Source organism: Ostrinia furnacalis, unplaced genomic scaffold, assembly GCF_004193835.3.
Source record: "Ostrinia furnacalis isolate ACB-3 unplaced genomic scaffold, ASM419383v2 OfSCF0912, whole genome shotgun sequence".
In the NCBI taxonomy this organism is placed as follows: domain Eukaryota; kingdom Metazoa; phylum Arthropoda; class Insecta; order Lepidoptera; family Crambidae; genus Ostrinia; species Ostrinia furnacalis.
Window position 1 is genome coordinate 626,751 of NW_021131151.1, and position 72,089 is coordinate 698,839.

The window sequence follows — 72,089 nt, forward strand, 5'->3', positions numbered from 1 at the left end:
TTCATACAATGTTGCTTCTAAGGAAAGCAACAAAAAATCAACACACAAAAATATATTTGAGGTGACTGGCTTCACCTCCCATTTATGAGGAAAGTAGGTAGTCAGGTACTCAAAAATTAAGACCCACCGTCACATTATAATTAAAGATAACTAAATCTCCATTTCTCTCACACCCTCAATTCCGATGAATGACAAATAAGAATCGATGATTGCGCCCATCCGATCATTAATCGATGAATTGATTCGATCGATTTGTAGCGAACGCCTTCCGATGCTATCGGGTCATTATCGCGCGTTTTGTTTTATTACTCTTTGATCGATCGAATTAACGGTCGATGGGTTTAGAATTTGATGTATCAATAGTAAATGGTGATAAAAATAAATAGAATAAAACTGTAAAGGATTCTGTAAAATCTATATTAAAGGTCCAATGCGCAACTTTCATAAAAGTAAGATCGGTTATGGTTATAATTTCATTTAAAGGTGAACATTGGGAGACATGAAAATAATATTCCCAAAACATTAGAAAAAGCTGATACAGATGGTTTCTTTTTGAGTAGTGCTTATCTATTTAAAAGAAGTCATTTAATAACAACATACTCGAATAGCAAAAGAAGCATATTTAAAAAAAATCTCAATGAAAAATAAACCTTTATGGGCTAAAAAAGCAAGCATTTTGAGCAAATAAATTAACAAACTTCGCACTGTGAAATACCGCTCAATAAACAGTTTATCGCTAATAATAAATTAATCCAGCGCCAAAAGAACTGTTGCTTTAACAGTAACGCGAAGATAAGATTGAACATCCTTCCCGTGAAAAAGTTGCGGTGGTATAAGAGAAGCTGGTATAGTAGGGTCTCTTCACACAATAAGTGGTGACTGAGTTTGTTCCGGCGTTTCTTCTCAGCACTTGCCTTATGTTTGTCTCGAAGCGCTGGTAGGGCCCAAAAGATAAGATGTAAAGTGCCCCATGAGGGCTACCCTTTCTTTTTTTATTATTTACATTTTGACGTTCATAAGTGCCACTTGTGGTCTAAGGGCTGATTTTTCAATCGTCAGATATCTTTTAACTGAAGAATATCCTTGTCATTTTGACATATTTCCCATACTAAAACTGTCAATGTGCCAAAATTATTCTTCAGTTAAAAGTTATCCAACGATTGAAAAATCAGCCCATAACTGAATAAAAAATTTTGATTTTGTTTTTTTTTTATTTTGTGATATAATATTCGTTCGTTCGTTTGGTTGCGTCAAATGACGCCCTACTGCTGGACAAAGGTCTCCTCCAAGGATTTCCATAATGACCGGTTCTGCGTTGCCGGCATCCAGGTGCTTCCTGCGACCTTCACCAGATGGTCAGTCCACCTAGTAGGAAGCCTACACACTATGTCTTTCGGCCCGATATATGTATGACTATGACCACCGCAATATTACGAGAAAATTGAGCCGTGAAAGGTGCGCGACGAACACCTTTATGTTAATTATAAACTAGATTTTGTTCACGGCTTCACCCGCCTAGTTTTCAGTGATCTTTCTCGTAAAACACTATTTATCGTTAACATAACATAAAGTTTGAAGCAGCCGATAAAACATAGTTTGCTATACATATTGTCATCCACTACAAGCGAGAGAAGCCACTGCATCTTTTTCCCTTGTGGCCCCAGTAAGGTGCGATTCGCACTAAAATTAATATCAATAATTACGGTATTACCAACGCCGTTTTAGATTAATTGAGTCGATTAGTAAATATCTCGGAGAAGTATCGAGAGCTGGTGTCGGGTCACACTTCATTTGGGAGGTTATTTATTTTACTTGGCCAATATACCGACCGACAGTATGGAAAAATGTAATTCCATTCATACCTCTTAGGTGAAAATGACTATAGAGAGCTATGAATAGATTACGCAAAACTAGTGATAGTTATCTACTGGAAACCAGCGTCGGGGCACGCGTGCATGCACGCGTGGCTCGATTAATGCTGAGCGGGCGCCTTTTTGGCACAAAAATAATATGCGTGTATAGTTTTAAGTCCCTTTGTTCTGTTTTTTATTTTTTCCTTTTTGTGTCAAATAAAGTTTTTCTTATTCTTATTCTTATTCTTACTGAGGCACTTAGTCGAAGTATTCAAAAATCATATCGTATTTACAAAATTAGCAACTACTACACTCTCCTTTACGCCTGTGATACCTACTCAAGAAAAATGGCAGAATAGTATTATTGACTGAGTGTTGAATCGTGTTAGGCACCACCTAACTTTGACTGTAAGTTTGACGATAACCGACGCTTGTTGTATGAAGTTAGACAGATTTTTGACGTTTGTCAAAGTTAAAGTAAGATGGTGCAACCTAGCCTTAGTGTGACAACAACCTAAGTCACAAATAAAATATTGTAAAAACGAAATCCCACGTCTGTCCTCCCAATGTTCCTCACAACTCAGTAATTCCTGTGGGCACCCCAGGACAACTCCCGCAAAAACCCTCGTACATCACAAGACGCCTAATTAAAGATACATTGTGGAATACAAGCATCGATACACTATTCGATTGCAAAAACATCGAATGAATTACTCATAAGCCGGACCAATCCCTGCTGTGAGCAACGGGACTATTCTGGGAAGACGCCGTTTGATAGGCGATCGGGATACTATGTCGTTACAATGTTGCAATGATGTAGTGATAATGTCATCTCAAAAGCTTATTTTCTGGAATGAAATGTAAGCGGTGGGTTAAAGTTTACGCCAATAGGAACTAGCAAAGTTACAAAATTCTAATAAAGTCGAATAACATTCAAACATTTTTTGAAAAAAGATTTGAGTCAGTTAATTTTTCATAGCTAAGTGAAATTATCAGCTTAATTTCTATTTGTCGGTTTTAATTTTACGAATTCACTTGAGTTAAATACACGTTAGCCAATTACTAGATATTTGTAGAATATCTAAGATCCTTCAACACAATTTCAAATATGATTTGTTGAAGATTAAAGATACATACAGTCGAACATTATAACCTCCTTCTTTTTTGAAGTCGGTTAAAAAATATGAAATACCTATTTGCTCAAGATAATGGTAGAGATAAGTAATCAGAAAATAAGATCAGTTACTTAAAGTCCCATTTTTCCTTTTTTTTCCCCACTTAAATACAATTCACTCCAGGTTCCAGAATAAGGAGCTCATTCTAGGTGGTCCGGTACAGGGTTTTATTCGATACAATTACCATCGGTAACTTGCAAATACATCACTCGGCAGTTTTCAACACTCTCACATTCCTCACGCTAAGCATATTTCAGATTTCAAATAGATCAATTTAAGCAGAATTTTGTTTCAGCAATTTTAGCATATAGACTGACGCCAGTATTCACAAAACATTACTATCAGGTCTCAGTGCGCGTGGATGCACAGGGTCACACACGAACTAATCACAGAGCTCTTATCAACGCTGTGCGTTCGATTTGCTGATGTACTTAAGCAAGCATCGTTATAGAATAAGTACCTACTGGTGTTAGACTTGCAAGAGAACATAGGCTACTTAGGTAGGTATACACACACACACACACACACAGTTCACAGACACTATCAATGAAGATAATGTGCTTTCAAAATAAGAAAGAAAGTAAATCAGAGTTGAAAGTAAAAATCTTTTGAAAATCTGAAACCGAAAGCGCAAAAAGTATGAAAGTGATATGAAATTTACACAAATTGAAACATTCTGCAAGTAATGTCACTTAATTATCATGATTATTGTTTTATAATATTTAAATTAGATTGTTATGACAACGTTAAGAATGTTTTCAAGTAAGACGACTGTTATTATAAATGCAATAAGCGCATTCCGCATGTTGAAAGTCTTTATAGTAGCAGTTTACAAAATATGAACAGCTTTTACTCTTAAATGCTTTTTAAAAGTATAGTATTAATTTGGATTAAAATATCAACCAATCTTCCTCCAAAAATAAGTACCTAAAATATCTTGGTTTCAGCTGTACATTTAATCCAAAAAGGTAGTGAAAAGAGGACTTTTGACGATGATTGATTTTTTTGTTAAAAATATTAGTAATTTGTAGTAAAATAAATTAATGCAAGTTCCGATGACCTCTTTTGGTAAACTGAATACCTAATGCTTGTGTTATGAGTTCACCACAATTTGATAATAAATATTTAATTTTTTCATTGATTTTTTTTTTTCAGAAGTTGCAACGTTGACTCTTTTGAAGAACTGAAAGGTTCTGGTTTCAGTTTCTAGATGTAACACACATAGAGAAATATTTACTGTATCTTACGTATTTGCTTCTCAGTTTAAAAAAAACTTTACAAACTTGACTTTGCTTAATAAAGCAATAAGGCAAATAAGACTGAAGTTTTAGCAATAGCTAAAACTTCAATAATTTGGTGGTGGTTCCAAGTGAAATTGATTCAGAGCTTCGTAAATCTTCAAATTCCCAACTATGTATTTACGTTTTATCCCAGGAGCACTAGAAAATATGTCTAGTGTTTCTAGTTTCTAGTGACTCTTAGTAGTAACTATTCAAAATAGTAACCAATACCCCATTCAACCTTCCATTTGGCAATCCACTCCAATCTGTTTACCAGGTTTATTCCGTCTGACGCCATCACGGCACAATTACATGACTAAGCCGCTATGACACCGTCATCTGACACGGGCAATTGTGTCCCTGTATGGCGCTATGACCGCTTGATACAATTAGTTAGTGTTTGTTTTGATTTTACAAGAGCACATATTGTTGATTTTCTAACAGACGTCGCGACGTGTCGAAAAAAAAGACGATCGGTAAACCTATATTAAATTTCTTTTATTGATTCGAATTTCAAATTGCATGCTAATTTGTACCACCCAATCAATAAACTCAAATTTTAAATGAGCTCACTGCAATTTCAAAATCTTAAAGGAGAATTTTGTGCTGCAATACTTGTAGATGCGTCTAACGTTATTCGTCAACTTAATAACGATTTAATACAATATTTTATTGATTTAAACTCGAATTCAAAGTTGTATTAAAACCAATGAAGCTTTCAGGCAGTTAGGATGCGGGTAGCGTCATCATATTGCCTCCCCCAAATCCGTTTGTCCAAAAGTGGACGTCATTGGGCTGAAACAAAGCTTTCAGGGCTATATTGAATTGTTTTATGGGAAATTGTGCCTTGGAGTGGACATGACATTGAGCGTGGAACATTATAATGACATTTACACATTGCTGCGTGCCTCAGTTTCGCCCAATATCGCCCCTGCATACACCCTAATGCTGGCTCCAATATTGGGTATACTATACTGGCTCCAAGTTATAGTCTTAGATCCAATACACCAATGTGTAGATTGGTCTTGGTCTTATGTTTATGTCCAATATCCAATCAACACATTGCTGTATTGGATCCAATAACCCAATGTGTGGCGCCAACACAATACCGATCAAGAAAAATGCGCCAAATTCCCATCGCTTTTAGATCACTGAGCGGGCAGCGACAATGAATGAGTCGCCACGGGGCGCGGACCACACAGCTGCGCACGAGTGCCACAAGGGGCTATTCCGGTAAAGTATTTCGATTTTCGAACGGTCGACTTCTGACACTTTTACGAATATTAGAATACTAGCTCTTCGCCCGCGTGAAATTTTGTCTGTCACAGAATTTTTTTCTCGCGCGCGTCCCTGTTCCAAAAACCGGGATAAAAACTATCCTATGTCCTTTCCCGGGACTCAAACTATCTCTATGCCAAACATCAAAATCGGTTCAGTGGTTTAGGCGTGAAAGCAAGACAGACAGACAGAGTTACTTTCGCATTTATAATATTAGTATAAATGAACATGACACATGAACTTTGCACATATGGAGCGTGCTAGACTCGGGAGTTTCCCTGCGTGATCGAATCAGAAATGAGGAGATCCGTAGAAGAACCAAAGTGACTGACATAGCCCGCAGAATCGCTAAAATCAAGTGGCAGTGGGCGGGGCACGTGAGCTACGTGGATGTAGAGCTGATGGACGCTGGAGTAGGAAAGTTCTTGAGTGGCGACCACTAGGTGGACCGACGATCTGGTGAAGGTCGTGGTAGGTGCCTGGATGCGAGCGGCGCAGAACCGGTCTTTGTGGAAATCCTTGGGGGAGGCCTTTGTCCAGCAGTGGACGTCTTTCGGCTGAAACGAACGAACGAACATGAACTTTGTCATTCGTTCGCTACTGAGAGCTATTTAGGAACGTAAATCAACGATCCTTCAATCTAGAGTAGAGCCTTTTTTTGCTTTCGTGTAGGTTGAATCAAAGGAGTTTACAGCCTTGGTATTAAAATTTGGAGAAGTGCTTACGTTTCGGTCGAGTATCAGGCCAGCGGAAAAGTTTATAACAGAGTCGAATGAATCGACATCGTATTTCAGAATTACACCCTGTGGTTGTCGAACCACCGCTGGGTTAGCAAATAAGTTGTGGACGGAGCATTTGTACACTTTGTGGATTATATCGAGACGTGAGATAATTTAGAAGTATTTTTGTATTTTACCTTTCTCAATCAGAAGAAGTTACAACAGAAACTTAAATGTTATGAAAATCAGCATCATAATATTATGTAAATTTTCCATCTTCAGTTATCACGCCTGTAGCTGAGTAGTAGAGTCTTGGATATTCTAGAGTTCTGAGTAAGATTCCCAAATGGGACGCAGTAATTTATTTGATAGTCACTTTTTTCTTTCCAGTAATATAAATATGAGCTTCTACTGATATGAAGCCCGTATGATAGACCTAAGTGTTGCTTCTAAATACTGAAACAACCAATCACAGGCAAATTCTTTGAATCAACTTTTATAACCCTTAAGCACACAAACGAAACACCGATTCATTACCGCATAATATAATTACGATTGACAGAACACGTTAACAATAAGTCGCGGGAAAATTAAAGATAAAGCACACGATGCGTTGCGACGCCGCCGCACCGCAAAGATTTCGCCGTATCTCGCGTCACGGCGCCGCACCGCTCATGTGCCCGCCCCTCAGATATTTCTATGTTAGGCTCGTTCCCCCGTTTTTTGCAGGAACCAATTTTTGCAGGATCCCGTTTATTATTACACGAACATCACGATTGCAGTGTCCCTCAAAAAACCGATCCGTTCGAATTTGTAATTCGAATTACAAACACACATGTGTTCACACGACAGTCCACTCCTGTTCCTGGATTGCCGTGGAAACGAGCCCTTACATAGAAATATCTGTGGCGGGCTCAACTTTGCAGTGCGGCGCCGCAACGCATCGTGNAAAAAAAACATACGGGTCGAATTGAGAACCTCCTCCTTTTTTGAAGTCGGTTGAAAATGCGCCAAATTCCCATCGCTTGTAGATCACTGAGCGGGCAGCGACAATGAATGAGTCGCCACGGGGCGCGGACCACACAGCTGCGCACGAGTGCCACAAGGGGCTATTCCGGAAAAGTATTTCGCTTTTCGAACGGTCGACTTCTGAAACTTTTACGAATATTAGAATACTAGCTCTTCGCCCGCGTGAAATTTTGTCTGTCACAGAATTTTTTTCTCGCGCGCGTCCCTGTTCCAAAAACCGGGATAAAAACTATCCTATGTCCTTTCCCGGGACTCAAACTATCTCTATGCCAAACATCAAAATCGGTTCAGTGGTTTAGGCGTGAAAGCAAGACAGACAGACAGAGTTACTTTCGCATTTATAATATTAGTATAAATGAACATGACACATGAACTTTGCACATATGGAGCGTGCTATACTCGGAGTTTCCCTGCGTGATCGAATCAGAAATGAGGAGATCCGTAGAAGAACCAAAGTGACTGACATAGCCCGCAGAATCGCTAAAATCAAGTGGCAGTGGGCGGGCACGTAGCTCGTAGAGCTGATGGCCGTTGGGGTAGGAAAGTTCTTGAGTGGCGACCACGAGCCGGAAGACGTAACGTGGGCAGGCCTCCCACTAGGTGGACCGACGATCTGGTGAAGGTCGCGGTAGGTGCCTGGATGCGAGCGGTGCAGAGCAGCGGTGAATTAAAGGAGTTTACAGCCTTGGTATTAAAATTTGGAGAAGTGCTTACGTTTTAGAGTAGAATGAATCGATATCGTCTTTCAGAATTATACCCTGTGGTTGTCGAACCACCGCTGGGTTAGCAAATAAGTTGTGGAAGGAGCATTTGTACACTTTGTGGATTATATCGTGACGTGAGATAATTTAGAAGTATTTATGTATTTCACCTTTCTCAATCAGAAGTTACAACAGAAACTTAAATGTTATGAAAATCAGCATCATAATATTATGTAAATTTTCCATCTTCAGTTATTACGCCTGTAGCTGAGTAGTATAGTCTTGGATATTCTAGAATTCTGAGTAAGATTCCCAAATGGGACGCAGTAATTTATTTGATAGACACTTTTTTCTTTCCAGTAATATAAATATGAGCTTCTACTGATATGAAGCCCGTATGATAGACCTAAGTGTTGTTTCTAAATACTGAAACAACCAATCACAGGCAAATTCTTTGAATCGACTTTTATAACCCTTAAGCACACAAACGAAATACCGATTCATTACCGCATAATATAATTACGATTAACAGAACATGTTAACAATAAGTCGAGGGAAAGTTAGAGCCAAAGCACACGATGCGTTGCACGCCGCATCCGCAATGATTCGCTTGTGTATATTTCTATGTAAAATGTAAAGGTAAAAGTCCAAAATGGTCGCAGACCGCAAACTAGAAGCCACTACGGTTTCTTTGACTTTTTCTTTTTGCTGCGGTCATATAATAGAATATTTGTTAGCTCGAGACTTAAATAAAGAGCGTGCACTGTTACGAGCTCGCTAGTGGTTAATAAGTTCCAAAAAATCGTCAATGTCTCAACTCTCCTCTGTTACAACTCTCCTCGGTCTCCTCTACAAATCCAAGATGGTCGCAGACCGCAAACTGCAAGCCACCACGGTTTCTTTGACTTTTTCTTTTTACTGCGGTGATCGCAGCCGCTAGCCGCAGTGACAGTGTCCCCTGCAGTTGCAGTCTGTAGCCCATCTTGGACTTATACCTTAAGACAGTGTTTTTCAACCTGTGGGTCGCGAAGCCTCTTTAAGGGGGTCGCGAGAAGTCATAAAAACTATCTCGCATTTGGTCCCTAAAACATCTTTGTAATGTAACATTATAAAGTGCATGAAAAAAAGCGAATGGTCGCGGGGTCGCGAAATATTTTTTCTTACTAGGGGGGTCGTGTCATGAATAAGGTTAAAAAATACTGCCTTATGATGACGCAGCGACACGCTCCGGCGTCGCAACGCCGCCGCAATGCATCGTGTGCTTTGGCTCTTAGTTTAGTGCGCGCCGCGGGCTGCGCCGAATCTGAATAACCAATTACCTGCGCGGGACCCGGTGATTTATCGATCAATTGAGAGTAACACTGATTGTGTGGAAATTAAAATTGGGACCTGCAACGCATGTTGTATGTTAAGTAAGGGTGGTTGTGACAAGTGACGATGTTCTCTTTGGAAAGTGAAGCCTCAGTGACCGTATCACTACTAAATGACCATTACCATTATTATTCTTCTTCAACTAAGTAATACGTCAAAGCAACAGATGGGAGTACTTCCGAACTGCGAAGACATTCAAGTCATTGGGTTCAAGTTAAACAGTTTAGTACTTAGGTGTCGAACTTCTGATTTAAGATAAAGATAGTTAGGTGATAACATTAAAAACGAATGAGCTTATAATTAAGCAATAGCTCAAGCCGTTGCAAGAATAATGATTCAATAGATCCAGCGACTGGGACCGCGGTCCCAGTTAATTGCGGTCCCAGTAGCCGGTTCCCTCCTATCATTGACCTTGTGACATTCATGCCTATCCATTATAATATACCCTTCATGTCATAACAAGAGGGCAAACAACTTCAGCTCATTTTTCCGATCGGCCTCCAGAGACTACGGTTATCTGCGAACTTGGGATTGGATTGTGTAACTTTTATTACTGTCTCGTCAAGAACTTTGTCGCTGGGCAGAACGTAGGTACAGTCACCCTCAAATAGTTCGTGACACCTAAAGTGGCCGCAAAGTTGATGTTGATGACACAACTTTTTTTCAATTTTAACAAAGACGTGCGAAGTTAATGGCTACTTTAGGTGTCACGAATTATTTGACACTGACTGTACAGGCAGCAAGCACATCAGACTATACAGGTTGTTCCGAAATAACCTCTATTACAACTGCATAAGATACTAGTATTGCTAGTGTTTTGCCGTCTCTACAAAAGTAGGGACAAGGTGACACAGAGTTTGAATTTCTAGACAAATTAAAGTTAATTCAAGAGAGCTTCCTTGTTGTGGATAAAAAGAAATCTGCATTATCGAAGATCCTGAATTTCTTTGTACGGTTTTCGTGCACAGTTTTATTACATTACTTACCTGTAAACAAAATCATAATTTAATAGTATCAAATAACCCATATTAGACTAAATGCTGCAACATAGAAGAGGTGAAAAATTACTTCTTCTTCTCTTAATCAATGATAATCAAACCTCTGGGGTTTATTTGTCGTTTAATGTTGATACAATTATGTAGTTAAATTGCATGTTAACTTAACGAAATCAAGGAAACTTGTTGCGTACCATAAAACTTTCAGTTAAATTCGGTAGCAGTTTACAAGTTTTTAATCATTTCGAGTTACGAGTGGTCCAAATTTGTAAGATCCCAGAGAATGCACAGCACACGAAACGAACAGCACAAGAAACTCACACCCGTATTCACAAACGACGCTTGCATATTAAATGAAGCAGCAGTTTGTGAATACGGGTATCAGTATCCTAGTGTAAACTCATGGTCTTCTTATCTAAAATTAATAATTCGATAATATTAAGTATTTAGCTAGTATCTTGGGGACGCAGCAAGCCAATTACGATCGGGACTCGATACAGAATGTAACATTGTAGAGGCATTAACTGGTGGCAGACGGAGTGCATGCGAATAGCGATTCTCTCTCTCTCTCTCTCTGGTATGTGTAAAAGTGCTTTTTAAAACCCTATTTGCAAAAATAAATGAGTTTTATTCTAGTAATCGACTCTCTCATCCAGAATTTTTTTTTATGCATAACAAGGCAGGTATTTGACCACAATCGCACCTGATGTTAAGTGGGATGTAGTCTAGGATGGTACATATCTGCCCTGTAAGTGCCTATTCACTCTCGCCTTGAAGAGGCCCAGATTAAAGTTTTCGGGAAAGACAGCAGCAGGCAACGAATTCCAGTCCCTAGCTGTTCGCATTATAAAAGAGTCATCGAAACGCTTAGTGCGAGCTGGTGGAATGTCAACAATATAGGGATGGATTTGGACGATGGGAATTATGGGATGGGATGAAGATGGGATTTAAGACGAATCACTGAATTAAAAAAAAATGTTATAGCCCTATTAAATTTAACTTTTAATGATGATAGAGTTTGTAGGCAAAAGTCTACACACCTAGCTAGATGGGTCGAGGAGGCCTGACTTTTGCAATATGAGTGTCCCTTAGTCACCTTTTATATCATCTACTACGGGAAAAGTTGGAGAGGTCTTATATCACCTGCCAGCACTACGCGACATAACGGAGTAAAACAGTCACTAAAAGTATTGCGGCACTGCCTAAAGCCTAAATCCTCTGTTAAACCAATGAAGTTAATCTTATACTTTTTTTCGGTGTTAAAAATGAATTGAGTTGCATACCCGCCACCGTGGTCAGGCGGCGGGTTATGTTACGTGGGGCTTTTCCACCAGAAGGGAGGGGCCTACCCACTAAAAATCCACCATCTCCGTCTCGCTGAGCATAGGTGGGAGCCGGTGTAGCGAGGCCTTTCCCGACATGTTCCACCAGAGCCCCGATTACGGTAATTTTTAACGTCTCCAATCCAGACACGCTTCTCGATTCCGCGATACGATTGGTCGTTCAACAGCGTACGTCAGCTGTTTTGACCAATCGTATCGCAGAATCGATGAAGCGTGTCTGGATTGTAGACGTTAAAAGTTACCGTAATCGGGGCTCTGGTCTATGCGCAGACCGTCTGCTATGCGTGCAGACTCCATCTTCGACCAAACCATCTTTTACCCGCTGCAACCTTACCCTTACACCACCGCCCTAGCTTTATCATACACAATCGCATTGCATATGCCTTTACGCGGTCAATTCGTCCAGCTTTTACGCAACTCTGCTACCGTTTTAATTCTACTTAAAAATAACATTAATTGCCCCCGACTCTTGCTCGTTAATACCTAATAGTTGCTTATTGTAAACCGCCGGTTTAATGTTGTTTTTAAACAAAATTCACTTTTTAAACGCCGATAATATAGCAATTACGCTTTACGGCGCCGCTATCGGTTACAAAACGGTGAAATGTGTATTAAATGTGTCTTACAGTTTGTGTCTCTGAATAAATTAAGTTTCGCTTTAATTAAACAAGTAATTAAAATGATATTCAACTGGAATGTGCTAACGAAAGTGATTTTTGAGAAAAACGCAATAAACAACAAGATTTTTAATAAAACATTTATGTTTTAAGTGTAATTCTTAAATTTTAGAAATGTAATGTTCAAAGTCGTTCTTTATATCGGTAAATATAACTTGTCAAGATTTGTAGAGTACCTTCAAACTACAGGTACAGTCAGTGACAAATAGATAGTGACATCTAAAGTGGCCAAAATGTTGAGAACACAACCTTATTCCAATTGTAACAAAGACGTGTTGCGAACTTATTGGCTACTTTGGGTTCGTTTGTTTCAGCCAATGATGTCCACTGCTGGACAAAGACCTCCTCCAAGGTTTTTCACAATACACAGTCCTGCGCTGCCCGCATCCAGGCTCTTCCCGCGACCTTTACCAGATCGTCGGTCCACCTAGTAGGAGTTAGGAGTCACCTAGTAGGAGACTTTGGGTATCAGGAACTATTTGAGGCTGACTGTATACTTACTTGCAAACTTACATATGCAACTATTGCAATTATAGCAATACGCGTAATAGACGATGTAATATAAATGTATTTCTTATTTATTCACGAGTAATAAAATCAAATAACTATCTACATTGTAAAAGTTTTATTCGTCTGTTGATTTACAAGACCTCGTAAAGCGTCGTTTCGAGGGACTCCGGTGTTGCGCATTTTATTGCCAATTTGACTGAATACTACGAGATATAGAACATATTGATTCAATTTGTACAAATTAACATAAAGATATAAAACTCAATTATTTTTATTAGAGACTGAATTTAAAAGCTTTAAAACATACAATTTTGTCTTGTACACAAAAGAATTTAATGTGTAATGTTGATCTATACAATGATAGAATGAGCTAAGTTCAAGCGTACACCTTTTTTTCGGAGAAAAAATGCATTAAATTGCATACCTAAGCTGTGGGGACAGGGTAGGTTATGTGGGGCTCCCCTCATCAGAATGATGAGGCAAACCTACCCACTAAAATCCGGTGATCCGTCGATCGCCTTGGCGGGAAGAACATGGGAACCCGGACAAAGCCTCCAACTACCACAGAAGAGTACGTACTGGTACAACTTTATTACAATAAGGATCCATTTTAAATTTCCAGATAACAAACTATGAAACTTTATTGGATTGAGGCAAGGCAGGGGTTCGCATCAAAGACAATTCTGTTAAATGTCCATAGAGTACAGAATTGTATAGGCTTCTGTTGAACTTTTCCATCAATGTGCTCCAGCTTAAAAACTTCAGCGACAACTCGCAAAACTTTAATAAACAACGCGAACAAAGCTCAAATAGTTGCAACACAAACAGAGATACTTCTCTTTTAAATTGGCCCGTTTGACACTTCAATAGCTACAAAAATCACGCATCGACTGCACAAAGCGTACATTTAAATTAAATATTTATTCAGTCGTAATTCGCGCACGTCACTCGCTGTCGTCGCATCGAATTTAATTTTCTCGTAATTTTGCGTTCGAGTAATTTTATTCGATTTCGAAATGGACGGTGTTGACGCGGCCCGACGCGTGGCGAGGTGCGTTCTCACGAGGCGACTCTGTGAGAAATCATAGAGACTAGCTTGCACATAGAGAATCGCCAACTCCGAAATTATGTCATAGCAACTGATTGGACCGAAAATATTGCCTCGATGTACGATATTCAAAAAATATTAGCCCAAAAATATGAAGGCTGAAGTGGACTGGATTGGTCTCTTTTCTATGTTCAACAGTGGACTGATGGATGGTTAATTAAGCTACATACGAGTAGATGGCTCCGTACACATTAATTTTACCACCGGAAAAGATTAAGGCTGGGTTGCACTATCTTACTTTACCTTTGACAAACGTCAGAAATCTGTCAAAACAAAAACCATCGGTTATCTTTATAGTTACGGACAAATTTAAGTGGTGCAACCTCAGATCATAGAAAGAGAATAGATATGAAGTCGCGCGTAACTACAACGAGAACCAGTGTCCCCACATTTCCCCCACCACAGCTCCCACACACACATTCAATTGTGTAAAAACAAAGCGACTGAGAGTCTACGACAACATGTGCAACCGGCTTAAAAGTGCTGTGATTGGCCAGAAGGCGTGCCTTATGGCCAATCAATGGCCCCGTGACGTGACGCACACTTTGAAAAAAGCAATTAGAGAGAAGAAAGATAAAATGGAGTCGATAAGATATCGATACTTTAAATCCTGGGGGCAAGGCTCGAAATTGGTTTAAAAAATGCTTGTATGAAAACCTTTTTATTATTATACGTTATTATTATGTTCTTTAACGATTTTTGCATAAAGGAGTCAGTTCCATTTTGTATGGACGAAAAACTCAGAATCAATTATTGGGACTAAATGAAGTTACCTTATATTAATTTACCCCAACCAAAGCTCAATGTCGTTATCGATGGAGTATAGAAGTTATAGACTGACAAAGTTTGTATGAAAAGTCATGGGTTAAGTAGGTACTTGCGATTTTTACCAGTATTTACAATATTGGTAATATATTATTATTTACTTTAATAATAATAACAGGATCACTGTAATTATTATTAACTACTATCGCGCATTAACTTTTTAATTATGGCGAAATTCGTACCGCCTATGTTTATCAAAAATAATGCCTATATTAGGCTTTCAACTAGCTCTTATAGTAATTACATAGTTGACAGTTACTAATCCCTTCTACTATTGTTATTGTTTTTGTAAAAACTTAAAAATCGCAAGCAACTCATGATTTTTTNGAAATTTTGAAGACTGTACTACTAGAATTTAAGTTTAATGTTTTGTTTTGTTTATTTAAAGCCTATTTTGTCATTTTAAAATTGATAATTTTGTTTTAAGATACTGGGCAATTACTGTGCTTTGATGTGGGCAATTAGTGTGAGTAATGGGCAATGACTGTACTTTTTGGAGGATTTTAAATTTATTTCAATATTTTCTAAGTTACGTAAGTTTTAACTAAAAACTGTTAATATTCTGTTTAACAGTTTATTGAGTTATAAGAAAAAAGTCATAAATGGTCGATAATTAAAATACTTTCTTTAATTTTTCATCTCAATGTGTTTGAAATCTTTAAGTGGGCAATAGCTATACGGTTTACCCTACGATATTCAAAAAATATTAGCCCAAAAATATGAAGGCTGAAGTGGACTGGATTTGTCTCTTTTCTATGTTCAACAGTGGACTGATGGATGGTTAATTAAGCTTCCGTTTTTAGTTTAAGGAGTAGATGGCTCCGTACACATTAATTTTACCACCGGAAAAGATTAAGGCTGGGTTGCACCATCTTACTTTACCTTTGACAAACGTCAGAAATCTGTCAAACTCCATACAAAAACCACCGGTTATCTTTATAGTTACGGACAAAGTTAGGTGGTGCAACTCAGCCTTAGCCTGGGTTGCACGCACCATCTTACTTTAACTTTTAAAAACGTCAAAAATCTCTCAAACTCCATACAAAAACACCGGTTATCGTTAAAGTTAAGGTTAAAATTAACATAACCTAACCTTTTCCCTAAAAATGCCATGATTTGCGTAGCGACCGAAATTCTTTTGCCAATTTTTTTTTTAATAAACGCGACCACGTCCAGTGTAAACCCCACGGGGGCGATGCGTGTCCAAGGCAGGTCCATTTGCACCCGGGACGCGTATCGATGCGTCCCGCGTCCCGCGTTATTCGGGACTGCTCTGTTTCGTCTATGGCCAATTCGCGCCGCGCTGATTGCGTTATGGTCAGGGCAAAAACAAAAGATGAACATTTGTACGAGATTCCGATTTTACGTGACTGGAATAGTACTAATTTTGACTAATGTGGAATTGTAGAGCTTTATTTCAACATTAATTTACTGGTTTTCGAACTTTGGTTAATAGCTTACAAAAAGGTAGGTACGTTAATAAGTTAACGAAATACCTACTCAATAGATTTCTTTCATCATTAAAATAACTTATAGGTTGCACTAGTGCCTATTTAATGAGTCAATATTGATTTAAAGTACCTACCTGAAAGATAATTTTCAGTTATGTGAAAACTAAGTAATGAGTTTTCAGGACTAAAATTTTAATTTAATATAATTTTAGATGCATCTCATGAACTACCTAGGTACCTACCTTTTTTATCAAGGAGTAAAGTGAGGAACCTATCACTATACTCTAGGTTATTATTGTTTTCAAGTAAGTTCTTTAAACTCAGGTCATTGGTCAAAGGTTTCTACATGCCAAATAAATAGGTAAAAGGTACCAAAAAAATTTTTAATTCGTTCATCTTTGTTGAAAATATATTTCATGAATGCATTAACTCATATTTTTATTGCACGCACGTGTCACTCGGGGCAAATAACAATTTTGTCAATATAATTGAATCGGCACAGAATCCAATTACGAATTAAAATGTGCGATCCCGCGTGAAAATTGTAAGCGGAATAAATAAAGCAAACATTGGAAAATAACGCTTGATAGAATAAATATTGGGCAACCATCGTTGGTTGTTTAATTTTTTGTTAGGTCATAGGATGCATTCATTCCAAAATATGTTGATAAAAAAAGTTTATTTATTATAAGTACATACATACATACCTGAAAGATCTGAAAAATAATTGATTGAAATGTATATTTTATTATTATGACGTAAAGAAATTGTGTGCAATCTCAAACAAAACTATACTTTTTATCGATATAAATCGATATCGCTCGATAGAAACTTATCGATCTTAGATCGCAATCGTCCAACATCAAAATCTAAATGTTTTCAAAACTAATAAAATACCCAAAAAAGTACATATTATCAAGCCGCTTGCCAGATCTTCCGAGATAATTTGCTTACAATATAATCGGACAGGGACGTACCTTCGGTTAAAAAGGACCCATAGGATCCGCTATTATATTCAAATTCAGTTTTGTGCAGGCAATTTATATGGGTTTTATTGACAACGGGACAACGCCGCGCGCACGCCGAATTCCATGGAAACCCCGCGCCGTGTCTTTCGGTTTAATTGAACACAATATTGTTAAGGCCTTAAAATACTTTAACCGTTATGCTATAGACAATGGTATTGGATATAATGGAATATATTTTTTTAGTTTTGTGAGAAAAATACTGGGGATTTTACATAAACTGCAGGCAGATGCATACGTTACTTATACACACACATACTTCATAATAACTAAACAAAGTTTGTAACTTTTTATTGTAAACACATACTTATACATAGCAGGTTAACGCATAATGTAAATCCTAATACACAAAATTAAATGTTGGTATTGTGAGTTATATCTGGCCGAATTGTATAAAATAAATAAAAAATCAGTTTTCGAATTTGAATTTTTTTAAGAACGTAAATAATAAACACACTGGCTGATTGAAACACACCGACTCGATACTTTTTCGTCAGGTTTTTAATATTCTTTTTCCTCAGCCTACAGACGTCTTGCCTGCCAGTGCTTCTGTACAGTGCACACATGAAGTCCATTTCACTTTTGACTCTCTCACAATGGTATCAAGCTACATTGTGCACAATTTTTATCTTGTGGAGAACTGTATTTTAGCAAACGGGCAGAAGAAAGTGGACACAATTCGGGATTTCACAAGACAGATTACAGAGGGCGCACTATGGAGCGAAATTGAGATTTATGGNTAGCGCGGGCGCGCGGCGGGAGGCGCGTTGTCTCGCTCTAATGCTCAAGGTCGTTCGGCCATGTAATCGCCTTAAAAGTAACCAATAATCGTATAAAATACAATATGAATTCTAAAATCATTACAGTATTAAAGGCGCGCACGGGTGACTTTTGTCACAGTATGTCAACTACTAATTACTGTCATGGTGACAAAAGTTTCTGTGATTCACTCACAGAAACTTGAATTTTGGGCACATTAGAATTGTAGCGTCTAGCTGTCAATGAACTTAGGTATGATGACCTACTTTATTTTATTGCAACATTGTACTTGTGCGTAATAAATTAGTATGAAATTAATATTTGTTGTGACTGCCCAGTGCCCGTCTCCCTACTCATACTCAACACACTACATACACACGATTAACTTTACATTGGTGACCCCGAGAACATTTAATAATACACAGTTGTGTTAAAAATATATTAACTTTAGTTTGTGAAGTGACCGTGTGACTAAGAAAAAACCAGCAATACCGGAAGTGCCCACGCAGCAAGGCAGTTTCCAATACCAGCCTATGCAGACTCAAAATCAACCACCAGGCACAAGTTATGCCGGACATGGCCAGCAGCATGCCAGTTCAAACCCATCAACATCATCGCTCGTGGAAGTCTCATCTATAAGCGTAACCGCCAGAATTCCAGAATTTTGGACGGAGATGCCTCGACTGTGATTCGCACAATTCGAATCAATAATGTTGCCACAAAAACAAGGAGATGACTNCATCATCGCTCATGGAAGTCTCATCAATAAGCGTAACTGCCAGAATTCCAGAATTTTGGACGGAGATGCCTCGACTGTGGTTCGCACAATTCGAATCAATAATGTTGCCACAAAAACAAGGGGATGACTGCAAGTTTCATCTGGTAGTATCGAAATTAGGCCGAGAAACTGTACAACAAGTCGGTGACCTACTATTGAATCCACCAAGTGAACAGAAGTATGGCGCAATCAAACAACGTCTGTTATCCATATATGAGGAATCAGCAGAACGCCAGTTCCAAAAATTAATTGGAGAAATGGAACTTGGCGACCAAAAGCCGTCGCAATTATTGAGAAAGATGACAGAGTTAGCAAGAAATGCCAAAGTAGCCGACTCCACTCTTCATAACCTATGGTTACAACGATTGCCAGCATCTGTAAGAGCAGTGTTAACAGTCAGCCAAGACCAAAAACTCGATAACTTGGCCGCCATAGCTGATAAAATAATGGAGAAAATCAAATTCGCCGAGGTGTCAGAGGTAGCCAGCAGTAGTAACTTCCCTATGAACGAACTGTTGACACAAATCAATAAATTAACACTCGAAGTCGCCGAGTTGAGAAGCCACCAGTTCCAGTCGCAAGGACGCGGACGCGGGCGCGGTCGTGGATATTATCAGTCAAGGAACCGAAGTCGCTATAGGCCAAGGGCAGGAAACGGAAATGGAAACCAGCTGTGTTATTATCACCGCCGATTCAGGAATCGATCGACAAAATGCGAGCAGCCGTGTTCATGGAGATCTAATTCAACGTCGGAAAACTCCCAATAGTGTTGACGGAGGCGGAAGTCAATGCTATTTATCCATCGAGCCGCCTGTGTGTTATCGACCGCAAAAGTCGATATCACTTTTTAATAGACACCGGGGCAAACATAAGTGTTATTCCTAAAACAAAGAACGCACCAAAGTCGAACGAGTACAAACTGTATGCAGCGAACGGTAGCGAAATTAGAACCTACGGTGAAAGAACGCTCGAAGTGGATCTCGGGTTACGCCGACCTTATAGATGGACGTTTGTAATTGCTGACGTCAAACAGCCAATACTGGGTGCAGATTTTTTGGCAAAATACAATTTATTAGTAGATATGAGACGGAAAAAAATAATTGACGGCCAAACGGGATTAATTACCCCAGCGAGTATTACTAACACAAATATACCTACAATCAAGACCATAAACGCGAAGATGGTATACGCCGATTTATTAGAGAAATATCCTGATATCACGAAACCCTTCTGTGCCAAAGAAACACCCAAACACCGCGTAGTCCATCAAATTATCACAGAAGGACACCCTGTATACTCTAAGTGCCGTCCGTTATCAGCTGAAAAATACAAACTGGTTAAGGAGGAAATTGAAAACATGCTTGCTATGGGAATTTGCAGACCATCGAAGAGCGAGTGGGCAAGCCCAATACATGTCACAGCCAAAAAAGACGGCGGAATAAGATTATGTGGTGATTATCGAAAATTAAATTCAATCACCAAACCCGACCGTTATCCAATTCCGAGATTGTTAGACTTTACATATCTTCTACCAAAAAAGACTGTATTCTCAAAAATTGACCTCAAAAGGGCCTACAATCAAATTCCAGTTGAAGACATAGAGAAAACGGCGATTATCACACCATTTGGTTTGTTCGAGTATCCACGCATGCCCTTTGGACTCCGTAACGCCGGCCAAACGTTCATGAGATTTATGAACGAGATCATGCGTGGTTTAGACTATGTGTTTTGTTTTGTTGATGACATCTTAGTAGCCTCAGAAAACGAGATTTTACACCGAGAGCATGTCGAAGAGGTACTGAGGAGATTAAACCACCATGGAATCACATTAAACATCGATAAATGTATATTTGGTCAAACTGAAGTCGAATTCCTAGGATACCAAATTACTACACAAGGAATAATACCATTACCAGAGAAAACTAAAGCCATCGATGAATACCCGTTACCAAAAATGTACGAGAGTTAAAACGTTTTATGGGAATGCTAAATTTCTATAGAACGAGTATACCTCATGCAGCCTCACATCAAGCGCCACTAAATAAGTACATGTGTGGTAGTAACAAAAAGGACAATAGTACCATTGAATGGAACGAGCAAACCAAGGAAGCCTTCAGACAGTGCAAGGACAGCTTGAAAAAAGCTATTGCACTGAGCCCACCATCTTACGACGCTCCGCTATCGCTCATGACAGATGCATCACAATCATGCGTTGGAGCCGTGTTACAACAATACACAAATAATGAGTGGAAACCAATAGCATTTTTTTCAAAAACGTTATCAGAGACGCAGCAGAGATATAGTACCTATGACAGAGAGCTGTTGGCAATATACATGGCTATACGTCATTTTCAAGATTATTGTGAAGGTCATGAACTGATAATATATACTGACCATAAGCCACTGACCTATTTCAATAAATGTAGTTCGAAAGAAAAAATATCACCGAGACGATTACGTCAATTAGATTACATAGCTCAGTTTACATCGGAAATAAGACACGTCTCAGGTGCGAATAACATAGTGGCCGATGCACTGTCCAGAGTCTCTCAAATAGATTGCCCTAGTAATATTGATTGGGACGAAATAGCAAAATATCAGCATGAGGACCCGGAAATGAAAAAAATATTGCAACAACACAATTTGAAATGGAAAAAAATAAGCCTACCTAGCAACAAAGAGTTATACTGTGAAGTGTCAACAAACGAAATTCGACCTTATATACCGAACATATTTAGAAAACAAATATTCGGTATATTACACGACGTCACACATCCAGGGATTAGAACTTCGAGAAAATTACTTGTAAAACACTACTTTTGGCCCGGGATGAACCAGGACACCCGGAAATGGGCCAAACAATGTATAGCGTGCCAGAAATCAAAGATCATTCGACATAATAAGGCCCCACTTATGCAGTTTCCAGAATCAGAACGATTTGAGCATGTCCACATAGACATAGTCGGACCTCTGCCAATATCTAATAATAACAGATATGTAGTAACATTCATCGATCGTTTTACCCGATGGCCAGAAGCGATACCAGTACCGGAAGTAACAGCTGAAGTAGTAGCTAACACATTTTACAATAATTGGATCACGAGGTTTGGTTGTCCAGCCAGGATAACAACCGATCAAGGACGGCAGTTCGAGTCGAATTTATTCACATCTTTAGCAAAGTTAATGGGTATCAAGAAGATCAGAACGACAAGCTATCACCCACAAGCTAACGGAATGGTAGAGAGATGGCATAGAATTATGAAAACAGCCATAATAGCGCGCGGTAAATCAGCAGACTGGTCACGTGAGCTACCTACCATTTTGTTAGGCCTACGAACGACGATTCGACAAGACTGTGACGTCAGTCCAGCACAGATGGTCTACGGAAGTTACATTAGAATACCCGGAACATTTTTCGAAGTAAATGAAAAACACAATATAATTACACCCGACTCATTTGTCGAAGAATTGCAACGATCAATCCAAAACATTAAACCAGTTCCGAGCAATATCAAGACGTCCAAAAACACTTTTATCTACAAAGACATGAATACATGCAAACACGTATTTGTCAGAGTAGACGCTGTGAAGAAACCCTTGGTAGCACCGTACGAAGGCCCATACCAAGTTTTGGAAAAACATGAAAAATATTTCAAACTTCAATTACCAAATAGAACATGCGTTATTACAATCGACAGATTGAAACCAGCGTTCATAGTCCACGAGGGCGACGACATCAGAAACGCATCGTCTGCACAAAAATGCACTGAATCGCAAGGCGATGACGTAAAATCGGCACCACCGCCGTATGTTACAAAGTCAGGCCGAATTGTCAAGCCCGTCGTCCGTTTTCGCAATTAATCATTTTTTTTACATTTGCAGTTTTAAACAATGCAATTCATTTCGCATTCAACCGTGAACCGAAGACAACACCAACTACAACATGGGTAGCCACTCATCCAAAGAGGAGATCGTTGTCTCCCAGGGACAAGCAGCCGCAAGTGGCGGGAACGCACAAACTACGAGTACCATCACGAGAATCGAGATGCTGATGGGTGCCGTATGCCTAATATTTCTCATCATGGTGGCATACTGTTTTCTGAAGCGGTGTGTCGCCGATTGGTGACCCCGACGTGATATATTGGAATATATTTTTTAAATTTCGTGAGGATATTACTGGGGATTTTACATAAACTGCAGGCAGATGCATACGTTACCTATACACATACCCCCTTACTAATAAAAGGTTACACAGTTGTTGAACACTGTTTTAAAATGATATTTCCATACCAAACGTCACTTTAAAACACTGTTCAACTAGCGTGTAAGTTTTATTAGTAAGGGGGATAGTTTATAATAACTAAACAAAATTTGTACTAAAGCCACGTGTAACCTTTTTATGTAAACATGACTAATGCAAGTAAATCCTAATTATATGATCAAACGAACTTACCAAGTGAAGTTCGATCTGAATTATCCTGTTTTCGCCGAAGAGATTTATTTTACCATGTAGTACCCCTGTACGACAACCCAATCCGCACACAATATTCAGCGTAGTAGTAGTAAAAAACAAAAGNCGCTCGCGAGGATAACCTCCAACATCCCGATGACATCGGTAGCTGCGGTGCCTGCAGCAACGAGAACCGCACAGGCACAACAAGTGAACCCCGCTTTTGTGCCCTAAATAAGTGATTTTTTTTTTAAACTCAGTGCAGTGTTAACGTGGTAAAGATAAGTGCAGTGCATAAAGGCAAAAACCAAGTGCTACATAATTAAGTACCTATAGCAATAATATTTTTTTTTATTAACCATTGTTTAAATGTTTTGTTCATTTCATGTTAAGTAGTTTAATGTGAACATGTTTTCTTTTACCTGGAATAATTATTTTTAAACTAGCTTTCCGCCCGCGGCTTCGCCCGCGTGGAATTTTGTCTGTCACAGAAAAACTTTATCGCGCGCGTCCCTGTTTCAAAAACCGGGATAAAAACTATCCTATGTTCTTTCCCGGGACTCAAACTATCTCTATGCCAAATTTCATCAAAATCGGTTGCGAGGTTTAAGCGGGAAAGCGTAACAGACAGACAGACAGACAGACAGACAGACAGACAGACAGACAGANATAACCCTTTTGTCAGTGTGTGCGTGCGCGCCGCATACGTGTTGGCGTTTCTATGAAGATAACCTACACATTTGTATTTACTCTGGTAATAACCCCGATGACCGATGGAGTCTTCCACTCACCCCATGAGCTCATTCCCCACGGCCGCCGATCCTTTGTGCAGTTTGACGGTGAGCGCGCAGAGAGTCGTCAGCTTCTGCTGCAGAGACGTTAAGTAGTCCGCCGCCGAGCTGAATTCTGGGTCTTTTACCCTGTGGACGAAAAAACAGAATATTATGCGGCATATAAAAGACAATAAACATAGAATAAATAGGTGCTTTTGTGTAAATAAGAGCGAGAGGTGTAAAATAAAAATGATAAAATTTTACACGTCTCGCCCCTTTATTACGCGGCCGTCTGGTGTAGTGGTTCAGAACGGACTACTATGCCGAGAGGTCCCGGGTTCGATTCCCGGCCGGGCAGAAATTGAAATGATGAATTTTAATTTCTGTGGCGGGTCTGGGTGTGACTATGTATAATATTTATGTATTTAAAAAAAAAAGTATATAAGTAGTTTATCCGTTAAGCTAGCACCCATAACACAAGCATTAAGTTGCTTACTTTGGGGCTAGCTGGCGCTGTGTGAAATTGTCCAAAGATTTATTTATTATTATTATTATATTATTATTATGTTTGAACGCTTTGGAGCTCACGGGTCAAAAGTGGCCCGGTCCTTTATAAGGCTTGCGTGGGGATACAGATCCAACACGTAGAGGCCGTTTTAAGCGTAAAATAATCGACAAAAGTGAAAGTGGTGCACATGCTGGATTATTATTATTATTATTGTTATGTTTTCTTTATTATTATTATTATAAAAAAATGAAACATAAGTTACTCGTAAAGTGATGACCGTTGGGGTAGAAAAGTTCTCGAATGGCGACCACGTGCCAAAAAAGTATTTTAGTCAGGTCTCCCTCTAGATGGATAAACTGGTGAAGTATTTTAGACCTTGTCTAACTCGGAACACCTTATCTAACTCCTCATCATGCGTGCACGATGTTCCAATATAAGCCATACATCTAGCTCCATTAGTATTATTGACATCATACTTGGCACTAAGTCCCCATAGGTTGCGCACCTTGTCCGATTCGGAACACCTTGTCTAGCTCTTTTTTATGAGTGCAGATGTTCTCATATTTCACTTAGGATTGATTTTTCAATCGTCAGATATCTTTTAATTGAAGAATAAGCTTGACATTTTGACATAATATTTCCCATGATTAAACTGTGCCAAACTTATGCTTCACTTAAAAGTTATCCGACGATTGAAAAATCAGCCCTCACTCGTATGTAATAGTCACTTACCTAGCTCCATTATTATTTTTGCTATCATTCTTGGCACTCAGTCCCCACAGGTTGAGGACGCTGCTTTCACCTTAAAACACCTTGTTTAACTCAGAACATCTTGTCTAACTCGGAACACCTTGTCTAACTCGGAACACCTTGTCTAACTCGGAACACCTTGTCTAACTCCTCGTAATGCATGCAGATGTTTTAATATAACCCACTTACCTAGCTCCATTGGTATTTTTGCTATCATTCTTGGCACTAAGTCCCCCCCAAAGGTTGAGGGCGCTGCTTTCGCCTCTAAACACCTTGTCTAGCTCCTCGTCGGGCGTACAGAGGAATGTTCGGAGCTCCGGCGAGTGAGTTAGGATTGGGTGTTTGGCCACGCGTGCTGTGGAAAAAAAGCATTTATTAAACTCCCACTTGGTGGACTGACGATCTACTGACTCGCAACAAGCACGACGAAATCAGTCAATTCGTTGCTGGTTCCAAGAAGTCCTGGGACTACTCAACATTATCAAGCTGTAGATCTTAGCTATACAGGAATTGCAGTGGTGGGAAAGAGAAGTAGGCTAAGTCCCGTCACTCTCACTCACAAGTCACATAGGAGCGCGGCTAGCAGCGGGTGCGCCGCTGATTGAACACCTTGTCTAACTCGGACCACCTTGTCTAACTCGGATCACCTTGTCTAACTCGGACCACCTTGTCTAACTCGGACCACCTTGTCTAACGCGGACCACCTTGTCTAACTCGGGCCACCTTGTCTACCTGGGATCACCTTGTCTAGTTCCTCGTCAGATGTGTATATGTATGTTTGCATGTGAGTCACTCACATAGGAACGCGTGCAGTGCCATCGCCCGCAGGCGCACGAAGCCGGGCTCGTAGCGGTCGAGTTGTTGACGCGCGGAGTGCCGCGGCGGGAGCGGCGGAGCGGCGATCAGAGGGTGTGGAGTCACTCCCACTCACATAGGAGCGTCGCTAAAGCCCGGTCGCCGAGCACGTAGAATTTTGTCCAATGACTCCAAGCTACCCATCCTTATCATCATTTCAGCCACAGGACGTCCACTGCTGAACATAGGCCTACCCCAATGACTTCCACATCGCACGGTTGGTAGCGGCCTGCATCCAGCGCCTTCCTGCTACCTTTATCAGGTCGTGGGTCCACCTTGTGGGTGGACGTCTCACGCTGCGTTTTCCGGTACGCGGCCTCCACTCCAGAACCTTGCTGCCCCATCGGCCGTCAGTTCTGCGTACTATGTGGCCTGCCCATTGCCACTTCAGCTTGCTGATCCGTCGGGCTATATCAGTGACTTTAGTTCGTTTACGGATCTCCTCATTTCTGATTCGATTCGACCATCCTTATCGCTCGCGCGTAATTATGTTGCTATCGCGACTGTGCGACGGGCGGCCGCAGTGAGTGTGCGAGCGTGACAGCAACATAATTACGCGCGAGCGATAAGGATGGGTAGCTCACTCACATAGAAACGCGTGCAGCGCCATCGCCCGCAGCCGCACGAAGCCGGGCTCGTAGCGGTCGAGCTGTTGGCGCGCAGAGTGACTCTCACTCACATAGCAGCGGGTGCGCCGCTGGTTGAACACCTTGTCTAACTCGGACCACCTTGTCTAGCTCTCACTCACACAGGAACGCGTGCAGTGCCATCGCCCGTAGCCTCACAAAGCCGGGCTCGTAGCGGTCAAGCTGTTGACGCGCGGAGTGACTCTCACTCACATAGCAGCGGGTGCGCCGTTGGTTGAACACCTTGTCTAACTCGGACCACCTTGTCTAACTCTGACCACCTGGTCTAACTCGGACCACCTTGTCTAACTCGGACCACCTTATCTAGCTCTCACTCACACAGGAACGCGTGCAGTGCCATCGCCCGTAGCCTCACGAAGCCGGGCTCGTAGCGGTCGAGCTGTTGACGCGCGGAGTGCCGCGGTGGAAGCGGCGGCGCTGCGATCAGAGGGTGCGCCGCTGACAACCGGCTGTGGAGGATCTGGGGGCGAAAAACACTTATAAAACTACTCATTATTATTTTTTAAGTTCACATGTTTCAACTCATGCTGTTTGTTTCCTTAATAAAGAAAAATAAATAAAACACATTCAGTAGGCAGTCTAGGATTGTAGTGTCCTGTAAGTGCCTATTCACTTTCGCTTTGAAAAGGCCCGGATTATAACGTTCGGGATAGACAGCAGTAGGCAGCATTCCAGTCCCTAGATTCCGTTATTATAAAAGAGTTATCGAAACCTGTGGAGCACTTAAGGACTAAAATATTAAGCACCCGCTCGGAAGGAAGATGTTCCACCTTAGCTATCTTTAGTGGTCGTTCTCCATATCCTACAAACTCACTCGGAAGTGGTACTAACATCAACTGCTGTTAAGAATTAATGTCACCAAAAATCTATATACAGTGTGTCCGGGCATGTAGTGATCAAACTTGAAAGGCGTAATCTATGGATAATTTTATCGGTGAAAATACTTTAAATTTGGGGCTTGACCCATTTCTCGCATATTTACAAGGATTTAAGTTTTTAATTTTAAGTTTTCACCTCTTCCTTCAAAAACAAGTGATAGCGTGGGTAACTTGACATTAATAAGAAAATATTTTATATCATGCGATAGCCAATAAAATTATCTACTAGTTGAAGTAGAAAACACATACAAGTTTCATACATTTAAGGGAGTAAGAATGGATTTAATTAGAAATAAACATGATTTTTTTCACATCTTTTTCAGTTATTTCCCAACACAAGAAAAACCAGGTCGTTAAGGTATGTTTTATTTGCATTGTATTATTAGTATTTGAGCCATTCTACAAAACGAATGTAAATTTATTAGTCTACGTCTATTAGTTTCGACGTAATTGTTGAACAAAGATACCCCTTCCCAGCGGTTTCCATAGCGCACGCGACATGCGAAAATGCACTGCCTGAAAGAATCACACAACCTATTCCGATTACTATGGAAACCGCTGGGAATGGGTATCTCTGTTCAACAATTACGTCGAAACTAATAGACGTAGACTAATAAATTTACATTCGTTTTGTAGAATGGCTCAAATACTAATAATACAATGCAAATAAAACATACCTTAACGACCTGGTTCTTCTTGTGTTGGGAAATAACTGAAAAAGATGTGAAAAAAATCATGTTTATTTCTAATTAAATCCATTCTTACACCCTTAAAATGTATTAAACTTGTATCTGTTTTATACTTCTACTAATAGATAATTTTATTGGCTATCGCATGATATAAAATTTTTGCTTATTAATGTTAAACTACCCACGCTATCACTTGTTTTTGAAGGAAGAGGTGAAAACTTAAAATTAAAAACTTAAATCCTTGTAAATATGCGAGAAATGGGTCAAGCCCCAAATTTAAAGTATTTTCACCGATAAAATTGTCCATAGATTACGCCCTTAAAGTTTGATCACTACATGCCCGGACACACTGTATATAAAAGAAAGTCGTGTTAGTTACTTCGCTTATAACTCAAGAACGGCTGAACCGATTTAGCTGAAAATTGTCAGGGAGGTAGTTTAGAGCCAGGAGAAGGACATAGGATACTTTTTATCCCGTTCGAAATTAAAAAAAAGTCTGCTTATTTATTGCCATTAAGGCGGAACAAAGTTCGCCGGGTCAGCTAGTAATAAATAAATGTCACCAAAAATCTCGTAAAGAAATTTACTGCTGTTTTATTAATTAGACAGGTCCTTAAAATTGTGCTTGATTTTTTAAGGGATCCGTAGACAAAAAAGGTTAAGAAACGCTGCTTTAAGGAGATAGCCGATAATGGGGATTGTCCACTGATCGGCCACATGCTCAGCTGGACGAAGAAATATGATACTAATATAGCCTAAGTTTTTACTAACATTAAGGAGCCCTGTTATCTGAAATAAATACTTTTTATTTATTTTATTTTATTTAAAGGCACTGAGTCTCTATCAGAAGGAACTCTAGGGGTGGAATCTCCATAGGCGTGGGTTAACGGGCAAGGAGATAATATCTTGGATGGTTGACAATCACTTTTCCTACAATTTAACGTTCCACCAAACTCAACACGCTTTCAAAGATAACCTCGCAGCCGCCTGCTCACACTTGACATGACACAACTCATTGACAGTTATCTTTTTCTGCGCATCAGTCGGGTGTTACGTTTAGGAATCACAAACCTTCTGCTCTACAGATTTCTACAGATAACATAATATTAAGATTGGTACTATTAATCATCAATAATAATTTGCAGCATCTGTGTCCGGCGCCGACATATTTATTTATTTAACTCGTCGCACTCACCCGGAAGTGGTTGTAGCGGCGGCGCACAGCGGGCGGCGCGGGCCAGCGAGCGCAGACGCATCGCACGCGGTACGTCACGAACGTTTCTAGCGTCGATAACTGTTTTAGAGGCGCGTCAACCTGTAAAATAAAAAATCAAAATCAAAATATCTTTATTTGTTTAGACTAATTAAATTAGTACTTGCAAATCGTCAAAAGCTCTTAAGAAGCCTATACATGTCTCATTCTTTTTTTTGCCCTACCAGCGCTTCCAGAGCGAAGGGTAAACAATTAAAAAAACTATTTGATGCAGGATTTCTCATACATTTTTTCACTGTAATGCCCCTGGGAAAAGTTTAAAGTTAATTACGAAAAACTATAACACCTACAAACTTGGGCAGGTAGTTTCCTCATAAGGTGTAGACATCTGCTATGATTTTACAAAACTCCACCCTTAAGGGGGTAAAACGGGATCCACGCGTACGAAGTCGCGAGCGGCCACTAGTCTAAATATATAAAAGGAGAAACTGACTGACTGACTGACAGATCAACGCACAGCCTAAACGGCTAAACGTAGGCACTTGAAATTTGGAAGGGACGTAGCTTAGGTACCGTAGAGGTGCACTAAGAAAGGAATTTCCGAAATTCCCACGGGAACGGGAATTAGCGGGAAAAACGGGATTCACGCGTACGAAGTCGCGGGCGGCCGCTAGTACTTTATAAAACTGTTTAAATGAGACTCTGGGAATAGGGTATTGACATCACCAATCAACTGTTTTACTTTATAAAACTGTTTTTGTTGGGTTGGGTTGTTAATACAAGCCGATGACGTCACTATTTTGCCAACTCAATTGACTAACTTTTTTATTAGCAGTTTAAAAGTTTTTATAGCATAAACACTAGCTCATTAGCAGAATCAACTAAAAATATTATCCTTTTCAACAATACCTTAACAGCAATATCATATCCATGCTCCATAATCAGCGGTATGCCTTCGTTGCCATCGTTGGTGTCTTCCGTCACACTCGGTGGCTCCGTGTCTTCTGTGATGTCCCCATCGTTCAGGTCCAGCACAGCTGAACTGCTCTCACTTGCCATGGCTAAAAAATGGTTTAATTAGTTGCTGATGTAAATAATTAATACTAAGTTAATTTAACTGTATTGTCGATGATACTGAATAAACATTTCTTTTTCTTCTTAACACTTAGGTGGACAGTACAAGTTAAGAATGAATTCCCAATACGACACTACTTATTCACATACATTTCACTGGGAGTAAGGTCAATGTAAAACGAGTATAAACTATGACGTCTATAGACATTCTGTCGTATTATTCTTTACTACCTGAACACCCGTGGATGTTACTGTCCATTTTAATACTTAATAAACAATTTTAATATTTCAGCACTGGCCCATTTATGGTCCGGAAGCAGTGGTAGACTTAAATTAATACTGAGACATGTAAAACTGCTTTTTAAAAGCCTAAATGCAAAAAAGAAATTCCTTTTTCTTCAATAATTTAATTTGAAACTCATCTTATTTTCATGCTCGCAAGCAAAAAATACAATAGTACAGTTTTAATACAAAATTTATGCACGTATACAATAGAGGTTTTTAGAATTTATGATAACAACACAAATCAAAATCAAAATCAAAAATATTTATTCAGTTTAGACCACAAGTGGCACTTATGAAGTTGAAATAGGAGTTATTTTATGATAAAAAGGTTTAATCTGTGTAAAAATGTAATTAACAACATTAATACCCAATAATCAAATAAAGTAAAATGTAAATTCTGTAATCTACTGAGTGTTTAATGTCAACAACAATAAATAATCACAATGTCAAGGTCAAAGAATTAGTGGGAGGTTTGCACTCTAATTTTATAATTGGCTTTATTAGTTAAATTAACTGAACAAACTGAATGATTTTAGGTATTCAGCACAAGTTTGAATGACTGAGGTAGACTAAAAGAAGTATTCAAGCAATAAAACTTTATAAAAAATAATACACATAACACTCCCAAGCAAAATAAACAAGGTTTTGATGGCAAATCTGGATGTATATACAGGCAGAGAGGTAATATTAACTGTAAGGCGTATCTGTACGTACTTTTAGATGATTCAAAGCAGTACTTTTACAAAAATTTGGCACTGGCGCGAAATGTACTTTCTAACCAATTGGAGCAGAAATTTGACGGCAACACGCTGCGATAATAACACAAATGATAAGCACTTTAATGGGCTATAATTAGCAAAACAACTTTGCACTTCAAACTCGCAAGGATAAGACGAAACTGCTGAGCGTTTATGGAAAAAGGGGGCGTAGACTTTCTAGTTACAAGTAGACCACTTATCAAAAAAAATTTCAGTACTCTTTTTAGAACACAATCTACAAACATTTACCATATAAATATACCTACTTGATAAGGCTTGACACAAGAAAAACTTCACAAAACAACAATTTTATTCCAGCTTGGCCTGATTTCCGAAAATGGATCAATAATAATGCAAGCACTGTTGTTTCACTCCCGTACACGTAATGGTGACTACATTACAACTAATTAGACTAATTTAATTAAAACAAAGCACCTTTCTTCAAAGAAATATTGAGTTTCTTTGTATTTTTTGAATCGGGAAAATCATTAAATTTCCACTTTTGACAGATTGGTACACGTTTCTTCACACGTAATAATTTGGCATAAAAGTGTTGTCAATTATTTGTTTGATATACTTGTAACGAAACGCCCACTTAATAGTTGGTATTATGTGTTTATTAACGATACTTAATCGATTTAGTCAGCTTTCCCAACATTAGTGAAAATTAAAAAAAAATGTGTGGACGTTTTTGACATTGACGTTTGAGCAACCTGTTTGTTGTTCTCAATCGTGGTATTTTTTGTGGAGGACTTTGNTTAGTAATAAGTTTCTTTAAACCATAAATGAATCTTTTGTTAAAAGTTTAATTGCGGTTAAAATATCATCCCTTTTGAAGTGCTTAAACCACATAAACTTTGTTTAGCATCTTATATAAACGCTATCTAAGTCCACCATCTAGGATGATTTTTTTTTTTTTTTTTTTATTAACAAGTGGGTAATCTCAGAATGTACTCGTGTCGACGGATGCGATTAAAAATATTCTTAATATCAACGTCTCTGCGCCGACGTGTATAATTATTTGTTATGTATAATTAATTATGTTTACTCGCATGGTTATGATGATTATGAAAAAATTCATCTGGGTTCGAATCGGGAATCGAATAGGTATCTCGGTACAATAAATTCTGTAACCGGATATTAGGTACATTGCATTTGTGCGGTCGTTGCGCGTGCGCACAAAGGAATGAGACCGCTCGGACACCGAGCCCACAGCGTGGTAGGGGTGGGGTTGCCCGCTCTTTTGTTTTTTACTACTACTACGCTGAATATTGTGTGCGGATTGGGTTGTCGTACAGGGGTACTACATGGTAAAATAAATCTCTTCGGCGAAAACAGGATAATTAATAAACAAAAAAAATATTGGTATTTGTGGGGTATCTCTGGCTGAATTGTACAGATTAAAAACGAATTTGATCTTTTTAACGTAAATAATAAACACACTGGCTGATTGAAACACACCGACTCGATACTTTTTCGTCAGTCTTTTAATTTTTCTTTTTCCTCAGCCTACAGACATTCTGCCTGCCAGTGCTTCTGCACAGTGCACATATGAAGTTCATTTCACTTTTGGCTCTCTCACAATGGTATCAAGCTACATTGTGCACAATTGTATTTTAGCAAACGGGCAGAAGAAAGTGGACACAATTCGGGATTTCACAAGACAGATTACAGAGGGCGCATTAATAAGGTGACACTTGCACGCCACGATCCGACTGATTTGTGACCACCAGTCAGTTTTGTGAATTTGACTAAAAAATATAAGTTTGGCGAATGGTAGAGCCAATTATGTAATATATTATCTATGCTATAAACATTATTTCAAGCAATTAATGCAAATATTTATTATTTCGGACATAGACAATTAGACAATAGAACAAGACATGGATGATAGAGTTACATGGACTTGTCACGTTATTACAGATTATTTAATTAATTGTGCAATTATAATTAATTAAATAATCTGTAACTTGCTTTAAAAAATGCATCCCCACCCCATCTATCTAATATCCATCCATCTATCTGTTTATAACTTGCTTCAGGGAATTGTGTAAGATTAAGTAAAAGTAAGTACCTTGGGCAGGCCTCCCACTAGGTGGACCGACGATCTGGTGAAGGTCGCGGGAAGTACCTGGATGCAAGCGGCGCAGGACCGGTCTTTGTGGAAATCCTTGGGGGAGGCCTTTGTCCAGCAGTGGACGTCTTTCGGCTGAAACGAACGAACGAACGAAAGTACCTTGGGGGAGGCCTTTGTCCAGCAGTGGACGTCATTTGGCTGAAAAGAAGAAGTACTGTCACATTGAAATGCATCATGCATCGCAGAGCTATTTGGACAAACAAGATGGATCAATCTACATTGCCAAGACTTGGCTGAGTTGCACCACCAAACATTAACCGTAACTAAGTATAACGATAACCGGTGTATTTCGTATGGAGTTTGACAGATTTTTGATGTTTGTTAAAGTAAAAGTAAGATGGCGCAACTCAGCCTTACAGTGCACACTTCTCTATCTCGCTTGCATCTCAGTGTAAACACTGAAACATTCTCACTTTAGTCACTGCTCCCGATCTGACCATGTAAACCGTTGTTCAAAATTTTTTTTTTTTTTTTTTTTTTTTTTTTTTTTTTTTTTGTAGGATTATAGTCAACAAGCCATAGAACAAGGCTCAAGTAGTTTCAAAGCAAGATCTGTCAAGGCTTAGTCGAAATCGACCACTTTATGTTTCATTCCATACAACGAAAATGGAAAATATTTTTTTCCAGTCAAACTATTGGTTTTAGAGAAAAACTTGTGCAGCATTTATTCATCAGAATAACGTAACCTATCGATAGGTATTTTTTTCAAAAAGAAATTGTGAAAAAAATCGCTATGTCCATAAATCGCAATTTCGCTCCATAGTGGGGCGCATTAATAAGGTGACACTTGCATGCCACGATCCGACTGATTTGTGACCACGACTCAGTTTTGTGAATTTGACTAAATATATTAAGTTTGAGCTATGTTAGATATTAGTTATTATTAGAGATGAAACGGATATCCGGTAACTATCCGGTAGGCCGGGTATCCGGCCTAAATTTACTATCAGGCAGGATACCGGATAGTAACACACTACCCGGCCGGATACCGGATATTAAAAAACTACGACAATTTCCTATTAATAAAATGAAATACATTAATCTTTGCAAAGAAGTCCAAAAAGTTACAAAAAGCCATATTAAGGCCTTTCCAAAAAACATTTCTTTTTCTGGGCTATTTTCAGCTAGCAGCTGGCCGGATTTCCGGTATCCGGTATCCGGCCAAACAACTATCCATTTCATCTCTAGTTATTATGACTCAAGCAACATTGTAATGTAGTTAAGTAGTCAATGCAAAATCTTTATTATTTCATGATGATAGATATCAAAAATTTAGAGTAGGTAGGTACATATTATAGACAAGGATTATTGGACTAGTGCTGCAGTATTTTTATACAAAAAAATTTCAAGCAAAATGGTCTTCAATCCCAAGACACACAGCAGGTGCAAATCTCATCAGTGCTTGCATCTCAGTGTAAACACTGAAACATTCTCACCTTAGTCACTGCTCCCGATCTGACCATGTAAACCGTTGTTCAAAATTTCGCGTGCACTAAACAAATGCAAGGGGGTCGATCTGCCGATAGTCGCGTCGTGTCGCCGCGAGGTCGCGGGGTCGAAATGTCCCGAAGCTCATGTCCGATGGCGAGATAAGATTATAGACCAGGATTATCCGACCAGTGTTTTTTTACAAAAAATTCAAGCAAATTGGTCTTCAATCCCAAGACACACAGCAGGTGCATATCTCATCAGTGCTTGAATCTCGGTTAAAACACTGAAACATTCTCACTTTAGTCACTGCTCCCGATCTGTGTGCTTACCATGAGTTTACGTTAGATGTGCTCGCTAGCGACTACGTAAAAAATGACATTAATTGTATGACATAATGTGCAGCGCCCCTAGCGGCTACTTTCAAGAAACAAAATCTTCATAGAGATTTTTGACGTACTCGCTAGCGAGCATACCTAACGTAAACTCATGGTAGGTACACTGACCATGTAAACCGTTGTTCAAAATTTCGCGTGCACTAAACAAATGCAAGGGGGTCGATCTGCCGATAGTCGCGTCGTGTCGCCGCGAGGTCGCGGGGTCGAAATGTCCCGAAGTGCTCATGTCCGATGGCGAGATAAGATTATAGACCAGGATTATCCGACGTGTTTTTTTACAAAAAATTTCAAGCAAAATGGTCTTCAATCCCAAGACACACAGCAGGTGCAAATCTCATCAGTGCTTGCATATCAGTTAAAACACTGAAACATTCTCACCTTAGTCACTGCTCCCGATCTGACCATGTAAACAGTTGTTCAAAATTCCGCGTGCACTAAACAAATGCAAGGGGGTCGTTCTGCCGATAGTCGCGTCGTGTCGCCGCGAGGTCGCGGGGTCGAAATGTCCCGAAGTGCTCATGTCCGATGGCGAGATAAGATTATAGACCAGGATTATCCGACCAGTGTCTTTTACAAAAAATTTAAAGCAAATTGGTCTTCAATTCCAAGACACAGCAGGTGCATATCTCATCAGTGCTTGCATCTCAGTGTAAACACTGAAACATTCTCACTTTAGTCGCTGCTGCCGATCTGACCATGTAAACCGTTGTTCAAAATTTCGCGTGCACTAAACAAATGCAAGGGGGTCAATCTGCCGATAGTCGCGTCGTGTCGCCGCGAGGTCGCGGGGTCGAAATGTCCCGAAGTGCTCATGTCCGATCGCGAGATAAGATCGCAATCTGTGGATATTGCTCGCCATAATCATATGCGGGGTCTCCTTTTTTTCTGGAGGCGTACCGAGGCGTGCCGCACAATGAGTCTTATAATGCAGCATTGTCGTTCCGTTTTACGGAATTAAAAGGTTATTTATGCGTTCGCAAATAATAATTTCGGTGCTTGTTTCAGATGCGGCGTTTGTCTTCTGTTAATTATTGGTGGTGAGTTCGCTTATTATGTTTTATTATTTTCAATTTGGTATTAGGTCCGTTGAGCGCTCCTTACGGGGTTCATGCTTACAACTGTATTTCAGCCACAATAATTAAAGCAATAAAAGTTTCTGGATATGTAATGGCTGGGTTGCACCATCTTAAACGTCAAAAATATGTCAAACTCCATGCAAAAACACCGGTTATCGACGGTCAAAGTTAGCTGGAAAAACTCAACCTAAAAAGCATGAAACTTACCGTCACCTTAGCGCTGCACTGGGAGAAAAGGGTGTAACGTAGGTACGTTACACCCTTTTCTCCTTATAGGTATAAGGAGAGCTCTATGTCCTATCCTCAAAACATACTGATGGTGGAGGCCCAAATATTAATACTATGAATGTACTAATCTTATCAATTCAGATGTAACTTATGACTACTAGTCGATCAAGGGGATTTTCATTCATTTTTATTTCCCTAATTTACATTTGTTACAATCCATCACCGGTAACCGAGCCATAGTCCCAGCTAGTTGGAGCATGCTCTTCATGCGATCGCTAATTTGATATTAACCTTATGATATGACTAAGTAAGTACTAGTTGACGAAGGTGATTTTCATTCATTTTTATTTCCTTATTTACATTTGTTACAATCACCGGTAACCAAGCCATAGTCCCAGCTAGTTGGAGCATGCTCTTCATGCGATCGCTAATTTGATATTAAACTTATGAGACTAAGTAAGTATTGGTTGATGAAGGAGATTCATTCATTTTTATTTCCCTACTAGCTGACCCGGCGAACTTCGTACCGCCTTAGCGTAGAGATTTTCTTAATATTTTTTTCCGTAAGAACCATCCTTGGACTTCCACAAACATTTAAAAAAAAGAATTATCGAAATCGGTTCAGCCGTTCACACGTGATGCCGTGACAACGCGAAACGGGTTTCATTTTTATATATATAGATTTACATTTGTTACAATCCATCACCGGTAACCAAGCCATAGTCCCAGCTAGTTGGAGCATGTTCTTCATGCGATCACTAATTTGATATTAAACTTATGAGACTAAGTAAGTAGTAGTTGATCAAGGAAATTTTCATTCATTTTTATTTCCCTATTTACATTTGTTACATCCATCACCGGTAACCGAGCCATAGTCCAGCTAGTTGGAGCATGCTCTTCATGCGATCGCTAATTTGATATTAAACTTATGTTATGACTAAGTGACTACTAGTTGATCAAGGAGATTTTCATTCATTTTTATTTCCCTATTTACATTTGTTACAATCCATCACCGGTAACCGAGCCATAGTCCCAGCTAATTGGAGCATGCTCTTCATGCGATCGCTAATTTGATAATAACCTTATGGATATGACTAAGTACTAGTTGACAAAGGTGATTTCCGTTCATTTTTATTTCCCTATTTACATTTGTTACAATCCATCACCGGTAACCGAGCCATAGTCCCAGCTAATTGAAGCATGCTCTTCATGCGATCGCTAATTTGATATTAAACTTATGAGACTAAGGCTGAGTTGCACCACCTCATTTTAACCGTAACAATGACAATAATCGGTGCTTCTCGTATGGAGTTTGACAGATTTTTGACGTTGGTCAAAGTTAAAGTAAGATGGTGCAACTCAGCCTAAGTAAGTACTACATAGTTGATGAAGGAGTTTTTCATTTATTTTGATTTCCCTATTTACATTTGTTACAATCCATCACCGGTAACCGAGCCATAGTCCCAGCTAGTTCATGTGATCGCTAATTTGATATTAAACTTATAAGACTAAGTAAGCACCCACTAGTTGATGAAGGTGATTTTCATTCATTTTTATTTCCCTGTTTACATTTGTTACAATCCATCACCGGTAACCGAGCCATAGTCCCAGCTAGTTGGAGCATGCTCTTCATGCGATCGCTAATTTGATAATAAACTTATGAGACTAAGTAAGTATTGGTTGATGAAGGAGATTCATTCATTTTTATTTCCCTATTTACATTTGTTACAATCCATCACCGGTAACCAAGCCATAGTCCCAGCTAATTGGAGCATGCTCGCTATGCATGCGATGCATGCGATCGCTAATTTGATAATAACCTTATGGATATGACTAAGTACTAGTTGACAAAGGTGATTTCCGTTCATTTTTATTTCCCTATTTACATTTGTTACAATCCATCACCGGTAACCGAGCCATAGTCCCAGCTAGTTGGAGCATGCTCTTCATGCGCGGCGAGTTACGAGCGAGCGTCGCCCCACGGCGCGCACGCGCACCGATTTACGCGCGACGCGCGGGCTAGTGACGTGATGTTCACGATGTCGATAGCGATAATAGGTAAAACTGTCGCGGTATTTTAGTGAATAGGTCCGGGTCTAACAACATGTCTTGGGTTTGATACCTGGCATAGACATGTTGTGCAGAGGTCCTTAGTTCGGTAAAGCATCCTACCAGGCCTACTTCTACTGCCCCAGCTAACTATAACTATGATTGCCCGGTTACTAGTGATAAATTTTATTGTACGATATTTCGATTACGAAGGGAAATAAAGCACTGACACAAGACTTGTATCTGTTGAACCTGTTGTGTATATTTCTCAAAAACATGCTTTCACTTAATTTTACACTTAATTAGGACTGGTAATGGATCCGCAAAAAAAACCTACCTACTTATTGCATTTAAAAATGATCAGTAGTATAAAATAATTTATCTGGAGAATGGCTAGCACAATATTAAATAGTTTATTCAGTACATAAGCCCTTTCTAGGGTTCTATTAAAATATCCTAGTTCGCTAAAATTTTATCGACACCACGAACTCTACCATCCCACCCTACCTCGCCTTTGGCAACCACGCGCTTTATCGATCCGCTAAAAATCAGCCGTGACCCCCGACACTAACCAAATTATTCTCGGTCGACCCGATGGCCGATCGCGATCCGACGGCTGGTGTCAGACAACAAATGGACGTGGACCGCACCTGCAGGATCTATGCACCTGCGCTGATTGGAGATACTCCAGATTTATTGGAATGGCTTAATAGCCGTACTATGTTTTTCCCGAACACTATATCCGGGCCTCTTCAAGGCAAGAGAGAATAGGCTTTTACTGGGCAGCCGCAGGTACCCGTATGTACTCTAGGCTGCATATCACCATCAGGTGAGATTGCGGTCTAATACTAAATTCTGCATAAAAATGACCTAAAGCAGTGCTTCATAATCTGGCGTCCATGGCTTGAGTTCTTGGATTCCATCTCAGAAAATGTTCTGTCATTATAATCGAGGGAAGAAGAAAAGTCATCTTGGGTAACTTTTAACAGGAAAAAAACTGCATCAAGTGCATTTTTTTTATCGTTTGGTAACTTTTAATTTCTGATAATTCAGGTAATTCTAAAAATTAAAAACATTGTACTCGTAGTAGACGTAATGCATTAATTTCAGATTCAAAGCAGTCATGACTGTGTTCAGTGTGTTTTGAAAGATTGAAATAACTATCACACCTAGATATTGAATTCGAGAATAGTTTACTATTGGTAGAATGTTTCCCAAACACTACTTTTTATCCCTGAAAAAGTGATATGATTATCTATCCCAACGATTTTTGAGTTCCAATGAACTATGTTCTAGGTAATCCATGTAGTTATGATTTTTTAAAATTACAGTGACAGGTTTCTTATTACGCGTAACAAAATCTTGCCAAAAGGTTGAGTGAAAGATTGCAATAAGCACTTTATCTCCAAATCAAAGATTACGCGAGCCGCCACGCCTCGCTTAGTCCAGTTTTGCTACAGTTAACGTTTACTTTTTGTTAATTAAAATCGTTAATTGTAACAAAACGGAGCTTTTGCGGGCTGCCGATTGGTGCTGGCCCAATTTGTGAGTGATTAGCGACTATGTTAATTTATGTGGGAATTTTAAGTATTGAAAGCAAAATAAAAAAACAATGACGTCATATCACTGTGTCATCATCATCGTCGTCAGATCAAATCTCTACTCCCCACATCTGGCTTGATGTTCATATAGGTAGGGGAGACCGAGGAGAGCTGTAACAGTGGAGAGTTGACACATTGACGATTTTTTGGAACTTATTAACTGCTAGCGAGCTCGTAACAGTGCGCGCTTTTTAGTTCAAGTCTCGAGCTAACAAATACGTGCTGTTGAGAGCTCGCTGATAGTTAATAAGTTCGAAAAAATCAGCTCGTCTCGTCTCAACTCTCCTCGGTCTCCCCTACCTATTAATCTCTTAGTCGCTTTTACGACAATCACGGGAAAAGTAAAAGTGGTACTAACTCTACAGTACCACTAGCGCCAACTGATATAACAACACGCATGCTTAAATCTAATCAATGCGGCAAAGTTAAATCAATGGCTATCTATAGTCGCCCGCTGTCGCTCATGGCTGACACTGTACAAGTGACAGTCCCGAACAACCGAATTAAATCCAGTAATTGATATTTATTCGCTGTTTTCTGACGTGCGTTATAATAAAACTTTTGTCGATGTCTGTTCCAGTATCTCGACCACTTTCGCCGCTAAAAGCCACAATTAAAGATAATTAAAATAACTATTAGCTAAATATTTAACAATAAAATAATNAAAAATTTTATTGTTAAATATTTAGCTAATAGTTATTTTAATTATCTTTAATTGTAATTTAATATTTTAATTATCTTTAATTGAGTAATGAACATTATTTAATAATGTTCATTACTCAGATATCTGATAAACATTAAGATCCCAATAAACTCAAAAAATTATTGAATTAATTACAAGTAGAAATTACTTAAATACTTATGTACCTATATTTTTTGTTTGAACCATTAAAGTAAGAGTCAATGAAAATAAAAGCTTAAAACTCGTAAAAAACGTCTACTTATACATGACATTGAATGAGTTTTTGAATGGTTAGATTTGAATATTGAGACCAATAACAGGACCGATCCATCATCATATCACAGACTAAATCAAGTTTTTTTTGTCATCATCATCATCATTTCGGGTCAGCCATAGGACGTCCACTGCTGAACATAGGCCTGCCCCAATTTTAGGATGAAAGATTTTTCCAGTGCCAATATTATGCCCAATATAAAAAAACTTCAGAAAAAAAAAATCAATATTCATACACTACGTAATACAAAACGCAGGTCGCAGACTGGCCGACGCGTGCGCTGGTAGCCACGACAAAGCGGGCTCACGTAAACGTTGTATTAATTAGTGTACAGACAGAAAATAAATTGCTCCAGTTTAAAATTACTGCTTTTCAAAAAGAAAGTAGAGCAACTTTTGTATAATACATTGTGACAATTTTTTTATTCTCAACCAAAGATTTCGTGTTTTCGAATGTGGTTTAAATGTTTTGATTTGTGGAATGGTCATAAACGACGCATAGTAATAAAATCAATAAGCTAAAGTACTTGAGGACGACTGCGTTGTTGAATTTGCAATAGGATCAGTATTCAGTATAAGTTTCATATTAAAATGAGGCACTTAGATGAGACTCATAATCCAAGAAGCTACCTGCCTATACCTAATAAATCATTTTAGTAGATTTTTATAGTAGGTACTTACTGAAATAAAAAGTATGTCTGCTATACCTACTGTTTTGGTGTTTCTAAATTGTAATAGGAATGAAAATTGAAATCAAGCCGATTTTCCGAGAATGCTTTTGTGCCTTTGAAGACACACAGTCCGATCACCGGTCTATAAAACCTACCTTACTTACCTTATGAACCTACCTTGTTATAGCCCACAGAATAAGTATAGCTCAACATGTAAATCATGTAGCTTTTTGCCAATTAAAAACACACCAGTGACCTCTTTGTGTCCCACAGTCAACAATACGTTACCTAAATTAAATTTATACAGTTTCTTACTTTCCTGAAAGATTTAATAGGAAGATAATGCACGCAGCGTGTTGTCTCAGAAAAAAATTAAAAACTCGCGTGTTCTACGCGATGCGCCTGGGACGGTGATGTATAACGGACACACATACAGTAGAACCAGTCTCTATATTCATTTTTCTTGAAAAATGTCAACAAATAAGTGATTTTCCCTTTTTCAAACTTTTATTATTCAAAGAATGGAATTTAAAAAGACAAAAAACATTTTAGTTCGTTCGTTTTAGCCAAATGACGTCCACTGCTGGACAAAGGCCTCCTCCAAGGTTTTCCACAATGCACGGTCCTGCGCTGCCCGCATCCAGGCTCTTCCCGCGACCTTTACGAGATCGTCGGTCCACCTAGTAGGAAGCCTGCCCACGCTACGTCTTCCAGCCCGTGGTCGCCACTCGAGAACTTTTCTGCCCCAACGGTCATCGTCTCTACGAGCTATGTGCCCCGCCCACTGCCACTTGGTTTTGGCAATTCTGCGAGCTATGTCGGTCACTTTGGTTCTCCTGCGGATCTCCTCATTTCTGATTCGATCACGCAGGGAAACTCCAAGCATGGCCCGCTCCATCGCCCTTTGGGTCACCTTGAGCCTTCTTATGAGGCCCATAGTAAGCGACCACGTTTCAGATCCATAAATCAACACTGGCAACACACACTGCTCGAAGACTTTTGTCTTGAGACACTGCGGTATTTCGAACGTGAGTATATGAGAATTATAATTTTTGTTGGTACTTATTTTAAACCCCGTTAAAATTAATGAAGTTGTGATTGTGAGTGATAAAAGTTAATTTTTATTTTATTTATTTCAGGACAACGATCAATAAATAATTGGATCGTGATGTTTTTATAGCGTCAAGGTCTATTTCAATAATATGCTAGATAACAAAATTTTAATTATTAATTTACTTACTTTATCGTTGCAATAAAGACCCTTCTCCATTACCGTACACTAGGGCGCCCGCGCATTGATTTACGCGTTTCCATTTTACGCGGCGCACGTACGAAGTGCGCATTGTACGAATTCATTATTGTCTTTAATATTTAGTTTATTTGTTTGCCAAACTTTCTCCAGCGAAATTAATGGGCACGTGAATTCTTCGCAAATACAAATTAGTGTTTTAATTTTGAATTGCGGTCGACCCAAATGAACTGTAAAAGTAATACTTTTTGTGGAATTGTCTGTAAGGATTGAATAACCTAATTGTCCCTTAGAAATTCTGCTCAACCCAAAGGTAAACTGGTCGAGAATGCTTTAGTGCATTAAGTTCGCCTTATGTTCAAATTTATTTTGGCATAAAAGTTTAAATAAATAAATAAATTCCATGATTCCACAAAAATGTACTCTAAATTCTAAGGTCGTGGCTGAGTCAGCCACTTCTTAGCACCAATCAATATGTTGTCCCGAAGTGGTGCTAGGGCGAGCTCTATTGGGACGTGTATAAGTGCTCTGAAAAGGGCCTACTAATAAGAATTTGAATTTGATTCTAATTTCAAAGAAAATAGAGAAATAAACCTGCGCACTGTAGTCAATTTATTTATGTGAAACTAGAGAAAGCAATGTAAAACTACATACTAAATAAAACTGCCATGAAGTAACGTGTGTCGTGTACAGTTGATTTTTTCAAGACCAAAATCATTCTGAATCATGTTTATAAAGCTTCAATTATCACCGTCATTTAATGTGGAACATGGTCAAGATGAACAACAAATTACACCACTGAATAAAATAAAAGTGTAATAACTGAAAATTTGTCAACAGGTATAATGAATAAGTTATAGGATGGTTAATATTAATGACATCGACGTAACTTTAAGGTGTGAAACACGCATTTTAAAATTTTCATGCAACCAAGGTCGTCCTTTTGAAGTTCCTTTAGTTGAGATAAAGTTTAAAATGAACAGGAATGTAGAACGATTTATATGATTTTCTAAGCAAATCAGAATTTGATTTCTTCAAAAATATGACTTAATGGTAAGTAGGTACCTACACTACAAAATAATGGTCAAAGGAAGCATTACAATCAAAGTAAAGACAAATACTAAAATAGTAAAATTAAAAGTGAAAATATACGCCACAATACCAATAAGTACAAGTCAAAACGAATAGTCCAAACACCAACTTATCACTAATCGCTAAAAAGTCAACAACACAAAAAACTTTATTTATAATCCACCTTTGTCCTGTTCATCTCTTGTCCCACAGAAATATATCCAGAAAAACATAAAATCATTCAAACCCTCAACATCAGCGTAATCTGTTAAGTGGCATGCGAAATTATCATGATGCAGCGTCATTCCAAGTGATAAAGGATTTAAGGTAATCACTCTCGGAGGCACTAAATGCAAGTAATGTATGGACGCAATCAGTACTTCTTTGTGGCTCATCAAAGCTGTTAATAAGAGGTGTGAGGTAATGACACTCATAAATTCTTTAAATTTTTTGTAAGAGCTCTTTTTGAAACGGGGTTTAGGCTGAGTTGCACCACCTAACTTTAACAATAACTATATCGATAACCGGTGTTTTTTGTATAGAGTTTGACAGACTTTTGACGTTTGTTAAAGTTAAAATAAGATGGTGCAAGCCTTAGAAATTTTACAGAACTGATAAATTTTCATTGTTTTTTAGATTGTCTTTTAGTGTTACAAAAATATTTCTTTGTCAATAATTTCACTCAATGATAAATTCACTCAATCGATAACAGCGTTTATCTTGCGGTTTATTTTTTGGTGTATAAAATAACTTTTGAAACCTTAATACCTATACTACTTACAAGTTCAATATTTTTGGTTGAGCAAATTATTTTGGAGACAGTACAAGTTGTACTTATCATAGCAGAAGGCCGATACAAGTCGCGATGCGACGCACAAGTAAAACCGATAACGCACGACTGCTCGCCGATTTTATTGTTCAATTCCATGTCATCTTGTCGACAACATTTTCGTTTTATTTTGTGTATTTTTTTCTTTAACATTATAAAGCAAGTTTTATTTTCTCTGTAGCCTTCAAAGCGACAAAGGAAAAGGATGCGTGAAAACGTTCTAAGTAGATCCCCAGGGATAGACACATACTCGCAAAAATATCTTGTCTATTCCTACACATGGGACTTGATTTAACTGGATCGAAAAAGGGGACTAGGCAATCGGCCATCAGTAAACTACTATACTTGTATTATTGGATGAAATAAAAACGATGAGTCATCATCATCATTTCAACCACACTACTGAATACATATTATAGGTCTCCAGAATGCCCGGTTGCTAGCGGCCTGTATCCAGCACCTATGAGGCCGTCTGTCAATCTTGTGCCTGGTCATCATACGCTGCGCTTACCGGTACGTCTCCAATGAAAATTGTACAACTATACTTATTGCACAATAGAATTGCAGTATTAAATTAATTGACACATAAAAACTTGAAGGAGTTGAAGCACTTTAACATCTTAAGCTTACTCAAAACAAAAACACAGTTTTAAATACTACGATAATAGCTGAGTAAGACGTCGAAAAGCGTTAATTGTGCGGGGTACGTGAGGCGTCGCGACAAGACGAGCCGGGTGATTGTCATAGCTAGAGGCGCATTAGCGTGTGTAACATAGCTTTGGGAAAAGCCAGTTAGATAGTTTCACCATTGTACTATATTAAATAACGTTACAAAAATACTATGTAGAGATATCTAAGGGAACAATCTTGTATATAAAAGAAAGTCGTGTAGTTACTCCACTTATAACTCAAGAATGGCTGAACCGATTTAGCTGAAAATTGTCAGGGAGGTAGTTTAGAGCAAGGAGAAGGACATAGGATTCTTTTTATCCCGTTCGAAATTAAAAAAAATGTCTGCTTATTTATTGCCATTAATCAAAGTTCGCCGGGTCAGCTAGTTACATAATAAACTTTTAAACAACGCATTGAAACGTTTAGGCTGAGTTGCACCATCTTATTTTAACTTTGACAAACGTCAAAAATATGTCAAACCCCATACAAAAAGCACAGAATGTCCCGGTTAATAAAAACTGGTTGCCTTAGACTTCATCTTTTTATCGTTCTCTCAAAAAGTGGTTACAAATAGTACCTAAATAGTTTTTGGTATCACCAGAGGTCAATAATAGAACAATTTTAAAATAAAAATGATAACACACAAGTCTAAAAAATCCGTTTCAGGAAGAATCTAATTGCGATAAAAAGAGTTTCCTACTACTAGAGAATTTTTTCTAAATTTTAAATGACAAAAGCAGTGAAAACTTGAAGAAAACACGAGTCCATCGAACTCACCATAACTCCTCAGCCATGGTATANTGGGTTATGTATAAAATATTCTCAAAATAGTAAAAAACCTTTGATAATTTACTATTTGATAAAGAATTTACGTATTTATTATTGATTAGGACTAATGTATACCATTATTTATAATTATGGAGTCGGTGTTGGAAGATTTGAAGATTTTATAGTTTCCTTGAGCTGTCACTTGACAGCCTGGCACACTTTTACGATGGTGGATCAAAGTATTTTGGTTTGACTATAGAGCGTGAGAACACGCACACAGTCATAATTATTTTAGTGTGAATAAAACTAGCATCGAAATTACCTAAACTTGACATGCCACGCTAGACGTAAACGCTCTTAACATTATAAAGCAAGTTTCTTTTCTCTGTAGCCTTCAAAGTGACAAAGGAAAAGAGAGCGTGAAAACGTTCTGAGTAGATCCCCAGGGATAGACACATACTCGTAAAAATATCTTGTCTATTCCTACACATGGGACTTGATTTAACTGGATCGAAAAAGGGAACTAGGCAATCAGCCATCAGTGTGCCTACCATGAGTTTACGTTAGGTGAGCTCGCTAGCGAATACGTCAAAAAATTCTATGAAGATTTTATTTCTTGAAAGTAGCCACTAGGGGCGCTGCACAATATGTCATACATTTAAATGTCATTTTTTTACGCAGTCGCTAGCGAGCACACCTAACGTAAACTCATGGTAGGCACACTGTAGACAACGTATACTTGTGTTATTGGATGAAATTAATACTATGAGTCATCATCATCATTTCAATCACACTGCTGAATACATATTATATTTTCAGATTGGTCGGTTGCTAGCGGCCTGCATCCAGCACCTTTATGAGGCCGTCTGTCGATCTTGTGGCTGGTCATCATACGGTACGTCGACGATGAAAATTGTACAACTATATTACACAATAGAATTGCAGTATTAAATTAATTGATACATAAAAACTTGAAGGAGTTGAAGCACTTTAACATCTTAAGCTTACTCAAAACAAAAACACAGTTTTAAATACTACGATAATAGCTGAGTAAGACGTCGAAAAGCGTTAATTGTGCGGGGTACGTGAGGCGTCGTGACATGACAAGACGAGCCGGGTGATTGTCATAGCTAGAGGCGCATTAGCGTGTGTAACATAGCTTAGGAAAAAGCCAATTAGATCGTGTCGATAAAAATTCGCCATTTTTACATAGTGCGATATTGAAAAATGTTACAAAATCATACTATGTAGAGGCATTTACAGGAACAATTTTATAACATACCACTACATAATAAAATTTTAAAACTCAATGCAATGCAATGTTTGGACCTTAGCTTTCTTATCACAAAAAATGGTGCTATCAGTTCGTTCGTTTCAGCCGAATGACGTCTGCTACTAAATAAAGACCTCTTTCATTTCTGATTCTGTGGTGCTAACAGTACCACTAGATATCAACGTCAGAAGAACAAATATGATAACAAAATTCAATAAAATCTGTTTAAGGACGAATTAAACTGCTTTTAAAAGAGATTCTTACTTATTACTAGAGTAGTATTACTGAATTTGAAACGAAAGCAGTGGAAACTTGAAGAAAACCTGAGTCCATCGAACTCACCATAACTCCTTTGCAATGGTATATGCGCGCGCGCAGCCGAGCCGAGATTTGAGTCATCCGAGCCAATGACAAAAACGAACACGTGCGGGAATGCGCGTCCACTGTATCCAGATCAATATAAGCGCAGAAAGCCCTTCGAAGGGGTGTTTTGTGGATAAAGACACTTAGCCTTTGAGAGACAGATGACTTTAGATTAAAGCATTCCTGTCAGTAAAGTCTGGAGTGCTGTTCTTTGAGAGTTAGATCTCCCTCAGAGTCTCGGAGATATCCCTGTCATTTCAGATACAAAATGGCCTTGAGTTTTGGTACTTCTTGTAACTACGAAAATAAAGCTTTTGGAAAACTGATAACATATAAGTCAAGCGGTGTAGAGATAGTCACAATGATGGTTGCAAAATGCAAACCCTAAAATTAAATCTAGATGCGAGTTTTTGTGTACCGCACAAATCAGCGAAGACTATTTAGGTCTTGTCCTGCATGTCTGACAATGTGTTGAATCTAAGACAATGTAATCAAATAATATTTGAAATGCCTAGAACTGTACTAAAATTAAATCATTTATTTGCAAATTACGATGGTTCATAAATGGTAACAAAACTACTGCTATCTCTTATTTTAAAATGTTCAGAGACTTTTCTGTAAGTACTTAGTCTTTGACCAAGGAGTCCTCGAGCGTCCTTGGTTTTCTCACATTAAAAGGGACATTTCAAATAATTGACATTGGCACTCATCGGTTAACATTTTTAGCTGTTGATTGCGTTCGCCTCTAGGAAAGCCATCGCTTGCGGATGTTTAGGATGCCTGCATAGTAGGGCTAGGGGATTCATGATAGTTCACGTATTTTCTTGCCATATTTCTGTGTAATTAAGGTAATATGGTAGAGTTAGGAGTTTTCTAATCATTTGTTTTAATTAAAAGTCCTGTAAGTATTATAGTGGACCAGTCTTCAGGTTTCGATCAAGAATTAATGTTACCTGTTTATTACAAAATTATTTATGTATGTTTATACCCCTTGCCTGGTATTTAGCCTTGGTAAAAGCTTTTCTTATGGACTAGATGACGCTGAAAATGACGCCGTCAATATTTCCCCTTAACCGCTTGAGTCCCAGACGGCATTCATTAATGTCATAACAATTGATTAACTATTGTGTCTAGATTCGCGGGCCTTGAAGGATTAAACTTCCTGATAGTTATTTTCTAACTAGCCTCAATTTTCACTCGTGTGTCAATGTGAATGATCATAAACAAACTACCTACTTACTATAAGTTTTTGCTTGACATAACTTTGTGTGCGGATCCTTAATCACTGTTAATCCATGCGAATGTGAAACAAACACATCACCCGTCCTTATCTCCCGTTATCAGGCAAAAAGGTGCACAGCTATCATAGAGGGCATTTATCAACATTCTTCCCAGCTCATGTGCACACTGGACTAGGGTTGCCAGAGGCAGAAAATAGACTGATCCGAAGATATTTCGTTGATTTCATTCGCCACTCTATAGCTCAGTGATTAGATAGTTGGGAGTCATAGTTTAGATTCTCAGGTGACACACATATTTAGTGCAAGATTTAATTGTTACATTTGTTGCTAGTTTGTTGGGACATGACAGGCTTGAATCAGTCTAATTTCCCAAATAAGTTTTTCAGCACTGGGTGCCCACGACACAGGTTATTCCTAGTGTGGGACCCGCAGACAAAGCAATATAATGTTTACCGATTTTATTGTTACCAATTGTATTTGAAGGTGTATGCGTAAACGGTGTGTTTGCATAAATAAAATATTTGTATTTGTATTTGTATAACCTAATTCCGTCCATTACAGGACAAATGTCTATGGAAATTTATGTAGTCTGACAACAGGAATATGATCTACTAGCTTTTGCCCGCGGCTTCACCCGCGTGAAATGTAGTGCCACAGATTCGCATAAATTATAGCCTATATGTTAATCTGGGTTACAAATAATAATACTGTAAAGTTTCAACCAAATCCGTTCAGTAGTTTTTGCGTGAAAGAGTAACAAACATCCACACAAACTTTCACCTTTATAATATTAGTAGGATGTGTAGTTGCTACAACGGGACCTGTACCTGACATATTATTATAGGGCATGTATTTAAATTAGCAAAAATGGCAAATAAAAGAATCTAAATGGTCATCTATTTTAATGATTGATCCTTTTTCTTTGAGACATAAAATAAATGAAATCGATCGATATTTTAACCTCTTTTGAACTACGCAAAAAAAATTTGAGATGTAAAAATTATATCTGATCGTTACTTGTTGGTCCTCAAAAATATAGGAAATGAGCACCAAATATTCAATATTGTGATACTTTTTTAAATAATTCGATTTGTATAAATTATTTTTTATCTATATCAAATAATCTTCAAAATAATTATGTTATGGTACTTATTTTTATTAAGTTGTAGTCAAAGGATGGAAACTATTTAAAGGCACTTGATGTTTTAAAGATTTTTTTTTATTAAAAAAGCATACTTAACACGTTCACACTGCGTTATCGGGTCGAATTGACCTTAGGTGCTGGATGCGTTGGTGCGGGATGATATATTCGGTCTTTTCAGTAGTACGAAATATAAATATTGTTTTGCAATTGTTTCGTCAAACACAGTAAATATTTGGAAAAGAAAACTTATCAGGTCCTTACGACCCGATGTCGCACTAAAAGTAAACAAATATCGTTTAGTGCTTTTATCGTGTCTAATCGACCCGTTGACAGCTGACTTTATGGTCACTGATCACGGTCGAGATCGGTATACTAAGAGAAAATCAACCTTGCGATTTGAAAAAAATAAAGAGGTAAAAATTATGATGTCGGGTTCAGGGATGTCAGAATTATCAGATAATGTCAGATATTAATTAAAAGAATTTTTTTAATTAAAAATATTAACCAATTATATTTTTTGTTAGATCAAATATATTTTAAAGTTAAGTTATACGTAGATCGAAATGTATTTATTAGGTGATCAATATTAAAAGGCAAATTTGATATAAAAATCAACAAATTAACAAAATTAAAGATCAATAACTAAAAAAGAGGATCAAATATTATTTTTGTTTACCAAATATAAAAAGAGTATATTAAACATGAATATTATGTTACCTTCAATGAAGATCATTCATAATTTATCCGTAGATCAACTAATATAGACCCAATAATTAATATAAAGATAAAATATAATAAAAAACATCATTTATTTTTAAAAGTGCACATACAAAAAAGATCTATTAGTTTTTAGAGGATCAAATAATATTGTCCCTTATTATAGTCATTATATTAGTTTGAGTATAAAATGCTAACTGGGTTGCAATGTGACAATAGCAATTTGTGAATTTGGGTTCTGTTGAAAAAATGTCAATCATATCGTTTTTTCTCTCTCTTTATTTGGGAGAACAAACAGTTACATTGAGGGCTTATGTACTAAATCGTTGCCGATATTAATTCGAAAAATACCATCAAACTTCTCTTACATCAGACAAAAGTTTTCAGCGTTGATTCGATCATACACTTGTGGTCTAAACTGAATAAATATTTTTGATTTTGTTTTTTTTATTTTGATTTAAATCTATGTTATTTTAAACACTAGTAGTCATCATCGCAAAAAAGCGGCTTCCCACGCCGCTCGCTCTCGCCAGCCCTGCCCGCTCCCATGGTGTATGCAGCACTCATAATAATTTCCAATAGGATGTGTTCCCCGAACCGGGGCGCCCCTCGGTCTGACCGGACCTGAACCACTGACATACCTGGAGGTGTCCGTGTTAGGAAGGCCTAACCTCTGGCGTTTCCGTTGCCGTAGTGGTTTTTGTAACGACTGGTATGGAAGAGCATCCGTAGTGTCATAAGCCATTAAGGTTCCGATTCGTATAAGGATTTTAGAATGCGGGAAATTGTATGCGTTTTAGCAGGTTAAAATTTCCCTAGGGGTCGTGGTAGTATTGCCAAAAAGCTTAATTTAATTTTAGTAAGGGTTACGGGTGTTGCTATGCTAACACTAATGATAGAAAAGGAAACCTGTTAATTTTAAGTTTTTTAAGTTTACCTATTGCACTGTAAATTTACTATGGTGAGAATAAAGTTATTTATTTATTTATTATTATTTATTTTATTTTACTTGGGTACAAACAAAACTTCTTTTGAAATTGTGCACGAGAATGACTTGATACTAAGAAATAACCGAGTACCTACCTACTTACATGCAATAACCGAATAATGCCAAAATGCGTCAAGTAAGCAAGAGCACTAAGTCTAAGATAGACTTAAGCATACTCTGTGACAAAATCAAACGAATTTAAAATTTCTGCTTTTAACCTTCGTATACCCGCGCCAAAAAGCATTACACATATACCCGCGCACGGTCTCTCAGACCGAAAGTTGAGCTCGTGTTTTATAGTATCATTGTGTACTGTATAGTACTATTATTTGCTTTAAATTATACGTTAAGGTTATAATTGCATAAAAAAATTAAAACAAATTTTATATTTATAGATATTTTGGTTTAATCAGCCTTTAAATCAGACTTAAAATTTAAACGAAATTTTACATCAGCCTGAATTTAATAACAATATAAACTTTTTTTTCTTTTGAAGCCTAAAAAATTACTATAAAATATAATAAGTGGAAGTATCCTTAGTAATATAAAAGAACAAAACAGTATTTATCACTAGTGGTTTCAGTGGAATAATAACCGGAACATACCGTTACTGCATGCTCGTATAATGACAAAAATACTTTTTGCATCTGACAAATCACCCTTCTGCTCAGAATCGGTGTTGTTCTCCTGCACTTCTAAATCATCCACCACCTCATCACTGTCACTCTGGTCATCATAGTTGGAGTCCGAATCTTCACATTCTAACAGCGCCCTTATCCTTTCATCGTTCATTATGACGACAAAAATGGCTAAAACAAATTAATAATAATAAAATACAGTAATACTTAATTGATATGAAACGCCACTAAAATATGACAATACATTTTATTGAGTAATATTGTAAAATAAAACAATAGGAACATACCTGAAGTAGAAACACGTATACCCGCGTCGGTCTCACAGACCGAATAACAGCAAAAAGTGGCACACGTACACTTGACAGTAGCGATCGCCCAACACTAAACAATGGCAGGCCACAAATCATGAAGCTACTAAAAACCGCAAAGTCGTAGAGTTAATACTTTTTGAAAAAACTTCGAATTATTAGTTCGTCGGTCTGAGAGACCAACGCGCGGGTATAGGAAGGTTAAGCAAACACGCGACACGATGTCGCGGCTAAAATAAAACAGTCAGCCAAGTGATTAGACAGCTTCAAAATTATGCATCTACATTGTTAACCCTCATACCAACACTATCCAATTTGTGCTTTCAGAAGTACAATAACTAGAGATATATCACCGCACTCTCCCACGCGCGTGCGCGACAAAAAGTACCCTCATTACGATGCGCCGCGCGACACGCAACGCGACAGTCGCGCGCGCAACTGCCCAACCTTTTTCTCTCTCTACATATTTAATTTTTCAGTGACAATAGGCGGTAAAAATAATTACTTATTTATGAACGGCCAGGTTTAAAGCAATCATTAAACGCGCGAAAACGGGGTTTTTGTTTTGGGTGACGGTGTTGTACAAGACAGGATTTCAATTTTCATTTCTGTTCCATGATGTGCGTTGTAATGTGATCGTAAGAGTGATCTTAGTGTCAAGATTTAAATTCGTTTCACTCAAGAATCAATAACATTTCATATCGAACCCTGAACCCTGAAATCTATGGCCCATTTCTATAGCCACTATACCACAGAGGTCTTCCTTTAACTATTAAACCTTTGTTTCAATCAGACTGCCTTCAACTTCAAACGTTCTCAACCCGGGACAAAAAGTAGCCATTTTGTTCGGAAACCGGTCGATACGCTGACATTGCATTTTAATTTCTAAATTCCTCCGAAATCGGTCAGTTTTTGGTGCGTGCGCGCAAACGGTGCGAACTCGCGCGTCGTTTTTTGCACGCGACGCATACGCGCGCCGCGTCCGTATTTTTTTGTGAACTAATCAATTTTGAGACGAACTAAAATAGGGGATGGTGCACACGAGTAAAATATGCTGCTCTATAAACTTGAAAATTCTAGTAAACACTGTACAACTGTGTTACAGCTGACAAAACTGATGCTGTGTCACTTATAGATGAATAAATGACACAATAAATAGAAACAGCAACACGCTATTATTTGTGCTTGAATTCTCTACCTCTACGGAATCAGCCATCAAACAATTAATAAGGCACACACTACGCTTACCCATTTTTAAGGAACCCTTATCTTCGCAATTCGCATAGACATTAACTCCCCACTTACCTGTAACAAAATATACAAAAAGGTGTCACACAAACAGCTTTAAAACAAACAGTTAAATAAAGTGCATTTAACCTACAAATTATTAGTGAAGTTACGTTATGAAGGACGTAAAATGGCAATGCCAGATTTTGTATGGAAGGTGGCGTCTTTTTTTTTTCGCGCGGCCATCGACCAAACTTTGTTTTTTGATTACAAAATAGTGTAATAAACCAAACTTACTATGGCATGTATACCTCTAAACTCAGTCTGAACTGAGTTACGAGCATTAGAAGTTTAATGATTTTCATACTAGATTTGCTTTTTGCGCGCAAGTTTTGTAAGAAATTTCAACAAAATATTGCGCTATTTTTTTATTGCGNCTCTGCCGTCACCACACGGCTAACGGCACGGCATAACACGGCTTTATTTTGATTTAAATCTATGTTATTTAAAACACTAGTCATCATCGCAAAAAAGCGACTTCCCACGCCGCTCGCTCTCGCCAGCCCTGCCCGCTCCCATGATCGTGCGCAGCACTCATAATAATTTCCAATAGGATGTGTTCCCCGAACCGGGGCGCCCCCTGGTCTGGTGTACCGGACCTGGACCACTGACATACCTGGAGGTGTCTGTGTTAGGAAGGCCTAACCTCTGCCGTTTCCGTTGCCGTAGTGGTTTTTGTAACGACTGGTATGGTAGAGCATCCGTAGTGTCATAAGCCATTAGGGTTCCGATTCGTATAAGGATTTTAGAATGTGGGAAATTGTCTGCGATTTAATTACGTTAAAAATTCCCTAGGGGTCATGGTACTATTGCCTAAAACCTGTCGAATTTAATTTTAATGTAAGGGTTACGGGTGTTGCCGACGAGTATGTTAGTGATAGATAAGGAAACCTGTTAATTTTACTTGGATAGAAATAAAACTTATTTTGAAATTGTGCACGTGAATGACATTAGATACTAAGAAATAATCGAGTACCTACCTACTTACATGCAATAACCGAATAATGCCAAAAATGCGTCAAGTAAGCAAAGAGCACTAAGTCTAAGATATACTAAAGCATACTTTGTTACAAATAAATAAATCAATGAATTTAAAATTTCTGCCTTTAAGCAAACACGCGACTCGAAGTCCTGTCTAAAATAAAACAGTCAGCCAAGTGATCAGACAGCCTCAAAATTATGCATCTACATTGTTAACCCTCATACCAACACTATCCAATTTGTGCTTTCAGAAGTACAATAACAGGCTAGAGATATATCACCGCACTCTCCCACGCGCGTGCGCGACAAAAAGTACCCTCATTACGATGCGCCGCGCGACACGCAACGCGACAGTCGCGCGCGCAACTGCCCAACCTTTTTCTCTCTCTACATATTTAATTTTTCAGTGACAATAGGCGGTAAAAATAATTACTTATTTATGAACGGCCAGGTTTAAAGCAATCATTAAACGCGCGAAAACGAGGTTTTTGTTTTGGGTAACGGTGTTCTAAGATGGAGACGGGATTTCAATTTTTATTTCTGTTCCCTGGTGTGCATTGTAATGAGGCTGTAAGCGTAACCTTGGTGTTAATATTGAAATTTGTTTCATATCGAACCCTGAAACCCGATCTATGGTCCAACTCTATAACCGCTATACCACGAAGGCCTTCCTTTAACTATTAAACCTTTGTTTCAATCAGACTGCCTTCAACTTCAAACGTTCTCAACCCGGGACAAAAAGTAGCCATTTTGTTCGGAAACCGGTCGATACGCTGACATTGCATTTTAATTTCTAAATTCCTCCGAAATCGGTCAGTTTTTGGTGCGTGCGCGCAAACGGTGCGAACTCGCGCGTCGTTTTTTGCGCGCGACGCATACGCGCGCCGCGTCCGTATTTTTTGTGAACTAATCAATTTTGAGACGAAACTAAACTAGGGGATGGTGCACACGAGTAAAATATACTGCTCTATAAACTTGAAGATTCTAGTAAACACTGTACAACTGTGTTACAGCTGACAAAACTGCTGCTGTGTTACTTACAGATGAATAAATGACACAATAAATAGAAACAGCAACAGCGCTATTAATTGTGCTTGTATTCTCTAGCTCTACAGAATCAGCCATCAAATAATTAATAAGGCACACACTACGCTTACCCATTTTCTTAGGAACCCCATCTTCACTTATAAATTAACAGCCTACTTACCTGTAACAAAATATACAAAAAGGTGACACACAAACAGCTTTAAAACAAATAGTTACTAAATAAAGTGCATTTAACCTACAAATTATTAGTGAAGTTACGTTATGAAGGACGTAAAATTTTAACAATCAGGCTTGCTAGACTCCTGCCTACCAAACGATATAAAAAAATAAGTATAATTTGACATAATTAAATACCTACTAAGAATCAACTATAGGCACTGCCGCTGCGCTTGTCTGCACCCACCCTGACTCCTAACAGCCTATTGTCCAGAAACTTCAAAAAGGCCACTTTCCAAAGGGTTTTTCGACAACATCTTTATCTGAATCAATGGCTCGTTGCAGGATTTTGCGAGGTGTGAATTTTATTACGTAAAAACCCGTAACTGTCTATTGAAAGTTGGACCCATAAATTCTAAGTGCCTACTTAATTAGAGAGAGAAATAAAAATGCCTTCGGCTGGGAAGCTTGTTAAGGTGTGAGCTATCTTATAAGATAAATCTATAGTACTCGTATGTCTCTTATAATACATCTTAAAATTAATAAGTCTATAATGTCACTTTAAACCGCGAGTTTATAGAACGTGCGTCTGTGGCCTGTTCTAAACCTCGTAATAATTTCAGACTCCGTCTTATTTTATAAAAAAAGCTAAGTAACTAAGCTTTTGTACCGCGATGTCATTGTTTAAATTCTCAAAATCCGTTAAGCTGTTTCATTACATCAATTCCAATTTCCAAATCAATTTTAGTTTACACCAAGAGTAAGGTTGGAGTCAAGCTTTTCTATTCAATGGACAATCCAATCAAAAAAGATTGTCCGAAGAACTGATAAGTACCTACGAGCATCGCACTAAACCACAGAACATCCCGAACAATGCTCAAATTCCAAACTAAATCACTTCCGAGGACTCTGTGACCTCTAAACTCGTAAAAACAAAATGGCGGAAGCCGCTTTACAACATGGCGGATTGAGTTGGCGCGTAAAACCGGAATTAGTGTACTTTGTCGGTGCGAGGATTTGCTATAAACGACGTAATGCGCCGGTGATTTCAATGCGGTTTATAGTTAGGCATCTCATTGATAGGATTCTTTAACGTAGAATGTAGTAAATTGAGGGAATAGCAGGCCTTGTGACATCTCATTCACCGTTATTAAATTTTAAGCGGCTCTGCCAGACGTCGTGTATTGAAATAGGTATATTATAATGGAAGCTTACTCAAGCAAGAAGCTAGTTTAAAAAATTCTCGCTGAAAGCTATACTTATTTTACAGATGACTGGCACGTGTAAGTACGGGAATTCGCTTTGCGTTGTTTTAACCGCCTCTGTGGTCTAGTGGTAAGACCACCTGCTTCAGACGCAGAGGTCCCGGGTTCGATTCCCAGTGGGGGCAGATTTTTCTGTTCGGTTTGGTTGGTGGTAGGGCTTGTTCTAAGTCCGCCTGGCTAGCTACCAGCATCTTACCTAAGTCTGTCGCCATAACAACAATGTTTACAACATTATTGTGTTCCGGCAGTTAGAGGTAAGATAGCCAGTTCCTCCGTAGTTGAGGATTCCGGGTGAAGCTCGCTTCCACCTTCGGCCTGATCGTCACTTACCATCAGGTGAGATACAGGCCAAGAGCTTCCTCGTTGTGGATAAAAAAAAAAAAAAAGATTCGACACCATACTTAAACGAATTTAAAGAAACTATAGAAAATATACATTAATCGTTTAATTTTCATGTCCCTATTATTATTTTTTTCGTTAAATGTAAACTGTATGTAAGCCACTTTAACCTTCGTAACATAAATTTTAATATCAAAAACTTAATAAACAAAAGACACAGTTAAGATTAATTTATTTTTTGGGTATGCTTGTAATTATTGAAAATTAAAAACCCAGCTTCGTTAGACAATAACAAGAGAGTGTACCGTATTATTTATTTATACCGTTACCGAACCCACAATCGGAGGATCCTTAAATACAGTAACTTTCATACATTACGTCAGACGCCCAAGCTCGGACCACCAGCGAAATTTCACTCAGCCACAACAAAACACGCTGCGACTTTCAACTCTATCTCCAAGGAATACAACTCAAAAATACAACGCAAATAACCCTCCAGCACTGTAGGCTATTTTAATTCGGGAATCTTAAAATTGATGTGCATTTAATTCGCTAATTTCGCCCCTTATTTTAGGCGAAATTAAAATCGAATTAATGTCTTTTTTTCAAGAGAAAAATGTCATGACCGATAAATCTTATGATTCAAGATACTCGGATTCCTTGAGATTCACAAATTCTTCGGCACTTTGTATTTGGCCGTCCGAAATGTAATATTTTGACTTTTGTTCAGAAAAATGCATGCTCAAAGTGACCACCAACTCTGCGAAAATACAGGGTGTTAAGTTGAACATGATAAGTATCTGTAAAAAGTCTGATTGAAATTGAAAAGCTTAATAATGAAATTGAGGAAATAACCTGCTGTTTCATACAGTTTGAGTAGAACATAACTTTCTATGATAGTATTTGTGGTATTTTAATCGATGTAGGTACTTCAAATCAAATCATATTGAGTAATACGGTAACGTGTACTTAAAAAGTGTTATTTGTTTGTTTGTCTAGCTAAATAATAAAAGTGGCTTATATTCTAGGTACTATTTTGGAGTGCCCCACGTTTATCTTAACACCCTGTATAAAATCAACACTTCCATTGTTGGTACTTCTTACAATGTTTCAGTCATGCTAATTGTTCACTGAGCCCTTTTGACGACAGCATAATGATTGGCGTACCAACATTATTGCAAAAGGCATTGCAGGTTAAACTCTCGTCAAGATGTTAGTGTGATTATTAAGTGCAAATAACTTTTCATATAACTACATATTTGTAGTTATGACATCATAATAACAGTCGCCATATTGAAACCCTAGTGGTTTTCTATGCCAAGTAAGATATTTTTTAACTTTAAAATCATGAAAAATAATATTTACTAACTTTATACTATCCAAGGATATTTAAAGTCAAAGGATATTTACTATTTTCTACTCCTCTATAAAAATATTCCCTTAATTACTTCACTATATCGAAATGAAACCGTTGGACATTCGAATCGGCCAATAAAGCAGCAGTGGCGACATCTGCATAAATCGCGGGCGCAACGTTTGTAATTATTCAAAATCCTGCGCCGGCGCCGGCCTTTATAAATCGGTGGTCAATAGTGTGGACGTTCATATAAATACGCGAACATGAACCACGGAGAGCGCAGATTGGTTTTACTGAGGTATTTGTTGGAAGGAAAGAGGTATAGGCTCTTATAGATTCCATTTTTAAAAATAACTTTTAAATATGTTTGAAGATTCTCCTAAACTTTAAGTTAGTGGCTGACGGGATTTTATGGGAGAGGATAAAGCTCAATCCAGCAATGGTATTTAATAAGATGAAGATGATGATCTCAATCCTTTTTTTATATTAAATTCATTGATCTGTTCATCAGAACGTAAGAAGCATTTTGTGAATTTCAAGAACAGTAAAAAGTACAGAACAAGCAAAAGATAGTGGAAAGAGGAGACTAGCTCTGGTTACCAGCTCTTACTGGGCACAGTATACCACGAACTATAAATGCTCTACAGTGCACCTATGTGAAAATGTAGAGAATATACCTAAGGAGACCAATACAGTGTAATCTACTACCTATGAAGAGATTCCCTCTAAAATAAATCATCATAACCAATAAGCAGCAGTGTTAATCAGCCAGATCCATAAAAATAGGGTTATTGAAAAGCAGCGCCGACGCAGAGGGCCCGTATAAGTCGCGCTTTAATAGTGCGGACGCGCGCACAATAGCGGCGTATGCGCATACTAGAGCCGTATGCTGCGCGGTATAAGTAAAGTCTAAGGCTGAGTTGCACCACCTAACTTTACCCGTAACTATAATGACAACCGGTGTTTTTGTATGGAGTTTGACAGACTTTTGACGTTTCTCAAAGTTAAAGTATGATGGTGCAACCTAGTCTAAGTTTTATTTTACTGTAGGTAGTTACTCTGATGAACTGAATATTGTAATGTCCTGTCAGGGTTCATTTGAAGATGTCTAAGCATGTATTAGCTTAAAACCTGTTATTAAATGAAGCAATAAACGATTATCAATTACGCAAAAAAAAATAATTCAATGTAATAACTGGACGTTTGTCTTTCGTGGGTGTTTCGCTTCATCTAAATCACATCCAAAAAAGATACATATAAAGGTGGTGGAGAAACATATATGTAGAGTCGAGAGAAGTAAGAAGTAGTAACAAATCTGTATCAGAAAAGTAATCTGTTATAATGCTAGGCCACATTTTTTTACGGAAACGCGAGTATTAAACATTGTACTTACATAATATCAAAAAGTTTTAAAAAATAGAATATGGTACGAGAGAAATTACAGAGAGATATGTAGAATTGTAGAGTCGACAGACTGTGCGTTGGTGGAACATTAACTTTCGATTCTGACCTCAACTGACCACACGGGTTACACGATCGAATAGCTGCATCCCATTAAGAACAATAAAGCCACATTTCATGTACCGCGATACACCTGTACGAGGGCCTCGTAAATAGAGCGGTGTCACGCTCGCGAACAATGTACAAGCCACCCCAGGAGTCAAAACTAGCTGTCTGAATGGGTGCACTGAGAGAACCTTACCGGCTAACAAACTAAATTAAATTTTAACACTTCGTAATACAGATGAATTTAATAAGGGCAAAACTGCAGTTACGACTTTATTCCACGGACGTGATTTGGAAAAGAAAAACAGCGGATAAGTTGAATTAAACATTTGCTTTTGGACGCTGTTCTAAACCAGTTAGAGTTCAGTCTTGATTACAGTTTTGTGTGATACCATGCGACGTAATTACAGTCCGCGCATGTTTATGCAAGCACAGTAAAGAAGATGAGTCATTTTGTGTAAGAAATGGGATGCTTATGAAAACCTATCTATTGTTTAAATATTAATGAGATTAGCTTCGATGTGGGTAATCTGATGTTTGTTTTTTGTAAATTAATATTAGCACGATTTGCATGCATTACGTGTACGATTCGATTTTATTGCCGCAAGCAAAACTGCAGCATACATATTAATGATAAAATTGTAACTTAAGCTTCAATGGACTTGTGTGGCAGAGTTGATATGGTAACTAGGTGGTTAAGAAAGTGAAAAAGAAGAGTGTAAGAATTACACTTAAGATACTTCACTCTGGGTAAATATTTGAATATTCAATGTTTTTAGCCAAAGGCGCAATAAACAAGTTTATTTATCAGCCCATCCTATATACGAGGCTCTCCGTAAGTTTCTCTTCATTATCTTTTCAGCAATTTCTGTCAATAAAGTCATTCCTATTCCTGCCAAATAAAAAAATAATCTCATTAAATATTCCTACAACTATTTAAATAAATTAACTACCCAAATGCCCGATGAGTAACCGGGTGTTATACCTCAGTATAGTAAAAGATCTAGATACAATACTTAACGGTTAGCAATAACAATACATTATTGCGATTGCTTTACAAGTTCTATTCTATTTCCGGACCATATTTTAGATTTGCCCTTAACTATGACCAGCCTGGGTCAGCGTGCGGGTAGCTCGTGATACAGTTAAGACAAACACACAACTTTGTTATATCTAACACAGCATCAAACTATTTTCAACCTTAAGACCTTCAACTAAAGTTGGAAATAAACTCCGCAGTAAAAAGTCGTAACTGCATTTAATACTGCGTTCTAAGTTGGATGATAATANAAAGAATTACACTTAAGATTGAAGTATCTTATCTCTGTGTAAATATTTGGATATTTAATGTTTTAGCCAAAGGCGCAGTAAACAAGTTTATTTCATCAGCCCATCCTATAAACGAGGCTCTCCGTAAGTTTTTCTCCATTTTCTTTTCAGCAATTTCTGTCAATCAACTCATTCCTATACCTAGGCTGCCTAATCAAACAATAATATTATTAAATTATCCCTACAATAACTTCAGTAAATTAAATATGTACCTAAATTCCCGATGACTAATCGGGTGTTATATCTCAGTATAATAAAAGATCTAGATACAATACTTAACGGTTAGCAATAACAATACATTATTGCGATTGCTTTACAAGTTCCATTCTATTTCCGGACCATATTTTAGATTTGCCCTTAACTATGACCAGCCTGGGTCAGCGTGCGGGTAGCTCGTGATACAGTTAAGACAAACACACAACTTTGTTATATCTAATACAACATCAAACCATTTTCAACCTTAAGACCTTAAGCTAAAGTTGGAAATAAACTCCGTAGTAAAAAGTCGTAACTGCATTTAATACTGCATTCTAAGTTGGATGATAATAGAGTGGTAATTTGCTTAATAACGTCGGATTGGTGTTGCAAACAGACGGAGCGCAGGCGGCGCCGGGTCACGAGATGGTATCGAATGACCGAAAGGTCCTGAGGCGTCCTTTAATTGCAGTCGCGGGTTCGATCGCGGTTAGAGCCGGTATTGGATGGGATATTTGGTACCAGTATTTGGTATCCTTTGAGAAAATTGTTACGAGTAAGAATATGACTAATTCAGCTTGCAATATTCTAACTACATAATAAAAACATAAAAGATTTTTTCATTGAGTTTCTGTACCTCTAGATAGTAAGAATGCATCTCATCGATCCTGGAACATGAAGTCGTCTCATAAATCAGTAAGCCCTATTAAGATTAAAGCTCCAAAATCTATATTAATTTTGATATCATTGAATGTCATAAATAACATAGATAGCTTTTAATAAGCAGTATTTGATATTGAATTAGAAATGCACATTTTAACTCTTGTGAAATCTACTTATTTATTTGCATACAACACCCTTCCTTACCATCATCATTTCAGCCATAGGAAGTCCACTGCTGAACATAGGATGGGCCTTACAAGCTTAAAAAACCGATACCAAAACTCGGTATCCATAGCCACCAATCCCAGCTCTATTTCGCTGAATGGGTGGGCGGGAGGTGGTCAGCTTTTATAAATTGTCCACGCGGTAGCTGCGCTGGGTGGCGAATGGTCTATGGCCATGTGGGCCCTGCTCTATGGCACGTTATCAATGGCACGTAATGATAGGTCTGCGGCGAAAGTAAATTGAATTATAGAGAAAAATACGACGTTTGTTTATGCGTGGCGATGATGATGTAAGTTAAAGGTTGTAATTGAATTTAATTAGTTGATCATTTGTGTTTAAGGTTTGTGGCGCGTCGTAAAAGCAATTCTCCTTAAGAAAAAAATCTTGCCAACTTTTATACATTTTATATTCACCTACAGTCAACTGCTTTCAAGTAGAGACTAAAACTAATTATGATGAATTAAATACCAATATGGGACTTAATATAGGGCGGATTTGATTATGATTTGAGGACGGTCAGGAGGATAAGACAACTTAATGTGTCACGGTTGACCATTGTCGAGTATTAGGTTAAGAAACCCCTCATTGAGATTTCACTTGATCCCTCGTTCTTCGCTATCGCTCGACGAGCGTGAGCGGCAACCTCAAACCGGCGGCTTCTTTACGCCAATCGCGATGGCGCGACGAGCGATACCGAGCGATACAATCGCTCCGCTCGCTCGCGGGCGCTTATCGCTCGTGAGCGGAATGCCAGTTTGTGGGTTACTCGGATTTGGTGAAAGGGTTAAGGATTCCACGTTATGTAATTTTGGAGCGTTTTATTGTTGTTTCAAAGGATTGTGTTATGAGTCATAGCTGAGATTTCAGTTTGATATGCACATGCACCACACATTTGCCGGCCGTTTGGTGTAGTGGTTCAGAGCGGACTACTATGCCGAGAGGTCCCGGGTTCGATTCCCGGCCGGGCAGAAATTGAAATGATGAATTTTAATTTCTGTGACGGGTCTGGGTGTTACTATGTATAATATGTATGTATTTAAAAAAAAAGTATATAAGTAGTATATCCGTTAAGCTAGCACCCATAACTCAAGCATTAAGTTGCTTACTTTGGGGCTAGCTGGCGCTGTGTGAAATTGTCCAAAGATTTATTATTTATTATTATTATTTCACTCAGAGATTTTAAAGCGAACTATAGGTACTATACTTCACCCTTTACACCCTTCGGCTTTCGTCTCGTCATAAAAGCGTAGTATTGGGTATCTATCTATTCAAAAGCTTGTATTACTAAGTTACTAACTTCCACTAATCACTATTAACTTCGAAACCGATGACCTCTGTAAAAATTACCAGCATGATACAAAAACGACATTTCTGCCTTTCTTCTGCACATAGTATAGTTAAATACTGCCACTATTGTACGATATAGTTAATCGATCGTGATATACTTCCGTTTAATAAATAATGACATTTATAAAAATACCTCAATATTGGAGTTCACAGGCAAAACTCAATATAAAAATGTCTCTCGCAGCCTAGACGCTCCACGATTCTTCAAGCGTTTGTAAAATATGGAATTTAATATTCAACTTTGTGAAACTGATTCATAAATGTCCGAATAACTGTCGGGTTCAAGATCTCCTCGTACCTACCACATCGAGGATTGCAGAGCAAAGCACATTTTTGTGCTTTATCTTCGCACGAAACTGACATAAAGTGTGCAATCGTATTGAGAAAGTGATGCTTTGGCAAGGAAATAGTTGGGACTATTTTGAGAAATGCAACTTGTATAGAATTTAAAAGAGGTTGCATTGAATTGAATGCTCTATTCAAATCACAATAACAGTGAAGAAAAAAGGAAAGTTTATAATATTGACACGGCTGAGAGGTTTCTACTGTATTACTTCTTGTAAGCGCTATCAATAAAGAAATTTTAGACTTTGACTGGTTTCTACGGCAAGAGAATTACCTTCTATTCTATCCTACACACGAGCATGTTAATTTCAAACGGGTAATAAATAAATAAATAAAACTTTATTTGTAGCCAATTACAATGGGTGCAGCGTTACGTGAGGAAAAATCGATCAACTTTCTATGTCATAACTTTTTCCACAAAAGGTAATTTTAGTGGTGCAATGACAATTCATTTACATGTGTCATGTCAAAAAGCGTCACATGGTAATTCCACCCAAACAAACTGGGTTACAGCTCACGTACAGTCAGCATTAAAGATAAACACTGTGTCTTATGTCGGGGTGTTAGGAGATATTTTGCAACAAAACTGTCAAGCCTGATGTGGTGTTGATACTGTATGCTGATTAATAGCAAACAGTGACCTGCGTAGAGACAAAGATTAATGTATCTGGCGAGCCCGCGGGTCACGGCCACAGGACTAAGGTGCGTCATCGACGCAGCAACCATAGGGTTCCGTATAATTTCAATTTCGAGACTAAGACTTTTTTGTATGACATTAAGTAACGAAGTTCCGAATATAATCTTTCACGCACGTATTTCGTTCGTTTCGTTTTCGTTTCAGCCAAATGACGTCCACTGCTGGACAAAGGCCTCCCCCAAGGTTTTCCACAATGAACGGTCCTGCGCTGCCCGCATCCAGGCTCTTCCCGCGACCTTTACCAGATCGTCGGTCCACCTAGTAGGAGCACGTATTTCACATTGTCTTAAAGCACTAGTTCTAGCAAGACTTGCAACCTTAATGAGGATGGATGCTGTCCGCTGCTAACTGTTCAATAATAGAAAATCATTGGGAGAGGACAACTCATTATGTTCAGCTGTGGGCATCCTGTGGCTAAAATGATGATTATGACTAGTCCTTGTAAGACTAGACGTGCAAACAAAAAGTAGTTAGTAATATTTTTCTCTACCTATTACATTATTATTTTTTACCATGTTACAATCGCTCAATAGAAACCTTTTTTTTTCAGACAGCCAACCAAAACGATATTTTCTTGCCTGGGAATTTCTTGGCAAACAAAAACAGTTATTTCTATACTCAAGGTACCTACCTATGGTATGTAAAAAAAGCATTTATACCATCAAGGAAAAGCTCTTTCTATTTAACCACGGAACCCAGCCCAGTTTGACGTCTGACTAACAGAGGAAGTGAGGCGGGAAGAGCCCGCGGATGTCAAATATTGACGTTCGCGTGCGCTTGACACACGGACTCGCCGCGTCAAACGAATGAAAATCAACACAGCACTTGCTACAAAAGATAAATGATTTCATAGTTATTAGCGACAAAGGCTTTGTAGCAATTCGAATAAGAGCGCTTTCACATTTTGGCGATTTAGCAGCGCGACAGACACTCTGCCGAATATTTCATACTATGTGACAGCGGATGCATGAGCATGTATTCGCATTATAAAAACGTCGCTGCCACGCTGCTGTCGCGCATTTAACGCCCTAATGTGAAAATGCTCTATCTGCTGGATACCTATCGAATGCTAGTTTCAAAAGAGCACTAGGTATCATAATTGGTTACTGAAAAAGGTAGACATTCCGAACCTTTTTAAAATAAAATAAGAAATATCTTGGTCTGCTCATAATGATGTGTAAGAATTAATTGCAAAGTTTTCGAAACATGTGCCACAATATTTATGGTATTTACGATTAACGATTACGATTGTAATCCACGCTACTCTACATCGTACAATGTTAAGGGAATCATCGGTAAGATCTTATTTTTCTCGTAAATATCATCAACAATCTCGATTACAACTATCTGCATACAAACACTACTAAATAATTCAATAGCTAATAAGTAAGCGATATCGTTACAATCTATCAAAAACGCGCGCCGCGAACAACGTCGTAACTGCCCCGCAATATTTAGCGCTTCGCGATACATAATTATTATGACAGCACAATGCGTGCGCGCAGACGCGCCGACAGCTGTTTACATGTGTGCGGGACAAAACTGAGAGATAGCATCGCGATAGGGTTATCGAATAAAGCAAATAAAGTCCCATGGATTCTAAAAATTTCAACGGGAAGTGTCATAAAAATAATTTAAAAAAAAAATATTTCTCGTACGTCACACACATGCCGTGTATCAGTTGCCAAGGCATTAAGCTGTGCTAATTGTATATTCTACAATAGATTCGAAAGACACAAATAAAATTTTATTTTATTTTATTCAATAAGTACACATACAGGTTACAGTCATTTACATATCAAAATACATAAACAAAATGAACAGTGTCTAGACTCCAACCTATTGAAAATAATTGAAAAAAATTATAATTACAAAATAAAGAACAGGTATCTGTGAGACACTTTTATCTCTATATGACGATAATAACCTTGACACAGAAATTATTTAATACATATTTTAATTACCTATAACCGGCTTTTTGACTAGATCATCTGCATAATGGTTCTTACTTCCGTATTTTCAGATCTATCTGTCACTGTCGCTCATGCTGACATTTCGATTTGAGTGAGAGAGATCTATGCTTACGCCTTGACCTTGTGGAAGTTGTCGGTGGCTCAAACCGGTAATAATCTTGAAGGGTCCACCATTCTAAAAAAAGTTACCAAAGGATAATCTAGAAATTCAAGTTATGGCTAATTGACCCAGATATAAATAAGTTATTTCCATATTACGCAACCCACTAGCTATTTTTAGTTGTACTTGAACCTTGTCTAACAATTTTGTAATAGTAGAAATAACTTACTAAGCAGTTCGCAATTGAAGACCGAGTTTGCAATCCTTGTCAAGTTAAAATTACTCAATAAGAGTCAAAGTCTAAATTTCTTAATTTGTATAGATAGACTATTGAATAGTGTCTACTAGTCTAATATAAAGGCAAAAAATAAAAGATCAATAAAAAAAATTAAAGTTTTTCTCTTATGAAGCCTTGTCTCATAATCTTTTTGCCCTACCAGCGCAGTCATTGCCAGATATTCTGACAAAAAATACCTTATAGAGTTGGCAACCCTACATCGCGATGAGCCCTAGTAGCATTTTATATCGCATTCATCTCTTTTATGATTGTCGCTGGTTTGTAAACCTTTGTTCAAAGCCTTTTAGGGCGGATAAGCAGGATTATTGTTCCAACAATGTTTCCTTAGTGCCCATCAGAGGCTTTTAGCAGCCAATGGCAATAGAATTAAGGTGTTATCACTTTGACCGTAGCTAATTCTAACTTCATTTTGCACGTGTTTGAGAATGGGTAACGGAAATTTCAAAATATTTAAATATAGGACTTTGCAATACAAATGAATGTGTGCTGTTCATATTATAATTCAAAAAGGCTTTATAAATAGTGTGTGTAAGACGTAAGTCCATTAACATCGTACAGTCTTAATATGTCTATGATTTCCCATCGCTTTTAATCAATCAGAATGAATTTAGCTATGAGAAAAACATACAATGGATTCAGATTACATTGATCTTTGTGTGTTTTGATTTCAGTTAAGGTAAATAAAATTGGAAAAACCAATACAGATTTCCACTTTATGGTAACATTGATCCTACGCACTGGATCAGGGACCATATAAGTCAGTTTCTAATGGGATTAAAATTTAAAAACAACAGACTAAGTAAACTAGAACATTGTCGGATGTTTACATACGATGTTTTGGAACACCATAAAGTGAAAAAATGAGAATGAAGATGGGAAGGAGAAACCTACACCACAAAAAGAAGAAACGTAAATTGCAACTGTCTAGAATCCATACATTTGATGATTTGCCAAAATCAGTTCAAAGGGAACGCAGCCTGCATCATGTATGAACACATTGTCGTTCTATCTATACATTTGTATTGATGCGTTCTGACAGTCCTAGCAACTGACAGGTGCGTTCATCTGACCTGACCGCAGACCGCATCCAGAGTGACAATTGCTTCACAAATTAATTCCAACGAATCAGTACCAAGCGAGACCAAAGACAACACAAGTCACAGACTACAAAGTAGCTTCAAATATACTAGAGCGCAATTAAAAGCCTTGCTGATACAATTTAGCAGATTAAACTACCAACTGCAGAGTAAATCCGTAATACAAAACCGGTTTTTTCGACATTGTTAACATCGGGTGACGCGTAGGCGGGGCGTGGGTGTGTCACCGCAAAAAGGTTTAACTTTTAAATTACTGTTTTTGTGATAAATCAAAGGCTCGCCTCGTTTGCTAGTGATGTAAGCCAGCTGTTGTGTTTGAATCGATTTGATCGAGATTTTGAGCGAGATTTTAATCGATCATATGGCAAAAGAAAACTTAAATGTTACATGACACGCTACGGATGATCAGAGGCAAGGCCACCTACTATTTTGTTACGGTAATTAAAGAATAGAATTATTGTATTTTTTTTCTCAGTAAAATGAAACAACGGGTATAAGAAAGCTTGAAATTGCCAATGGAAATAATTATATTTATCGAAAAAGAAACGGAGATTCGACGATCAACAAAATCCATTAGTTCTAATCGTAATTACAATTCGAATACATACGGGCGTATATCACTCTAACAGGCATTTAAAAATATCGTTCTATCGAATAATCGAAGCAGTTAATCAATAAGTCCATCACTAACCGTGACCCGGTCGCGGTGATTTTCTTGTTTTGCAACCAAATTGCTTATTTATATAGCGGTGAATCAGTTTTATACGCGTGTTTGTTCCTTTTGCGCAAACAGAGATGATGAATAGCTTCATTAGATGTAAGGTGTAAGCTTTTACCTTTTTCTTGGATAAGCATTTTTATAATTTGGAGATTGCCATCTGATACTGGAGCATTGCAAAAATAGGTGTTTTTGAGTTAGTCCCATATCGTACGGGAAAATCTGAACGCTTAGATTAACTTCGTTGCCTCTCTGTCCTTCTGCCAAGACCCTCAATGTGTGACACTCACATTTAGATAAGATAAATACCATCCTAGATTGCATTTCATTAACATCAGGTATGAATGACTGATTTGTTCTGCATTAAAAAACTAGTGACTTAATATTTCTTAGCCAGGTGTGACATTTAACTTCTAACGTGCGCTATTCGTAATAGTGGCACATAAAATAAAACATTCAGAAGGCTTTTCCCTCAACCACATTGAATACCGCTGCAGTCATAGAAAATCACACGCTTCCATACATCCCAAATAATAAACTGCCCCATTCAAACCTCCCAATTCATCTCAGAACGTTCATATTAACTAATTCAACTTGATATTTATTCGTAGCGAAGTCGTACAAAGAGTGGCCCACATAAGGGCCGCCGCACACTGCGACGATAAATAACGTCATATTAGAGCCGGCATTTACCGCGCGTGGGTGGCGCCACGGGCACAAGGTTTTCGCTGGGTTTTTATACACTTTTTGTGGGTCTAGACATTTGTAATTGGAGCAACGAGTAATTGTAGTGGGTGCGTGAAATTACATGTTTTTTTTATTATTGCATAATTATTTTATATGACATGACATCATTTTATTTGATGATGACTAACGACCGTGAAGGAGCAGGTAAAGGACAGTAATTAGTAACAGGAATGTTAAATGAACTAAATGCGTAATTGCTTCGCGAATGACTTACGTAATTGGGCGAGTTATTCAAATAATTTTACAGAGCTAGTAAATTTAATTCCCCAACGTTATTATTAACGTGAAATAATTACGTTATCAAATAAATAATTAATTGCCTAATCATGAACACTATCACAAACCTAGCTATTTCAAATATTCTAATTAATTAATTTTATGCTACTGTATATTTAATTCTTAGAGTTTCTACATGTTCTTATTAATGTGACAACAAACCCACGGACAATCTCTACAAAAATAAAGAACGCACAATCAACAAAAGATCAGTTGCGACGTTATTCTTCCAAGTCGACAGAGACAGTAGTCAAAGCCAAGTCACCTATTAATTTCTTGTCGATCCTATCTGTGGTGTAGGTGTGTACATTGTACACATTGTTGTTTAATGTATAGTAATGTTTCTTTGTGAACTCACAGTAGATACTGATTCAGAAAGATCTCTCACAGAGTTGATGCTCTTTCATTTGTTAAGAATATTGGTTAAAACAAAAAGGCACATGAATGCACCAAACACCATAAATGAATGAGCTAAAAATTTTGAAGAAAATCCTGAATGAGAGAGAGAGAGTTTTTTTATGAGTTTTTCACTTGCGGTTTCTAAGATTTCGTGATAAGTGAGTGAGTCAGGCAGTCTGTG

At 38.1% G+C, this 72,089-nt stretch overlaps 1 protein-coding gene across 1 annotated transcript; it reads right to left on the minus strand.

The window, feature by feature from the left end:
* Positions 1-24,114: 24,114 nt before the first annotated feature.
* LOC114350487 (sorting nexin-7-like) lies at positions 24,115-32,285 on the minus strand. Its single transcript, XM_028301313.1, has 6 exons — positions 32,024-32,285; positions 30,550-30,701; positions 29,623-29,742; positions 27,179-27,320; positions 25,548-25,713; positions 24,115-24,247 (listed from the first exon to the last, which is right to left on the minus strand). Exons 2-6 carry the CDS (start codon positions 30,697-30,699, stop codon positions 24,115-24,117), a joined length of 711 nt encoding a protein of 236 aa, XP_028157114.1. The 5' UTR covers positions 30,700-30,701; positions 32,024-32,285.
* Positions 32,286-72,089: the final 39,804 nt, after the last annotated feature.

Coding starts and splice junctions, on each gene's coding strand:
- LOC114350487 (XM_028301313.1), bottom strand. CDS start 30,699: ATGGCAAGTGAGAGCAGTTCAGCTGTGCTGGACCTGAACGATGGGGAC. Junction 29,743..30,549: donor GATATGATATTGCTGTTAAG/GTATTGTTGAAA, acceptor TTTATTTTACAG/GTTGACGCGCCTCTAAAACA. Junction 24,248..25,547: donor AAAAATACCAATGGAGCTAG/GTAAGTGGGTTA, acceptor TTTCGTCCACAG/GGTAAAAGACCCAGAATTCA.